This window comes from Plectropomus leopardus, chromosome 14 (genome assembly GCF_026936395.1).
Source record: "Plectropomus leopardus strain MGB_pleo_1.0 chromosome 14, ASM2693639v1, whole genome shotgun sequence".
NCBI lineage: Eukaryota > Metazoa > Chordata > Actinopteri > Perciformes > Serranidae > Plectropomus > Plectropomus leopardus.
The window spans coordinates 10797076-10858023 of NC_142189.1; the positions used below are offsets into that span (position 1 = coordinate 10797076).

At 39.1% G+C, this 60948-nt stretch overlaps 5 protein-coding genes across 8 annotated transcripts in view; 3 read left to right on the forward strand and 2 right to left on the reverse strand.

The window, feature by feature from the left end:
• Positions 1-2091, reverse strand: part of ppp2r3a (protein phosphatase 2, regulatory subunit B'', alpha) — a 91678-nt gene extending 89587 nt beyond the window's left edge. For all 3 annotated transcript variants that reach the window (XR_015778594.1, XR_015778593.1, XM_042500366.2), the window contains exon 1: positions 1855-2091. The gene's annotated coding sequence lies outside the window, so the exon portion shown is untranslated. The remainder of the gene's footprint in view (positions 1-1854) is intronic.
• A 16087-nt stretch (positions 2092-18178) lies between these two features.
• On the forward strand, positions 18179-27202 carry nceh1a (neutral cholesterol ester hydrolase 1a). Its single transcript, XM_042500841.2, has 5 exons — positions 18179-18420; positions 22343-22598; positions 23308-23377; positions 24070-24241; positions 24324-27202. The coding sequence occupies exons 1-5, from the start codon at positions 18280-18282 to the stop codon at positions 24942-24944; spliced, it is 1260 nt and encodes a 419-aa protein (XP_042356775.2). The 5' UTR covers positions 18179-18279; the 3' UTR covers positions 24945-27202.
• A 6944-nt stretch (positions 27203-34146) lies between these two features.
• LOC121953865 (tumor necrosis factor ligand superfamily member 10-like) lies at positions 34147-42261 on the forward strand. Of its 2 annotated transcripts, none has more exons than XM_088087480.1 (6): positions 34147-34512; positions 37720-37860; positions 38338-38407; positions 38492-38608; positions 40017-40246; positions 40965-42261. In XM_088087480.1, exons 1-6 carry the CDS (start codon positions 34399-34401, stop codon positions 41172-41174), a joined length of 882 nt encoding a protein of 293 aa, XP_087943606.1. In that variant the 5' UTR covers positions 34147-34398; the 3' UTR covers positions 41175-42261. The 2 variants fall into 2 exon arrangements, with proteins under 2 accessions (XP_087943606.1, XP_042357048.1); XM_042501114.2 differs by having other exon boundaries at positions 34152-34512; positions 38338-38383.
• Positions 42262-43327: 1066 nt separating this feature from the next.
• msl2a (MSL complex subunit 2a) lies at positions 43328-50659 on the reverse strand. The gene is made up of 3 exons (XM_042501109.2): positions 49592-50659; positions 47015-48426; positions 43328-46104 (listed from the first exon to the last, which is right to left on the reverse strand). Exons 1-3 carry the CDS (start codon positions 49731-49733, stop codon positions 45802-45804), a joined length of 1857 nt encoding a protein of 618 aa, XP_042357043.1. The 5' UTR covers positions 49734-50659; the 3' UTR covers positions 43328-45801.
• Positions 50660-52391: 1732 nt separating this feature from the next.
• On the forward strand, positions 52392-60417 carry pccb (propionyl-CoA carboxylase subunit beta). The gene is made up of 15 exons (XM_042500677.2): positions 52392-52671; positions 53911-54030; positions 54152-54220; positions 54329-54385; positions 54596-54709; positions 54900-55010; positions 55791-55899; positions 56162-56282; positions 56393-56474; positions 56570-56693; positions 56809-56916; positions 57903-58003; positions 59068-59166; positions 59269-59368; positions 59486-60417. The coding sequence occupies exons 1-15, from the start codon at positions 52426-52428 to the stop codon at positions 59605-59607; spliced, it is 1683 nt and encodes a 560-aa protein (XP_042356611.1). The 5' UTR covers positions 52392-52425; the 3' UTR covers positions 59608-60417.
• Positions 60418-60948: the final 531 nt, after the last annotated feature.

A 60948-nucleotide genomic window follows, 5' to 3' on the forward strand; every position in this document is an offset into this window, starting at 1 on the left:
TGATTATAAACTTAAGAACACACACTTATATAATATTCCCCCCAAATCCTTCACATTTGACCTTTAAAATGAATATATTAATTTAAACTTAAACATAATGACTGGTAATGCACTGAAAAGAGGTTCTGTTGGGTAGGCAGGCAGCTCTGGCTGTCTATGTGCATTAACTTTAGAGTGTCACAAAGAAACCCATGCCGTATTTTGCAAAAAGTATCAAACTTGAAAGGTTTGAAAGGCTCAATATATTTACATGAATCAACACAAAGTAAACAATATTTTGAAAAGAATCAGCGTGCCCTTCAATACAACCAGTAGCCGTGGTGACTGTTTGACACAGACTGTGTTCATTAGATAAAAATTCGAGAACAAGGAAAGACATATTCACACACACACACTCACTCATCTCTCTTAACCGCAACTTCTAAAATCCAATGATGAAGCAAGTAAAGGAGACTTAAAATCACTGTCAGCATCAAGGAGAACATGGTCTAACTTGAGAGCACAACGTCACAGTTGCTATAGTCCTCTGTCTATTCGTGGAGCCTTGAAATAAAGTGGATTCCCGGCTTACAGGCTACAGCAGCCTTACACAGCATGAAATCAGAGTACGAAGGTCATTAGGGGTCATCATTAAAAGAAAATATACATTGAGCTGACCGAAGATGTGCTGAAAATGTGTGTGCATCCGTGTGTGTGTATGCGTCCATCTATGTGTGTGGGTGTGCATGTGTCGCATCTATTCTAGGAGAATTCCAGAGGGGAGACCCTGTGACTGACCCCCACCTCACAGGATCTGACAGGATATCACCACCCGCGCGGGCCGGCGCACACACACACACACACACACACACACACACACACACACACACACACACAGATGTATATTTATATATATATTTGTCCACATACACAGTGAAACAAACAAATGATGGGTGTGTCGAAAGGCGAACACACACTTTCTTTTGAGGCGAGACAACAGTGATGAACTGCGAGCACAACATTCAGACTTTGCTCACCTAGGTTGTTGTTCCTCCTAAATTATTGTGTTTTTAAATGTCATGAAATGCATTTCTTTATGTGTAAAGCATTTTGAATTGCCTCTTTGATACAAAAGGCACTACAGAATTAAACCAGTCTTCAGCACATTGCCAGTACAGCGAATAAACCGTGCTTAAAAACGGTGCTTTTAAAGTCAAATAACAAACTCTTAAACACATGAACAGGATACTGGTTTTCAAATACAGCAAAAAATAGTCCCATGCTTACCTAAATTTAAAAATCCATTTAAAATCAGCGGGGAAAAATCATTTGTTGATGGGAAAAGTCTCCTTTTTTGTGCTTTGTATCCAAACAAAACTCACTTCTTGGACTTCAGCAACATACACCAGTATCATGAATCTAGACAACAACACATGACTAAAATTTCTGTTAAATGGCACTTAAATTAGGGAGTTAAGTAATCTTGCACCAACAAAATTAAGTTACCTGTGCTTACTTCAAGAACAGCCTTATCTCTCAGGAAAAATAAGACTTCACTACCATTAAATATGGCCAGTTTTTTTGCAGTAGGCAGGCTGCCACCCCTCAAAGATCTTCAAACTTCCTGTGACACAACAAGAGGATCCCCCTCTAATGTTAAAGAGCACGCGCGCACACACACGCGCGCGCGTGCACGCATACGCGCGCGCAAACAGAAATACTTTAATAAACACGCCCTAGTTATCAAAAAAGCCTGCAGCTGACGATACGGGCGATATCCCTGCAACGCACGAGACAGAGGAGAAGACGGTAAACACACGGTAAAGTTTCTCAGCAGAGCGAGGACAAAACACTCATTTTGGCACCATCTCTTACCTTTTCCTCTCTCCCCCTCCTTCACTGCTCCTTCAGCCGTCTCCAAACTCTGTCACGACGAGGCTCGCCGCAGACTGCGAAATCAAACAGCCGCTTTTCGGTAACCGGGGCGCAACGGAGGCAGTACCGACAGACGTTTGCTCCAACGCGCAGCGACTCCGTGTGTGAGGACGTGTATGTGTGGGAATATGTGTGTGTGACAGCTCATGGAGAGAATGAGCAGAGAGAGGAGAACCGGGGAACTTAGGGGGAGTTCCCGTTAACAGGCAGGCGGGGCGGGGGCTCGAGGAGAGTGACAGGCTGGCCAGGTCTTAGCTCCACAGCTCATTTCTTTTGTAGTATATGGTCAGTATGTAGGGTGAAGTCAGGTAATTTTGGACTTTAGGGAAAATGGGACAAATAAGGTTATACATCTTGAGCAGCCAAACAAATGTATTATTGGGGTTGTTGCTACAAGTGTGTTTTGCATGAAAAAAATCATTTTTATTGGTGGCAGAACTTGCAAGAAAAGCCAGGTGGCATGTTGATTTTCTGATGTTGGTTGTAAGATTACTAGGGGATTAGTAGTTAATGAGACCGATAACTAATATTTGTAATCAATAGGCCTATGAATTTACAATAAAAAAAAGTCAATATTTAGAATATAGCAAACTCTATGACAAAACTTTGTTTAAATGCCTTTAGCAAATGTTCAACATCATATACAGAAAGTTCCCAGCAACTTTTTTTCTGACACTTTCTTTGCACTTTTAATAATTAATTTTATCGGCGATCATTTAAATAAAATGCTGGTCCAGATAATCGGCAAAATGCCTGATATTGGCCCAAATAGATAATCTGTCAACCCCTAAAGAGTACTGAAGCCAAATCAATAAGGGTATAATGATAAAAATGATTTTAGGATGTTGCATTATTTGAATTGTTTGGCTTTTAATAAAAAATATTTTCACAGTGCACTTAACTTTTTATTAGAAAGGTTTTTGAGTGAGTAGTTAATGCATTTAAGAAAAAAGAACAGAAAAGTCTGATAAAATAGGACATTTTTCTGCAGTGAGACCAGCACATTTTTAGCCATAAAATCATAACTTATGCTACCATGTGCCGCCATCCAATATTACAGGCATTTTTAGTATTTTTATCATTTAAAAGTTACTAAAGATGATGTAGTGAGTCCATGTCGGCCGCAATAGTCCAAATTTATCCAGAACTGTTGCAGACACATGCAAGTACACAAACATGTCCAACGTGGACAATATGGCACCAAGGAAACAGAGCCAAAAAAAAAGAAAGTTGGACAGTCTTTTTAAATAAACAACCAGATGTTGCATTAATGAATGAATTAATGACGGACTTTTTGTACTTCCCTGACTAATTATGAATTGTGATGATAAAAATACTCGCACATCCTCTCCCCACACATCCGCAACCTCTGAGTTATTTTCAACAGCAACCTTTCCTTTGAACAATGTCAATCAAATCACCAAAACTGCCTTCTTCCACCTTAAAAAAACATAGCTCGTCTCCGCCCATCACTCTCCCTCCTCTGGGAGAGTGATGGGCGGAGATCCACGCCTGGGCGGAGATCCACGCCTTGATCACATCCAGAAATGACCACTGCAACAGCATTCTTTATGGTAAATCACCCAAAGTCTTCAATAAACTCCAGTACATCCAGAACTCTGCTGCCCGTCTGCTCACCCACTCCCACTCATCACTCCTGTCCTCGAGAACAGCCACTGGCTCCCTGTACCAACGAATACATTTCAAAGTCCTTCTCCTCACTCACAAAGCCCTCCATAACCAGGCCTCCTCTTAACTCACCGACCTGCTCCGCACAGCCTCCGCTCCTCCATTCAGGACCAAACTCCGAACCTGGGGCGACAGAGCCGTCTCTATAGCCGCCCTCTCTCTGGAACTCTCTGCTCAAACACTTTCGGGACTGCACCGACCTCTTCCAGGTCAAATCACTAATAAAAGATCACCTTTTTAAAGCTGCTGTTAATGTTTGAGTATTCTCGGGTGTATTTTAGATGGTTAATTGCAGTCTGACTGTATATATATGTGGCCGTGTTGCCTGTGTCTCTCCAAACTTATGCAGTGTTTTTGAGTACCATGAAAAGTGCTCTATAAATAAAATATTATCATAAATAGTAGTAGTAGTAGTAGTAGTAGTAGTAGTAGTAGTTGTTGTTGTTGTAAGTAATTCGCAGAGGTAATAGGAGGTAGTATTATATTTGCACTTTTTTTATTACTGTTTTGTTTGTTTGTTTTCTGTACATGCTGTACATATATTTATTATTATTGTTGTTATTTTATTCTATGTTAAGTGCCTTCATTTGTATATACACTTGCATTATTTTGCCTTTTTAACAAATATTTTATTCAGTTGCTGCTCTCTTATTTGCTGCTCTAACAAAACAATTTCCCTCACAGGATTAAGAAAGTATTTCTATTCTACTCTATTCTAAGTATTCACATCCTTTACTTGAGGAGAAATACTAAAACCACACTGTAATAATAAAATACTCAATTACAAATAGAAGTTCTTCACTCAAAACCTTACTTAAGCTACAATCAGCTAAATGTATATGAAGTATGAAAAGTAAAAGTGCTTAATAAAACTGGGTATTTAAAATAAGATGTCTTGACATTAAGCAGTAGTTTTCTGTCAACAAAACCAGATATTTATACAAGACAATAGGACATAGCATTTTCTGATTCTCTGGTGACAAAACAAGGTATTTTTTTTAATGCGATGTTGGGACATTTAACACATTTTTTTCACAACAAAACCGGGCATTTGAACCCAAAACAAACATCTTAATTTGAAAAGTAACCAGTTTCTAAAGCTGTCAAATATAAATGTAGTGGAGTACAAAGTACAATATTTGAGTCCGAAATGTAGTGGACTAAAAGTCGCATAAAATGGAACGACTCAAGTACACTGCAAAAACCTTAAATTTGCACTTAAGTACAGTACTTGAGTAAATATACTTATTACATCCCATTAATACCATGAAATGTGCTTTATAAATAAAATATTACTATAAGTAGTAGTATTAGTAGCAGTTGTTAATAATTAGCAGAGGTGGAAGAACCTTTTTTTAATTCAGATTATTTACTTGAGTAAAAGTACCAATACTTCACTATAAAAATACTCTGTTACAAGAAAAGTCCTTCATTCAAAACTTTACTTAAGTGACCTATATGTTTTTTTAAAGTTACACATGTTCCATACCACAAGGCCTTGATTGTCTTTTTTTTAAAAAAAACTTCTTTATTATTTCCTTCCCTCTTCTGTTGCTCTTGTTTGTTTGTCTGTTTAAAACTTGTCATGTCACCAGTTGTATTGAGCTCTGTCCTGTCTTGTCTGTTCTCACCTGTCTCGTCTTGCTTTAACTGAAAATGTGTATAAAATAACATAAAATAAAATAAAAAGTAAAAAATGAAGAAATAAAATGAAAATATAACACAAATGAATTAAAAGAATCAGAATCACTTTGTCATATTATTTAAATATGTAATCATGATAGCTATAAGTAGTGTGTCCCACAGCTTTTTTGTTGTTATTTTTTATCCCCAAGACATATTCCCCGTAGTTTTTTAAGAAACAATTTTATAAATCAACTAATTTCTTGCAATTTGCGAAACATTTATTACCAATTAGCTTGTTGCCTTCCCCCCCCATGTTTTTGAAAGAAGTAGCACCAATTTTCTCAGGCTTCAAAGTTTCAAATACTTGCGAAAGGCACCTGGAAGCAGCATGAGTTAAGTAATGTCACTCCAGGTTCAATGGGTTAATTTCACCATCAGTAGAGATGATTTCAGTGAGATAATGCACGACAATGTCTCCTTTAATCACAGACGGTTACAATAACAATGTTACTTCTTCATGTCCAGCTGGCAGTTATTAATATTAGAACAAAACATTTTATCGCTTTCAGCACCTGAGCTCTAAAATGTGAGATTGTGGTGGTCCATGCTATTCACACGGTCTGAGTGTGTGAGATTTAAGCCTTGGGCGTCTTTCAGTGATCAGTGATTATAAATTATAAAACTGAAACGCAGTGCTCACATCAGTCAGAAGGTATAGTTTAACCACACAACTTACTTAGTAGAAGTGCAAGACTTGTGCTCAAAATCTGTGTTTCTATGGAGACCAGGCAGTCGACTCCAGCACGAACTGCAGATCATGATACAGTTTTATAAATGTAGACAATGAGTATTTATTTTTTACAGGTGGCTGACAGCTATAATGACTTCAGGTGGAGAACACTGCTGTTTTTTATAGCAATCTGCTGTGTAGATTCCCATTACACATGCATGACCTCTGCTATTAGAGCCACACAGTCAAAGGGGCTGATGGGACTCCTGCGTCCTCCATCACTGTCATAAGAGGCAGCGAGGACACAGTTGTGGTGGATGACCCAAGAGGGGGGAGAAAAACTAGCTAAAACGGGATCTGGTCTGTGGTCGCGACGTCGACGGTGTGAAGTTACCGTGCTGATGAGTGAGAGTAAGACCTGCTGATGGATGATGTGCGATGGATTTGATTTAAAGCAACCCAGCTCTTAACACACACACACACACACACACACACACACACACACACACACACACACGAGATCCCCCCTCCAAATCCTGATGGAATGTGTCTCCTATAACAACATTACTATCACAAGGCCTGCATCACATGACAAGAAGGACCAGTGTGTGTGTGTGTGTGTGTGTGTGTGTGTGTGTGTGTGTGTGTGTGTGTGTGTCTATATGTTTCTTGTGTACATGCTGGACAGTACCTTGTTCTGCCCACAGGGTAAAAATAAACACTAACATTCAATCAGGGGAGGAGTTACAGGACAGAGGACTGTAAAGACGGACGTAAGGAAGTTGCCTTACTTCCACTTACATAACGAGTCCCTGATGGCAGCAGAGAGCAGATTACAATTTTACCCTGCAACTAATTTTGTTTGCCGTGCCTGGGAACACCTCCCACACACATATATTGAACCCCGTGAAGAATAAAGCTTCAGTTTACCCAAATTACTAAAAACAAAACATTTTCTCATTCACCACCAGTGGTATTTAGCCCCGGAGATAGATTTAGATTTAATCGCACGGCTTTCAGATACAGTGTTTGCGCTTTATGCCTCTAATCCAGTGCAGTCGAAGACTGTTTGTGATGCTCACAGCATTGAGAAAAAACAAACAGTGTTTCTCTCTAGAAATAATGTTTCATGCTGTAGATACTGGATGCTCAACTTGCTTTGCTGTAGGGGCCACTTTTGCGAAAATGCAAGAGGCCAGGGGCCAATCGCAGTAGACCAATAAATATTTCTAGGATTTTAGGACATTTCTAGGATTCTGACACATTTCTAGAATTTCAGAACATGTCTAGAAATTTTTAAGATTAAGAATTTCTCAACATTTCTGGGATTTTAGGGCATTTCTAGGTTTTTAGATCATTTCAAGGATTTTAGGACATTTCAAGGTTTTTTGGACATTTCTAGAAATTTGGGACATTTCTAGGATTTTAGAAAGTTTTTTAGAATTGAGTAACATTTCTTGGATTTTAGAACATTTTTTGGAATGTTAAGACATTTCTAGGATTTCAGGACTTTTCTAGGATTTCCAGACATTTCTAGAATTTTGTAACATTTCTTAGAATTTCGGATGTTTCTAGGATTTTAAGACATTTCTAGGATATCAGGACTTTTCTAGGATTATAGAACATTTCTAGAATGTTGTAATATTTGTAAGATTTAGGACATTTCTAAGATTTTTGGACATTTAAAAGATTTTAGGGCATTTCTAGATTTTTAGGCCATTTTTAAGTGTTTAGGACATTTCAGGAATTTAGGACGTTAGGGGCTTTCCTTGTACCTCTGTCGGGGAAGCGGGGGATCCTCCACTGAAACTTTTTCTTAAAGCTCTATTTTGATGCTGTTTTATGAGCTCCAGCACCTTCTGTATACTTAATTTGTGAAGTAACTGAAGCTGTCAGATAAATGTAGTGAAGTAAAAAGAACAATATTTCCCTCTGAAATGTAGCAGCGTAAAAGTATAAGTACCTCAAATTTTTACTTTAGTAAGGTACTTGAGTGAATGCACATAGTTACATTCCACTAGTGAACATGACACACGGCAAAAAATGGGGTTTACCAGTGTTTAAAAACCTATGTGCACATGTTATTTCTGGTGGAAAAGGGGCATACGTCTTTGTTTTTTATCAAATGAATTGTTAGCTCTGCTGAGTGAAACCAATAAGCAGCCTGAGGCTAGCTTTGCTTCATAATGAGTATTAACAAGCCTTTTGCAGGGGAAATCTGAGGAGCAGAGTATCAGCTTTATTCCACAGAAAAGAGAAACACCTTGAATAAAATTCAGAAAAGAACATGCCAAATTGAAAAGGCGAGAGCTTCAACGCGGAGCTGAAAAAGAGACGGAGGAGAGACGGCTGGAGGGGTAAGAAAGAAAAGACGATGAGGGTGCTGACACATCCTGACAAAAAGGAACAGGGAGTGTCACTCAGCACCTCGAACACCAATACATATGCACTAAAAACACACACACACACGTTATACATGAGAGCTCGCCTGCAGGACAAGACACCTGGATCTAAGCCTCTGCTGAAAGCAACAGATGCCAGAAATACAGCATCGCATATAGAGCCAAGGACAAAAAGGTCACACAATCACACACACATTCAGTCTGACTATCCAGGCCTGAATGTGAAGCTCAGCTTATTACGAGGCCACAGTTAATAAACCCCTCGACTCGTTTTTACAAGGTGAGCCCTCTCGCCTGCATGTGTGTGCGCGCTCACTATCAGCACAGCTTGTCGAACATTTGTATCCTTGTGTGTAAGTTTGGGTTTTGTCTCCACAGGGAGATGTTAGTGAAAGGGGAAGATTTTTATTAGAGCGTTACATGATACCAGCTGTCTAAACTGGCTCCCCTCTCCAGACCAAGAAGTTTTCCTCCTGTCTCCAAGCTGCCAGACTTCAGCTTCTCAACATGTCAAGGTCCTCCGCTGCAGCGCCTGTGTCCAAATATTCTCATCCTCGAATGTTTGAGGCAGCTACACCTTATAGCAATCCAGTGGTGGAATGTAATTGTAATTTGAATTTATGTACAAATTTGAGGTACTTGTACTTTACTTGAGTATTTTCTTTTCACACCACTTCACATTTTTATTCCACTACATATCACTGGGAAATAGTGTACTTTTTACTACATCTATCTGTCAGTTTTAGTTACTTTACAAATTAAGATTTTCACATTAAAACCTAACAAGAGTTCATAAAATATGATGTTTTGTTGCAAATTAAATTACCAAACAGCTTATACATTTACAGCTGAAATGAGTAGTTGATAAATCAATTTGCTGACTGTCAGTAAATTAATTGTCCACTAGTTTGATCAACATTTTAGTCACTTTCTTTTTTTTAAATAATAATTTTGAGGTTTTGGGGGTGTTATGCTTTTTTTTAATATAATTTTGAGTTTTTTCAGTATTTTTTGTCTATTTCTTATAATTTGGGTTCTGGGGGTATTTTTGCGTTCTAGCTTTCAGTTTTTGTGTTGTTTTTTTATATATAATTCTGAGGTGATTCGATTTTTTTTAATAACGGTTTTCTTCTGTTCATGTTTTTTTTTTTAATTTTGAGTTTAAGGATGTTTTTCAATTTTTAAAATAATTTTCAGTTTTGGGGTGTGTTTTTAATAAATTTGAGGCATTTGGACCTTTATTTCTATTTTTTTCTAAATAATATTAAGTTTTGGGGGAGTGTTATTTTAATTTTCTTTGGTGTTTTCATCTAATTAATTTTTTTTTTTCTCTGCATTTGGTACGTTTACGTCAGTATTTTTTTCCTGTTCATACATTTTCAAAGCAGGACTTTTACTTGTAACAGAGCATTTTCACAGTATAGTGTTAATACCTCTACTTACTCTAATACTCTAAAGAAACTGAATACTTCTTCCATCATTGAAGCAACCCCACAAGCCACAACCACAAGCGTATGTGCTGATAAACTTGCAATTGCTCACTTATTTATGTGCATGTTCTGAAAGTGACCCCCACCACATGTCTGCGTATCTGCCTATTTATCTATGTATCTCCTCTGGTCTCTGCCTACTGCATCAGTCACACCCTCTCACCGCCGCAACAGCTGCCTCTTGTCAACGTCGCTCTGCAGCAGCTGAGGGCGAGGGGAGGAGTGCGAAACCGCGTTTAACAGCCTCAGTTCTGGCTGAGGGGAGAGCAGGGGGGTGGGGGGTTAACAGAACATCAGGATCCCATTTAGACCAGAGAGAGACTCATGGGAGTGGGACGGGGCGTCGGCTGAGTATGCCATGGAGGAAGTGAGAGGTCATGAGTGTGTGTGCATGTGTTTTTAATGCATCTTTAATCATAGCTGCTATGTTAATCCCTGCAGCCTTATGAGTGCTGCTGTATTGTCTTTTTATGCGGTTGTTTGTATTTGCCACTGTTTCCACTGAAAAGTGTTAACGAGGTTGTGTGTGTGTGTGTGTGTGTGTGTGTGTGTGTGTGTGTGTGTGTGTGTGTGTTTGCGTGGTGGAAAGGCAGCAGAACAGTACAGCTCTGTCCTCATGCACGTCCAGGTTAAAGGTCAAGGCTGAGGCATGTGGCCGTCCACATCAGTCCCTATTTGACACCTGACCTTTCACCTCTTTCTCTGCCAAGGCCGGCTGCCAGCCCGATGGTTTTTCCAAACAGTGGGACGCACAAACTGAGGAAACTGCTGCAGTGAATGGACTATACTATCCATCATCTAAAGCCCAGGATTCCCAGGAGACCAGCGGAAAACTTGAGTCTGACAGTAGCGAGATATGAGCTGGAGCTGATGGTGGAAAGACTCAGCTGGGAGCAAAGGGGAGGGGACTGATGGAAAATAGGGAGAGAAATAGTGAAACCGGTGATTGAGCATGTGAATCATTTTCCCACCTCTACAGCTGAATCTGTGAATGTCTCTCGGGCAGACATCAGCGGTGCATAGAATATAGTATGTCTGAAGGTATTGTTTCACTTTCAATGTCACATTTACAGTAAAGTGAATACTTTAATTTACTCCTGAACACACTGCTAGTCAGAGCCTGTCTTTGCCTCTGGCTGGTCTGTGTGGGCATCTAATACAGTAAATGAGATTCGGAAAATCTCCACTTGTTGTTGCTGGCCTCTGCACTATGACTCAGAAAGGACTATCTCTTACCTGTTTTCAATATATTATGTGCCAAGTATGTAATAGATATAAAAAACAGAAGCACAAAGTGAAACAACAGTATACAGACTAACATTGGTGGAGGAAGTATTCAGTTTCATTTCTTAAGCACATTATGAATACTAGAAGTACCAAATGCAAAAAAAAGAGAAAAAAACATCCCACAAAAATATATATAAAAAATACAAACACCTCAAAATAAAATTAGAAAAAAATTAGAATAATTTAAAAAAAAAAAAAAAAAACCCTCAAATGTTAGCATGTCAAACACAAGTACAACTGGGCCGATGGTAATGTGATGCATTTTGCATGAATAACCAAATTGGACAGTTTGAGATTTTGAATGATGATTGCGCTACATGACAAGTTAGGCGATCATCACAGTTATTACAGTTCATCCTGAAAAGGACATGGATATCTGCACCAAATTTTACTGAAAAGCATCATTTCACAAAAATAAAACAATAATGTCAGTCTGCTGATGGCAGTAGAGTAAAAATCAGGGATCACTAAAGTCAGTATAAGAACCCTGGATGTCTGAACAAAGTTTTATGGCAATACGTCAATTGTTTTGAGACATTTTGAACAAAGTGGTGGACTGACCAACAACACTGACCATCCAAAGACGGTTAACCCATGAGCCACATCGCTAAAAATCAATTTATACAATCAATAAAGGAAATGTTTCAAGTTCTTGTTTCTTGTGTGGCAACAGTGTTTTCAGCAATTTAGGGGCAGTTTAATTAAATGGTTAATTTACTTAATAAACATGATGCAGAACAGTCAGGGCGTCAAAGCTCCTCCTTCTGTAGCATGTCACAAAGTGCACACATACTCAACGATCCATTAGGAAAAATGAGATAATGTAAATAACCATTCATGAGAGTTTATGCCATTTTACAACAGATTTGCAGCATCATAGCGTAATGCAAGCCAGCTGGAAACTTAGAATACGGGATATAATGCTGTGTCAGAGCAGAGAAGCAAAAAACTGCAAAATAGATGAAGAATTAAAAGTGAAATATTTCCACCCTGCTAAGATGATGACTGTGTTTCTTCAGCAGCCAGAAACAAACAGAGCCTTCAACCAATTAAGAACACTGTCTGCTCGAACGCCTCACACCAACAACAGCATGCCGCCCGGCACATAACTAAGCCTGCTTCTGTTCCCGTTCTCTCAGACGTGACACCTTGCTGTGCAGAGGGCAGAGTAACAACAGGTTGTTGTTTGTCATTTCAGAAATAGAGTCTGTGCTGCAGATGAAGAACACCAACTGGTCTGCTGTCCATGACATTCCTGAATACCGCAATACATTATTGTCACAGCGTGTGAATCTAGTGTGCATCGACACACTCAAGCACACAATGCATTGTATCCATATCCTATATGGGAGGTATATTAAACATGATTCATTAAATAGAAAATGAAATCACACTTGAAAAGAGGATTATTGTCTCAACATTTCTAATTTAATTTATCACACCTGCAAAGCAGAAAAGAGCGGTCATATTTCCGATGGCACACAGATTTTCTGTCATCGACTCTTTTGACGTTCAGAACAGAAGATAATTCAACCACCTCTCATCACACCAAAAAACTGTCACTTAACACAGATAAACAAACAACATGACAGACCTTGGTCTTGGCGATAGTTGGAGGCTGCAAAACCCAGAAACCAAAACCAACCAAATATGGTGATTTAATGCTGAATTTGACTCATACTTCAAGTAAGAATGGACATTAAACAAACAACTCAGCAAATACATCACCAACACTCATCTGGGAAACAGCTAAAGCAAGAGGAAAAATCATCTCAGCATATAAAAAAACAAAGAACAAGAAGCAGAAAACAAATTAGAGGAAATAGCATAGTGAAGATCGACTTCACAGAAAAAGTTCCTCTGAATCACTATCAACATCTCCGATTTCTTCAGCATTTCCAATAGCAATAAGCGACCATGAAATGGTAACTCAGTCAAGATGCAGAGGATGTTCTGCCTTGGTGGCGGTTGTCTGTTCTCACCAGTGTTGCTTCATAAGAATGGAGAAAAGGAAACTTACCAAACTGCAGCCTCCGTTTTTAACATCAAAGACTCACTTCCTGTCAGCGTGAGAGGTGACTGGTAGTTTCCTCCCATACAGAGAACATTGGCTGCAATCAACTTTAAAATTTGCTTGTTAGATTTTAGATAAATCACTCTCATCTTCTTATTGGCTCACACGGACGATAACATATTGTACCTATATTCAGAGCTACGCCTGCAGATTCATGAATCATCTGCTGTCACAGCTGCTGCTAATAACATTAACTATGACATCGATATATTCAAGAGTCCAAGTAAGCCAGGGCAGTGTGACAATGATTCAGATGGTAAATAGAATTAAGCCAGCAGTCATTTTGTTATTTACCCCTGTGCTTTTCCTACTGTGGCATGAAAAAGGCTATAATCAAAGAAAAGGTCCTGAATTCCTCCCTTGTAGTCCCACAGATGTACAGGAATCATCTCTTCCTGTCAGACATTTGCAGGGAGAATCATTCCTGATTTTACATGCACATTATCCAAACAAGATATTATAAAAGATCTGTGCAAAAGTGAGTTAGTCTGTGACAAAAATGCCAATAAGTTTGTATCAGTTTGTATCATCATATTTCCAATTTCTGCTTGTAGAAAATTGTTGTCAAACCCCTGAGCAAATGGGCAAATTTCTTTAAAGAACGTGAGAATAAGGCAATGAGCAACTTTGCAAGAAATGACCCCCAAAAATAGCAAGAAATTTGTAAAAGTTACAACAAAATTCCTAAATATGAAGAAAAAAGGAAAGTTAAAAACAAAAACCAACAAGGAAATCACCTAAAAAGGATATTAAAATAATATATAATATTAATACTTCGAATATGCACTTTTGTTCTCTGTATGAATTGCTGTTTCGTTTTATATTCTCTCTTTCTTTATTTCCTCCTTTCTTTCTTTCTTTCTTTCTATTGTGTGTTACCTGGCAAGGGCCTGTGGGTGTAAATTCTACATTATATACATTATACATTTGTATTTTTTACTGATATTCATTAATATTCTCTGTCAATTTTAAATAAACATTAAATAAATAAAATACGCAATTGTAATTAAAAAAAAATATATGCACTTCTTTTTACATTTTCCCTAGTGTTTTTATGTTTTTTTTGGTTGTTTTTTTTTTTACAATTTTCAAATATTTCTCACACTCATTTGCAGGACATTTTTCTTTTTTTAAAAAAAATGTTTAGGTAATCTTTCGCCAAGATGCACATTGCCTTTTTTCCCATGTTTTCGTGACAAATCAAACCAATTTGTTCAGATTTCAAAAGTTTAAATGCCTCTGAAAGGCATCTAAACGCTGCACAGGAAAACTGATGTAGATCCTGGCTTCAAAGGGTTAACATCCTTGGCATCTTTTCAGCCAAGTCCTTGAAAATCCCGATACCAGATGCACAGCATTTAGTTAAATGTGCTGTTTATTGGTAAAATCTTGAACCATACTCTGCCCAATAATTTATGCACAAACGTGCAAAAACAGTGTCGAGAAACAGGCCGAACAACGACACAGGACTGCCGAAAGTAGAAAAGCACCATTCCTGCTTCATGGTTTCAGTCATGTTAAATGACCATAAGTGTAATTCCAGTCGGCGACACAAGAGAGGCCCTCTCTCTGCCCTCCATACCACAGACTGCAGGGAGACGCCAGACCAACGCACAGGAGGGAGGGGGCGGCAGCAAGAGGGAATTTTAATGCACACTCTTTACACCACACACACACACACACACACACACACACACACTAAAGCACATATATCACTTTAAGGTTTACAATTTAAGCATTCTGCTGACGCTCTCCTTCAGGCGGCATTTTGGAAAGAGAGCCAGTATGGCATCTCTGTCTGACTAATGTGATCTTTCAAGTGTGTAGCACTGACCCCCAGCAGGATGTAGGATTTCAAGATGACTTTAAAAGGGTTTTGTAGTTTTGTGCAACATGAGGTACAGCAGCTCTGGTTAGATTTACGGATACTGGTTGCAATGGTGACCTGTTTTAATGGCGGGAGAAAAGTATTAAAACATCACATGAAACTTTTCGAAGCCACTTCTGCAGCATAATCCACCCTGTGCTCAGCGCGAGGGCGTATGTTTTGTTAGAACGTTGTAGGGGAACACGTGTGAAACGGGAGGTTTGGGGTCCTCCAGCAGAAAATTTTGAATGTCAAACACTAAATTTCCTGCATTCTGGTGAATTTTTATGCACCACTTTGTGCCTTTGTTGCATCAATTTGTGGAATTTTGTAAAAATAAAAGTCCTCTGATAGATAGATTTTGGGGGGGGATGTAACATGCCCCTTATGATAGCTAGATCTGCACCCGTCATTAAAAAGATGAAGGTAGCAGAGGACATTTATTTGGGAAAAAAAAAAATTAAGACTCTCATACCAAAAAGTGAGGAGAAAGGGGCACAAACTGGTGCATAAAACTTCACCAGAATGCAGAAGATTAAGTGTCTGATGCTCAAATTTTTTGTGCCAAAGACCCCCCCAAGTCTTAATGCTAGGCTCGGCTAAGCAGCTTATCTTTAAGGGAAAGATATGAGAGTGGTGTTAATCTAACTCCTGGGGTAAAAAAACGAATGAGTGTTTTTTTTCCAAAAAAGTCTTCCATTTGGAGTTTGTGGTTTGTGTGTGACATCACTGTGAAGTCATCAACCCATAATTTTCGCTTGGGCCCACAACTACACAAACAACATATTTAAATGTTTTACCTTCCAATATGACCAGTTTACATTTCTCATCGGTTTTTGACATTAGAAATTTTGAGTAAAGAGTGACCCCCTGCAGCCACCTTTCTGTGTCTTCTCCAAAGATCCCTACTCTGAGATTCCAAGAGGCTAATCTGAAATGGTCTGGTGATCCGGCTGCAGTGTTTTGGAAAACCAGTCCGGTACAGAGGTCAGATCCTCATCAGCTCCGATGTTTGTTTACATTCTGAGGCAGAGCCACCAGGGACAGACAGTGCCCATTTCAAAGTTAAACCGTGGGAAGAAACAGGGCGATAAATAGCACGGAGAGACAGATTGAGACAGTGACACTGAGACTCTTAGCCCGGTGGTCTAAGATATTGTGAATACCAAGCATCTGTGACGTTTGAATTTGGTTGGGGGGCTTTGTTGCTTTACTCCCTCTCTTTCTCCGAACTCACTTTTCTTGATTCTTTTTTGTACTTAAATGAAAGAAAAACTCTCCAAAAACCCTTCTAAAAACATGAAAGTGATTGATTTCATGTCAAATCATCACTGTAATCAATTTAAAAGTGATGCACACAGCAACTTTTCCAGTGTCCACCTCTGAAAACACTGTCTCAGTGTAAATATTGAACAAGTGACCAAACAAAAAAAGACTGACCTTTTATCAGACAGAAAGTAAGGAGGTAGAGGGATCAATAGCCAGTGAAAGATCATGATGAGTCTGATCTTTGTCCAACAACTCACACCATTAATCTATTCCAGTAAGACTTCAGTCCAGTATTGATTTGAACACATAAAAGGCATCAATAGTCAGTGAAAAAAGCACTCCTGACTTCACCAGTCAACAGTGCCATGACTTCACTCCAGATCAATTCTCCCTGTTACTGACCTTTACAGCATTGACTTTAATTATACATTTTTACTATTCTAAAAAGAAAAAACTGAACTGATAATGAAGTTGCAGCCAAGAGTTAAATGTCTCACATACATCAACCACTCGCATGTATTTATAAACTAATGTGCTTCGTTTGTACAGAATGAACACATTTTTTTTGTAAATAAGAGCTGCATGTTCATTAGGTAGTGATACCAATAGAAGTATATCATTATGGACTTAATGATTAATTATTATTTTTGCATCAACAGGAAATTGCCAAATTAAGGGTTACAACATGTAAAGTAGCTGTTGCAGAAGAGTTGATGTTTTAAGTTGCTTTTACTTGTCTCTGCTGCATTGTTACAACAGCTGGTACTCTCTAACATGGGAAGATGTACAGCAAGCGACAGATGGAGCTGAAATCTTCATTTAATTGTAACTCTGTGGTTTAATTAGAGCTAAATTAAACATCCAAACTCTGAACACTCTAATTTTGCATCGTCTGAGATGATAAATGTAAGATAAATATATTAATATGGGCTAATCTCTGTTGGTTTTGTTGTTTTCATAAAGAAAAAAATAAAGGCATTTTAATTTGATTAAATTTGCATTTTCAAAACAACAAAGAAAATATTTTCAATTATCAAAGCAGTTCTATATTCCTAGCCAACTTTCTTGTTTCAGTGATAACTTTTTTTTTTTTTAACTTTGCAATGATAAAACATAGTTGATGGGTATGTCTGGAGGTCTGGCTTCACTCTGCAGCTCTATTGTGCCCCTCAGTGGTCAAACGTTTGTAATACAGCTGTATCATCTGCAGGTGGCACGAAAAAAACTTCATTTCCCAAATACTCATACGCAGCCTTCAAAATTAAAGTCTATCTTGTCAATTTGTGTTTTTTTTTTTTAAAGAACCGTCTTTAGACCGTACCCAGATAGTGTAGATTTGTTTTGTTGTGTTTTGATTCGATTGAAATCTTGTAGTTAAAAAAGGAAAAGTTTAAACTTACATAATGTACCTTGCTCGATGCTGACTGCATGAAGGGATAAAGTTGGACACTGGTGATTACCAGCTGCAGCAGAAATATATATATGTTTTTAAATTATAAATTGTATATATATAAATTGTAGTTTTTAAATAATTTTTATTTATCATGATTTTAATTTAATGCATTTGTTTTTTGTCTAACTATTTCCTATATCTGTACCAATTTCAAAATTAAAAAAAAAAATTATTTGACAAAGGGCTTCATTTTCAATTTGAGCCAAATGTTTGAGAACATATCAATGACCTAATAAATGAATCAATTTCGTTTCCAGGCAGGCTCAGACTAAAACGCACGTCAACTCGTCAAAGTTTTATTTTGAAGTTTTTTTTTTAACGGAAGTCTAATCGGTCCCACAAAGTCATGTCTATCTAGCAGTAACTGTGCAACCAGTCTTACCGTGCAGTGACAGATCGGCTGCAGCCTGCAGAGTCGGTGTGGACCCTCCGGCCTCCGTCCGTGACTCACTGAAGACACTGAAGCTGTTAGACGAAGATGAGGCTGCTGCCGGTGGTTGTTACTGTGTTACTGACGGTGTCGGTCGCTTATTATGTTTACATCCCGCTGCCTGATGGCATCCAGGAGCAGTGGAAGCTGATGATGCTGGACGCTGGATTCAGGACAACGATGCACCTGGTGAGAGAGCAGAGGTTTTCATCATTTGGGATATACATGTGCTGTGGGCAGAAAGCTGTGAGCAACCTGAGCTTTTCTTATTATCTAATCTGCAATAATTAAAACTGATATTATTGATAGCAATTGTTTTCCATATAAAAAAAAGGTGAGTTGCATGTGCTGCATTTTTGAAAAACCTACTTTTGTATTTGACAGTATTTCAAAAAGACACACGTTTAACCTGCAATACAGTTACACACCTAGCCTGTGCAGACACGGACTTTGACAGTATCTGCTTAACCCTCTGAAACCTGATCAAACTGGCTTGATTTCTTTCAAAAACATGGGAAGATTGCAATGAGCAACAAAAGAAGAAATGACCGAAATATTAGCAAGAAATTGTTGGGGTTTTTTTTAAAGTGCGATAAAATGACCTGAAAATTTGTCTGAAACAGATGAGCAAATAAACTGATAAATAAAATAAAATAAAATAAAGAAATGATTGAAATGAAATGACCTGGACGAAGTGATAAAAAATAAAATATTTTTGTAACATAATTATAAATGTGTAATTATGATCATTATAAATATAATCCTCCGTAGCTCTTTTTTCTTTTTTCTCTAGACATTTTTCCTTGCTTTTAATTTTTTTATGAATCTATTAATTTCTTGCAATTTGTGAAACATTTAATACCACGTTGCTCTTTGCCTTTTTACCATGTTTTCTAAAGAAATCAAATCAATTTGCTCAGGGCTTTAAGAAATAATACTTGTGAAAGGCATCTGAAAGCAGCACAAGAAAAGCGATGTCACTGCAGGTTACATGCAAAGGAATAGACGAGAAACAAAAAACAAGTATTGCATTTTCAAACATGCAGAACTCTACATCAAGGCACGCCTTGCCCGGAAACCCCTTCGCCATCATGTGCTGTTATGGATTTTAGTTATGTGTAGTCTACAGTACTTCTCTGCACCAGGAGGTCTTTTCATGCTTGTATCCATTGAGGTTGATTCGCAACAGCAAAGTCAAATGTACAAATGTGTGAAAGAACTTTTTCAGTTTGATTATGAAACTGTATCACTGTTTGTCATGGTGTTAATCTGTGGCAAAGCAGCCATCACTGAGGCTGTCTGTGCCTGTAGGACAATGAACCCTTCACCCTCACCTCTGCTCCACATACTGAAAATGGCACTGTAGGTGAAGAGTAGTGATAGCAGTTATTGCCACACTGGCAGGGAGTCTGCAGATTAATGTTTTACTTCCTTATAATGACTCGTTTGCTCTAAAGCAGATAATACTCTTTGTATAAGTCGTTCATTATTTCTTTTAATTTTTACATGTGGCTTAAATGTGTCCCTTTTATCACATTTATGACAGTCCACAGCATCTAATTTGAGTGTGATACTATAAAAGAGGCTAAAATGGTTTAAAACTGCACTTTCTCCTCTCTGCAGCTGACCTGGTGTTCACATATTATAAATATACTGAAGTACTTCTAAAAACTATCTAGTATAAAGTAAGTTTTTTGATAATACAATACAATTTCATTGTATTTGTATTTCATTGTCACTGCAAAATTGCAGTTCATCCAAAAAGTACATGTAACATTTGGAACAATATGGTAACAAAAAACACTTCAACAAGTACTATAAACATATCATTCTTGACTGACATTGCTGCAAGTTATTTGTTTTTTTTCTTCTTCATTCTATTGCAAAACAACGCATTAAAATTGAGAAGAAAAGACTGAGGAGGAAGATTTGTGGCTTGTTTTTCTCTATTTTTTTTTTGTTAAAAAAATATGATTCCACATTTCAAGTGAAGTTCAAAAAGAGGTTTACTAATGGTGTTTTCATGTTAGGCATGATTGATTTGTACCGTGCCTAAATTCCGATTACCCTGTGTCTTCACTCCCTCGTATGTTGTTTTGTACTCAACCACACTTGCGTCATAATCTACATGACTTTTTTTTTTGTGCTACAGTGTAGAAAAGGCTATTGCTGCTCCGGGGACCGGTGGAGCAGCGAGCGCTGATTAGTATTAAACTGAGTGTTTTAATAACCAGTTAAAAACTCCTTATAATAGTATTAAATGGCAGTCCACCTCTGTTTCAGTACAGTTGCTGTTCACACATGATTCGTTCTGTACCAGAGTGCGCATGAACCGTACTCGAGAGCACCTTTTCAGTGGACTCTGGCACGGATCAGCGTATGGTGCCAGAGTACAGTACGCAGCGTTCACACTAATCAAATGAACTGGACTTTGGGGTCAATATTCTGATCTAGTCCTGGTTCCCTGATGTGAAAGCTGGAGTTGTGCAGTCATAGGAAAACAAGGACTGATTACCCAGAGCCCCATTGGGAGGGGGGGGCATCAAAAAGCCTGGAATGACAAGCTTGGTTTTGTTTGTAATTTTTAAAGTAATTTTCGCACTAACTAAATTAAAATTGGTTGAATAAATCTGTTTCAGGACAAGTTTTTTTCCCTGTTAAAGGGTTTTTCGGGGGGGATTTTTCCAAGGACAGAGGGTTGTCGTATGCTGTAAAGCCCTCTGGGGCAAACTGTGATTTGTGTTAATGGACTTAAATAAAACTGAATTGAACTGAACTGAATTTAAATTTGTATAAAACAACAGTGGAAGCTCTCTGAGGCACCTCTCACCCCTTTATGGCACAATTTGGATTAGTCCACCATTGCACTAGCGCCTCATTCTCAGCGCACAAAAAAACCATAACACCTGCTAACATCTGGCTTTTTAATGCAGTGGGAAAGTGCACAATCAACATTTACATCCGGGTCAAATGGCTCTACAGAAGACACGGGTATTTATCGCCTCCAGCTCTGACTGGCATTGATAGGAACATAACACCCAGGTGAACGCGCTAATTCCAGCTCCTTAATTAAGTGCAATGACGCACCGCCACTAATTACCATCCGTCTCCATTCCAACTATTAGTCTGCACCGAGTTTGAAAAAAAGACTGAATAAGTGCGAGATATATAAAGAGAAGTGACCACCGTAAAGCTTCCACAGACCTCTGTTCCCGCTGGTGTCTGCTGTAAACCTGCTCTCCTGTCTGTACGTGACGTCGCACGGACACACCAACAAAACAACAAACACAAACACACATACAAACGCTGATAGAAAGGCAGACTTGTGTGCTGCAGCGCTGTGTTCACTGGCAATGGGAATACTGACTTAAGAGAGTACTCTGCTGACACAGCATCACACTAACATTGCCGGTATGACACCAAAATCTTTGACCCATTAATTTCTGTTACCCTGCACAAGGCTCCCTGAAAACATCGTAGAGTTTTGTGAGCTGTTCAGTGGTTATTGTTACGGTGTAGGGGAGGGTTGAGGAATTTGAATACAGAATAACATTACAGAATAAAGTGTAACCGTGACTCTGATGAAAAAGAAACTGATCATATTGGATATAGATGAGATAAAGACAAAGATGAGGATCTGTCAGCTGAGAGGGTCAGACAGTCCAGGCGGACAGGAACAGTTCAGTGATCTACTGAAGACGAGAGGACACATGAGCTTACAGGCAGATAGAGATAAGAGTTCAGGGTCAGATGACAAAAATTTCACCACATTGGTTGAATTTTCAGCTTAAGGAGTTGATAAAAGTAATATTATATTAAAACTTTGTTATGGCCAAAATGTGCCCGTGTAGCTGCTGGTTCTGAGACGCCACTGTGCCAAGCAGCTGTCTGCTGTCCTTGGTTGAACCCCACTGTTGAGACAGTCTGAGATGTCTGTGGGGAGGAGGGCAGACAGACTCAGTGCAGGAGGACAGAGGTGACTGGGTGAGACAGTTGTGTCTCAATTTCCTGCCAAGAGATTACTTTATTTTGTCTTACCCATTTTTTTCCCTCTTACCTGCTGTTTTCAATCTTTGCCTAAATGTGTCTTGAATCTCTTCTCTGTCTTCAGGCGTCTTTGAAGGCCTGGCTGGGCTTTGACCATTACATCAGGTCCATCCGGCAGTCCACTGAAGGTTTCGATGGCATGATGACGGGGCTGAGCAGTTCTGAGTCTGGTGGAGGGGTTGTGCTTGGAGTGAAAGTCAGTGATGTGACTTTCGCTGACGTCCCTGTCCGTGTGTACGAGCCTCCGGCTGGTGGAGAGGGTCATCTGAGGAGAGGGCTGATGTTTTTCCATGGAGGAGGCTGGGCCCTCGGCAGTGGCAGTGAGTACGGCCATCCCTGCAGTCTTAAAATTTAAAAAAAAAAAACAACAGTAAATAATCAAAATTCAAGTTCATAAAAGATTTTTTATCACATGATCACTTTTTTTTGCTCTCTATAGGTATAAATCGTGTACCCAGTGTTGTAGCACAATGTGTATATTATTTCTTTCAGTAGTTTGTACTCTTAGCTCTGTAATTCAGTTGAAAAAAAGGCTTGTTTTGGGGTTAGAAATACAACATAAAATAAATCTGGCCCTATAATACCTGCAAATTGATATTATTGTCAGTTGTTTAATTGAATTTGATATGTGGTAATATGATTCCACTGTGTCCAGACTGAACAAGAGGAGGTTGTAGTATTACTACTAGTATATAGTAGTAAGGATGTAGTAAAATTTCAAATAAATTGATACTTTTTTTGTTTACTTAAGGAGTACTTCACCCCCCCAAATGTTCATTATTTCAATTATTCACCCATGTAACATTGACTATAGGGAAAAAAACTTTTTTTTGTCTTGCTTGCCTCCATGGTGAACGAAGAATCCAAACTGGATAAAATTTTTGATATACTGAAGTTTAGCAATTGCTGTATCAAAACATTCATTTATTATTCAATGTAACACGGGATGATATACAAATGACCATTTGGAGGTTGAAGTATCCCTTTAACTTTTTCATTCTCCTGCATCTGTCTCTCTGATGTCCTCAGAGAAGGGGTCGTACGATGCTATCAACCGAATGTTGTCCGATGAGCTCAACACTGTTGTGGTCTCTGTCGAGTAAGTGCGCCACTAGAATCTACTGTGTCAACATTTTTCTACTCATACACCATAAACTGTAAATAAAGATGGCTGACACGACAGCTCCCTCTAAAGTGAAGCCAAAACATCCCAATAGTCTCCTGGTGTCTGGCTGCAGTATTGGCCATAAAGCCTTACTCCCTCCATGTTGGTAAATGGGACATGAGCCAAACTAAAAAACTTCACATCAAATGCATTTTTCTCAAAGATGGTTTCTGTCATTTTGTTGTTTCACATTATGTTAAGTTTCAAATAGTTATTTGATGCTAAAAGAAAAGGTTTTGACGTCCTGATGGGCCAATCTGTGTGCTCGTGATTAATAGTGTTGCTTGCAGTTAGTCAGACAGGTGTATGTGCGAGAAGTCAATATCGCAGGAATTGCTACTGTGCAGATTGGCTGTTTTGGCTTCATTTATATACAGTGAGAGTGAGCAGAGACCTGTCGTCCATCTTTATAAACAGTCTATGATCTACATTTGAAAAAATAAAAAAATCGATTTGTATGTTAAGTCAGACTGAGCTCCCTTCAGAGCCACATATGATGTTATAAAAGTGCTTTCACTGGTTGAGTCATTGGTGGAGTTAGCCTTTAACTGCGCCCTTAACGGTCTCATTCTCAAAAACTTTATGAGTCTCCAGTGGAGTATAATTTGCAAACGATGTCTGTGTAGGTATCGTCTGTATCCAGAGGTGAACTTTCCAGTGCCGTATTTAGACTGCCTCGCTGCTGCCAAGCACTTCCTCTCCCCAGAGGTTCAGGCCAAGTATGCGATCGACCCTGAGCGTGTAGCTGTGGCAGGTGACAGTGCTGGAGGAAACCTGGCTGCTGCGGTCGCTCAGGAGGTACGTACCGAAGCAATCTCCTGGAAGGATGTGTGTAAAAATGTCCTGCAAATCAAGAGACTGATGCATTATGGTTTCCCAGATTTCCACAGATGACACCATGAGTGGGAAATTCAGCGTCCAGGTGTTGATCTACCCAGTGCTCCAGGCTCTGGACTTCAACACGCCCTCCTACTTGCAGAACCAAAACATTCCCATCCTCTACCGGTCCATCATGGTCAGATTCTGGCTGCAGTACCTTGGTGCTGACCTCTCCCTGCAGTCCCAGTTGCTGTCAAACAACCACAGCTTCTTGCACCAATCAAACATCACCCCAGAGCTGAGGGCGCGGGTAGACTGGACCACACTCCTGCCTCCGAAACACAAGAAGGACTACAAGCCTCTGACTGTGGAGAAAGGTTCTCAGGGGGCGGTGAAGGAGGTGCCGGGGCTGCTGGATGTGAGGGCGTCACCGCTGTTAGCAGGACCAGAGGTTCTGGCAAAATGCCCTCGAGCATACATCCTGACATGCGAATATGATGTGTTGAGGGATGATGGTCTGATGTATGCACGGCGTTTACAGGACGCAGGCGTAACGATTACCAGCGACCACTATGAGGACGGCTTCCACGGAATTTTCAGCTTCATAAAATGGCCACTGGACTTTGATGTAGGAAAGAGAGCGCTTAGGGGCTACCTCAACTGGCTGCAGAACAACTTGTAAGCGTATGAGTGTGCAAGGGAGTGAATGTGTCTGTATGGGTGCATACATGTGTATGAGTGTGTGTGTGTGTGTGTGTGTGTGTGTGTGTGTTTCAATGATACAAATGCACTGGTCCTTGCTTTATTAATCATAGACTTGCCAAGGGCTTATGCATTTGCTATTTGTTTAAAGATCAAAGCTCAGGGCCTTCATGCACCTGCAGATTATTTAAGGTCTATTCACTGTAATGTCCGCCGGCAGTGGAGAGAGCAAATGTATTAATATTAAAATTACCAACATTGTGACCCACTCACAAAAATACTTAATAGATGCACAGCCACAAGCTTTCCACTAATGGATAAATGAAACAGCTGCTTCCACTGAGAGGGAACCACATCAGTGCACTGAGTGTTATCCACACCACTAACACATGAGCAACATATTTTACAAGTGTTGTTACTGGTTTTATACTCAACTTTTGGAATAGAAGTATTATAAATTACAACTTTGATCAAAAGTGCATGTCAGCAGTGGTTTAAACTGTCAGTAGCACCTTTTCCTTCCAAAAAAAAGAGTATTTATGTGACCAAGTAAGCTACCTTTTATCCAACATTATAGTCCAGACTTAAATAACTCAACAACGATTGGATTGATTGCAATTAAATATTGGTCATGTTGCCAAAAGAATAAATTCCTAGTGCATTTGGTGAACCACTGATCCTTCATCTGGCAGCACCACGAGGTTGTGGTTTTGAGAAATGTGTTGACAACTAATAAATTGTCATGAAATTTGGGACACACACAAACATCCTCAGAATAACTTTGATAATCCCTTAAAGGGACAGTTCACTCTAATATCAAAACATGTTGCTGTTTATCAGTCTAGATTGTTTTGGCTGTAGAGATGTCTGCCTTCTCTTCAATATAATGCCACTCCACTTGTTGAGCTCAAAACTCATCAGCAATGCTTTTTTCCAAAAATCAAGACCTGGTTACTCAAGATAGTCTACAGGCCTTGTTGTGAGCACTTTCATGCAGGAAATATATTCTTTCCAACAAACTAGACCCATCAACCATTACACTATCACTGTTTACATCTCGCATCATCACTAGCACAACCCTCTCGATCAAAAGTAAACGCACGCTTCTTTATGCATGGTGATATAGTTTGGTAGAAAGAAAATAGTTCCTACATGAAACATCTCACAAGAAGGTCTGTGGATTATTTTAGGTAACCAGGTCCTCATTTCTAAAAAAGAAATTAAAAAGAGACATTGCTGTTGAGTTTTTCAAATGTATCAATTTTTATTTTATTATTTTTTTTAAGATTGTATTTTATTATTTTCTGGAGCTTTGACCACCACAAGCACAGTGCCAATAAAGCTCCATTATATTGGAGAGAAGACAAACATCTCCACGGCCGATATCTCCAACACCTGGCAACCCACACCAAAACAATCTAGATTGCTAAAGAGCAGAACAGGTCAGAAAAATGCTAACATGCTAAAGTATGATTGTGAACGTTGTAAACATTATATACTTAGCATCAGCACTTCAAATTGTCATGTTAGCTTACTGAGATTAGCACTTAACTCAGTCCAGCCTCACAGAGCATGGCTTCAGACTCATGTTGTCGTAAAAAAAGAGCAAAGTTCACATCAAACGTGGGACTGATAACATTTAACATTTAAATTAAAGATTTTTTTAAAATGGGGAATTCATCGCCTTTCTCCTTAGCTTTTTGTGTGATCGACCAGCTGTTTTTAACACTCATTTTGTGCTCACTGGACTACAAGAAGTTAATGTCTTCCCTGACAGATGATGCTTGACAATCATTAACAAAATGCACTATTTAATTAAATTCCATTTCATTGATTATTCACATTGTGGAGATTCAATGTATCTGAACATGCACTTATTATGGACTCTACTATGGAAGAAATATTCTGTGAATCAATCAAAGTGTATCATTCTCCCTAATATGTGCTCTGCTGAGTCAGCACTGGCTATAGAGTTGTCAGATGTGTACATGCAGAGAACCACTTCCCAAAATGTTTTCAGAGTAACATGCAGGACATCTGAGGTGCAACATTTGCTTTTAAGATGCATGTATTTATATTAAAGGGCTTCAATCTGTGATTTTGGTTTTACATTTAATTTTCACGCCTTTTATACATTCCATGTGGGACACAAGTTTCCTTTGTGTCTCTGCTCTGCCTGCTGTTGTGATTTATAAAAGAACTAATGAAGGACGTCAATAAAAAAACTGTCAAGACGTACTCACGAAGCATAGGTTGTTCTCTTTATTTGCTACTTTAAAAAGAATAATAATTTCCAGTTACACTGTTATACATCATCAGCCTGTGATGTTCAATGTGTGAAATGTTATTTTGTAATAAGTTGTGTTTTTTATGTTTCCCAGCATGCCTTTTGACAAGCATCATAGTTAAAGTGTGATCTGTGACGTTCAGTTTGACCGTTACAGGTACATGACTTGTTGTTGGCTTGTTACAAATATTATTATTGATTTTTGACATAAGGCAACATCCTACAAGTTTAATGGAGTAAAATCTGAAATTGGCATGAGATTAAAATACTCAAATAAAAGAAATCCCTCAAATTTGTACTTAAATAGAGTACTTGAGTAAATGTTACATTCTGTCACTCTTTTTATACAACTGATTGGTTACGGGGCCTCCAAGCATTGAAAGTAATTACCATATTCCATCTTTAGCTTATATAAAAATACTCAAATATGCTGTGGAAATGGTTTCCGACTATTAAAAAGCTGATTAAAAGTTAAAAAAAAAGTCCTTCTGGCAAACACATAAATCAATAGGAGGCCAACACAAAGGAGAAAAGATCCATTCAGGTAAAACTGAGGAACACTCACTCATAAAACCCACCGGGAAGACATGAAAGCTGTGTGGTTTTGATGACGCAGCTACTAAATGGATAATTCACACTGCATGTGCTCTCTAAATCGCTATTACTAGAGAATGTGTGGACCCCACTGGGCTCTCACACCTGCACCAGCCCTCAGGCAGTATCAAGACCAGACATGTTTTTGATTCCCAGCTCAAATGCAAGTGCATCTCTGGGTCGCTGAATCCAACAGTGCAAATAATTAATGCAACAGCCCCATCTAGTGGACGGACATGAGCATGACCCTCCTCTGGTCCTCATCTGACACCTATTGAGTAACTACTGGTGAAAGTAAGTACAATTACTCAAGTATTTTACTTAGATGCAGCTTTGAGGTATTTGTTCTTTACTTCAGTATCTGAATTTATGTCAATACATACTTCTAGAGGCAAATATTTTACTTTTTACTGTACTACTATTACTAATACTACAACTATTAAGATATGACACATTGGCAGATTAAACTATCAAACACATAATATGTAGATAAAATGAACTACTCCTCATCCGGGTACAACAGCAAAAATGATACTCAGGCATTAATGTGTTAAAAATAATCCAATAAAGAAACAAACATATTGTCAAACATATTCTCATACCTTGAGTAGAATTTGCTGATATGCCTTTCTGTAATTTAATGTAGCATTTTCAACGCCAAATTTTTACCTGTTATTAAGTAGTTTTACATTGTTTTATTGCTACCAACACTGTGTGATATTACATGGTAGCACACTGAACACATGTTTATACCTAAATTTAAGGGTCGAGTGTTTAGGATTTTGTGACATCGAGCTACGAGGTTGCAGAACTGAAACTTCTGATTAGGAGAATTACAGTAACCGAGGCAAAACACGAATGGTCCTATCTGGAGACGCTGCCAGGTTTGTCCGTTTTAGGCTACTGTAGAACAACATGGCGGATTACGTGGGAGAGGACCCGCTCCACATGAAGATAAAAAACGGCTCATTCTAAGAGGTAACAAAAACATAATTCGCTTTTTCAGTTAATTCTAACCTGATGAAAACATGGTTAAAGGTAACATTTCTGACAATATATGGCCCTTAAACCTACACGTTGGATCTTTAATATCAAACATGGTGATAATCCTCATAAGTGCATACCAAAATGCTATCCTAATCCTTAATTCATCATGTAAAACCTAACACTACATTAAGATTTTTTTGGGGGCCAATTTACTGGGAAGAATATAAAAATGACAGATGATTCGAATGAAGGATATCATGTTACATATTAAACTGAATTGGCTGTGTTTCTGTGCTCCCACATTCACATACAGCGTTTCCTATGAAGGACACACCCTTCCACTGACATACTAAGTCAGGGCGACCGTCTGCGTGCATTGTGCTGCTGTAGCATTTTTAGGCAGTAGTCTTTGTTTTATAAATGAGACAATGAGCAGCTGTAGCGCTCAGCCGGGAGTTTAGGGAGATTCCATGACTTTACAGAGAGGAACGTTGGGAGGAGAAGCCTCAGGGGAGGGAGAAGGGGAGTGGAGGACAGAGGAGGGTGGATGGAGCGTGAGCCGTCTTTTAAATCCATTATTCTGTCTTCTGGGTGTTCTTCAAGCTCTTTGCCTCAGAAGGGAAACTGCTTTTATTTCCAGAGACGCAGCAGCTCTCCCTGGGTTTTCCTGTTTCCAATTGTACTTGTAACTGATTTCAGATTTGGGGTTTGGAAAATAGTTACAGAGTCACTGAGGTATTTCACATGTCTGCATGTTTGTCACAGAGAGACAGAAGTTTTTGATGATTTTGGTGTTGACCTGAATATGTTCATTTTATTTTCCCAGGACTTTAAAGTTACAACCCTTCAAATTGCCATAATAACAACAATTCTATATATCAGTTTTTATGGTTAGCGGCGGAGTCCGCCAGTCCAGCGCTTTATTCAAATTACCTTCACACAAGTGATGTCATTGCACAAGTGAACAAGTAAACCTGCATTCTTTCTAATAGCCAGCAGGAGGCGACTCCACTGGTTGCAAAAAGAAAAAGTCACAAGAAAGAGTCAATGGAAAAATGTTTTGACCTGGTATCAACATGCGTTTTATGATCCGAACACAGGGGGATAGCCAGGACTGCTGTTCACATGCGTTCCTATCACGCGTCTCCAGCTTAGCATGATTTCAGATTTCGTAACTGCCCCATGCAGTTGTGTTCACACTTTTGCTAGCTGCTCTGTAGCCTGCCTGCTTGTCAAGGACGCATCTTTTACTTTTATCTTTTACACAAGATATGTGGTCAAATGCATCCCAGTCCACCTCTGCAAGCGGTTTAAGTGATTAGATCACAATGCATCATGAAATTAGTAGTTGTTTTTTTGAAGCTAGTGAAAAATCTCTAAAACTATGTATAATTAAAACTATTATACATTTAAAATTATTTCGCAGAGTCATTATAATCTTTTAAATGATTTATTGAAGGTATTTTCATTGGTATTTTTGTTGTCATTGTGCTTTTCACTTTTATCAAATTTTTGTTTGTTCGTTTGTTTTTGCTTATTTTAAATTCATTTTTTGTATTTTTTACTAATTCCTTGATAATTTCATTTCTTCTGCTGCTGGTAGGCAGATTTTGTTACCTTCACATAGAGCCATACTAGCTGTTTCCCTGTTTCCAGTTTTTATGCTAAACTAAGCTAACTGGCTGCTGGCTCCAGCTACATATAACAGACACAAGAGTGGTATCAGTCTCACTGAACTATCAGCAAGAAAGCAAATAAGTGTGTTTGCATAAATGTTGTTGTTTTTTACCTTTAAGCCTTGAAACACCACAGGATTACAGCCAGACAGAACCTGCTGCACAAGGACATGTCAGAGAGGTCAAAGGTCACCAGCAGTTGGACCTAAGAGGAAGAAACAACACTCATGTGATATACAAAAAGTTTAAACATAGTTTTTAAATGACTCACATCTGCAATAATTCCTCACACACCACCTCTGTGTCTGTTTGCCATGGGACTGTAGACAGGTATGTCTCTCAGGGTGTCATCTTTCCTGCTCGAGGCCAGACAGTCTTCAGATGTCTCTCACCTTCTTCCCAACTTCTCTGACAAGCCTGGGAATTTACACACCGAAGGAAACAAAGGAATTTCTTTCACATTCTGAGATTTTTATCAGTAAAGGAAACAAACTAAATAGTCCTTTTCCTCTCTTGCTGTTGTCCTCACTCACACCGCAAGCATTTTTAAACCCCTTAACAGACATTGTAACCGCATGGTAGACATTTTTTGCAATCAAATTGCTTCACAAAAAACCTTGGCAAAACCAGATATAATTTTATACAGATGTTTTTATATAATGCATTTTAGTAGTTTGATTATACTGTCAATCTATTCAGTTCTATTTTTATTATATTAAAATGTATATTTGTTTTTTATACCATACATTTTAAAAAGATTTTGTTACTAGATTAATTATTATATGTATTTATTTTTATACTTTGTTTATTTTATTAAGTTAATTTATTCTCATGTTTTTATTCTATAAAACTGACAATTTGTTGTTTTGGGGTTTTTTTTTTTTACCATAAGTTCTATACAGATTTTTTTTTCAGTAGATTAATTTTTAATTCCATCTATTTATTTTTTCTGATTTATTTTTATATGTTTATTGTATGCCGTTACTTTTATTTTCAGATTTTTATTATATTACACTGACTTTGCAGTTTTACAATGCATTATACTAGAAACTTTTTTTTCTAAATAAATTGATGCATTTTTTAAAAACATATTCTACGGTCTGTAATTGCAAAGCTATTTCTTAGTGGGACTGTTAAAGTGTTAAGTCTGGTAATATTACATGTATGCCAGAGTGAGTGTTAAACATAATTCAAAAGGGGTCCGGATTTTTGGGAGGGTTGTGCACATCCAGGAGCTGTGAACTCCTTCAGCTCCACTCTCACTTCCTCTCACAGACAATGGAGCCAGGGTTAGAGGTGAAGGAATGAAAGTGAAGGAACCACCAGGAATCACTCAAGGTTAACTCGGCAGATTGAATGACCCCTCTGGGACAAATACGACTTAGAGCTACACACAAGTACAAACAATGGCAGGTCATTTGGCACTAATCGACTAGTGTGCTCTCAGATCACTTCACAATAGCAGGAAAGAGAAGAAAAGGGCCTTTTTTTTCATCTTAGGTTCAGATGCTGATTATCTGCTACCTGCACTGAACTTTTGGTCACATGACAACATGACATTGTTTTGTCTTTTTTAGAAACAGTTATGGGTGGGCGACATATCCTCGATGTATCGCAGCTTGTTTGACGTGGGATGTGTAAAATGTCTATATCCCGAACATTGAGCAGAAACTGTCACATCATTTTTTTAAGGCGTAAACAGGTTATTTATTTACAGGTTGTTTATTTATTTACTTATTTTGTATGTATTTATTTATTTTATTTTTAAGATTATTTAGGGGGATTTTTTTTTAATGACTGGACAGCTACAGATTGACAAGAAATGTGGGAATGACACACAGCAAAGGGCCACTGGCTGAGGATTAAATTACACACAATAGGCCAAATATTTAAATAAAACCCATCACTATTAACCACTGATTGTTTCCAGAGCCTTCATGCTCACCCTAAATGCCCTAAATGCCTCATTCAAACAGCATGGTTGTCAACTTTGAAAACTGGAAGTCGTAAAAACAATTTGTAAGGCAGTGAACCCTTCTGGCAGGAAGTAATAGTAAATGAAACCATGTTACAAATTTTGGCAGATGCTCGACACTAGGATTTGAAGTGAAGAAAGGACACTTTGAACCACAGAATGTAATAAATAACGTTAAATATTTAAAAGCTGCTGCCTTCTGCTAACATCTGCTGCACATAATTACAGGATATTAAGCATTAAAACTCCAGCAAAAACAGAAAAAAATGCTCTACAGTACAGAAAAACAATCTACTTTTGTTAGTGGACTTTCTGTTTGGAAATTAGGCATTTTTTTTACAGGCCTATTAAGTAAAATCATAGGTTGTGTTTTTAATATGATGTATTGATCTAATAAAATGGACTTTGGACCTCAACTTTTAAACAAACAGACCTGATGTTCTTCAAGTGATCAGGAAAAAATAAGGCGCTGAGGGCAATGTTAAAAGATTTTGGTACAAAAATTAACAGAAAGGTTGCATACAGGGTGATTTCAGGAGAAGGCAAGTGGCATCTCCAAAGCTGGGAAATTCAGCTAATGTGGAGGTGCCAAAAGTGGCAGTTCCTTGAATGGCCACTTGAGTCTGGCTCCAAAACATGTTAAAATGCCCGACTGTTCAGCAGAAATATACATGTTTACAGCCCAGTGCAAAAAACAGTTTTGATCTCAACAGCTAATTGCAACGGTCGAAATGCAGAACTCGAGCTTCAAGGCTATCACATGTAGTTGCTTAATTACGAGCAAAAAATCCCGGCTGGGGATGCTTGTTACATTCTCTTTGGGATTGATTGCCATATATATTGTTCTTTGCAATTTTCTCATAATGTATTGATAAAATATGCAATTATAAATATGAGTTTTCCTATTATGTTCTCTTCATACAGGAGATGTGTTAGATTGTTGTATTTCAATGGAAAAATTCCAATGATAGTAAACGTTTTAGTTTTTAGATTGCCTCCATTTTTTTCTCCCCATTAAAACCTCATGGTGTATTGACTACCAACCCCACAATGGTGATGGTTGTCACACATGTAGAAGATATATTTGACAGTCGATATCTTTTAAAACTGTATAAGCCTGAGAATAAAGTCGCTCCATAGCCTCCCACTATACATTAAAAGGGAATCTATTTACCTCTTGAAACCTGGATCCACATCAGTTTTCTTGTGCTGCATTCAGACACCTTTCATCAGCATTTAAACCTCTGAAATGTGAGAAAAGTGGTTTGATTTCTTTCAAAAACAATCAGCAACTCAGCATGAAATGTCCTGAAAATTGAAAAAATAAATAAATACAAAAAATCAGTAAAAGGTGACAATAAATGACCTGCAAAGTAGCTATAAAATATAATGGGTTTTTTCCCATTTCCTGTTTTTGTTCTTTTTTGAAAAAAAAAAAATCCAGACATTTTTCTTATAACTTTTTAATATCTTATGGTTAGCTTATAGCTTATGGCTCATTTCTTGTTAAGTTGCTCATTGGCTTCTTTGCATGTTTATTTTTTTAAGAAATCCAAATCGCTCAGGCTTTAAAGGTTTAATAAGAATACAGAGGTATTTCAATTAAAGTGTTAAAGTATAAAGTGTGACAGTTGACCCCATTCTCCCCTACATTTGCTCTCAACTCAAACTTTCCACATTTCCGACAGCCCCTGAAGGCATCATGAAGTTGCATGTGCAGCCTTAAACTCGCAGCTCATTTCTATCTAATAACACTGACATCTTGAGGCTGTTGTAATCCTCCATACCTCCTCCCTCCCTCTCTCTCTCTGCAGAGCAGAAAAGCAGCTGAGCTTGATCTGACTTGTCCTCCCCGCTGCTGGAAGTGTTTTCTAGCTCCTCGAAACTTATTTGGGTGCTGTACTCACGCTGTGATATGGCCGTTTCTGTTTCTCTCCAGTGTCTGGGGCTCATCATGCTGGCAGCGATCCTCCTGCAGACCATCGCGGTTGCCGTCAGTTTCCTGTACTTCAACAAAGTCCTGAACACGGTGAGATACGCGTTAGTCTATGTCTTCATCTAACAAATAATCACAGTATCAGACTTAATGCCATCCATCTGGTTTAAGGGAAATTTGATGAAAAGATATTTTTTCTTACAACACAGAGCTTCACAGTGATCTATCTTCAGATTAACAGGGATACAAGCAACACAGTTTTCAGAGTCTCCACAGGAATTTAGGAGTGTGACATTTAGTATTTACTCACTAATTACCAAAGTAACCCAGATATTGATAAGCAACTAATAAAGCAGTGCATGAAGGTCTTGTAAAATCTTATCAGTGGTCATGCCATAAAATGGTCGTTATCAACTGTAATGACCTACCACCTTCTATTCCTTGAGTTAAAACATTACAGGATTCATATTTTAGTTATTTTGGTGATATGAGGTAAAAAGTCCCAGTTTTGCAAGAATTTCTGCAATTTCAATGCTGAACAATGAGAGGGGTGAAAGTTGAGAGAGTAGATAACACAAAACAATGGCAGGAAATGAGGCTAGTTAGGACTCAAGAGGTTGTGACACCCAAAAAGCTACATATTTCGGGTTTTGAGCAGACTTAATGACAAGCAGAATTTTTTTGCTGTTAAGCTCTGATTGGCTGAATCGCAGTAAATTGTGCTCATCATGTGCACACATCTGACCAGTTAATTTAGCATGGCTAATTCTGCCTGTAGATCTACTGTTTATTTTGCTTGATAACCAAGAGGCTATACAACTCTGACAAAGAATATTTTTGAAAATTCTAATCAAAAGCAAACGAAAGGTTAAGGTCTCAGCTATAAATAAATGTTTAAACTAAATTTAACTAAAGTTAAGTTGGTCATTTGTGCCAACCAGCCCCATCAGCAGGGTTGGTTGGCACAAAGTTAACATGCTGTAGTAACAAACAAATAAATAAAGCAACCAGCTGAAACAATTTGAACATTTAATTCAAATAAGAACTTTTAATATATCTGCCCATTTTTAGAACTACACATTCTTAAGCGATTTATCAGTAGGAATGAATTGTTATGTTTGCCCATTCAAAACTATTAATGACCATTCAAAATATTTATTTTTTTATTTTTTATTCTAGTCAACAAAGTTTCGCTCTTTAAGAGGATGTAGTTAAGTTGCAGTTAAGTTTTACTTTCACTGCACCTGCCGTTCTGCTGCTCTGTCTGTGCCCCACAGTACGCTCTGTGCTCCGACAGTGTTGTGCAATCAATAACCAAAAGGTACATATATTCACTTAGCGCTCTTAATGACCAGTCTAGAGTGGGAAACCCTGGATTATGTTATCCAGTTACGATCATTCATCACAGACTTTCAAATCTTAGATCAAAATGTAGCTGATTCCTATTTTTGTTAACCTGTATTTTTGCATACCACATATCTAAAGCAGTTTTGTAATACGTTTAGTCTATAGGCCACTTTTTTACTTAGCAATCCACGAAAATGAATGTCACACTCATCAAAAAAGTGAGTGACTTTCAGGTGTTTTGCCAGTAGATGAGCTTTTTGTTTCTGTGACCTTCAAAGGACCAGAAAATAGCTGGGTGCCAACCCAACCCCAGTCCCACCAAGTCGTAATAATGATTACGTGTCGCAGACAAACGTCGTATGACATTATGTTTTCCATGGCTATAAAAAGCTAAAAAAGATTTTTTTCACTGTGGCTCACTGCTTCACAAAAATCATTACAGAGCACAGCTTGCTGTTTGTGGATACTTAACTTTGTGTGTGTGTGGTATGCTGAAAGAGCTGTAACTTCAGGTATTTTTGTTAGAAAAGATTTCTGCACTTATATCTTTAGGTATTAGACCCTTTTCAGAGCATAAATGAATTAACAGTGCACAAATAGGTCAAAGTAACCAATCCCTTTCTAATCACTGGCAATATTCAACACACCTGTTCACAACCCATAGTAGTAATTGTAGTTTTGAAGTACTAAATGGAGTACTCTGGAGTACTATGGAGTACTATATGGAGTACTCTGAGGCATACAAATGGAATCCATATAGGTTATAAAGTACAAAAAGGGGTGGAAAAAAGTGAGTACAAAAAATATACATGCATCTTGTAATAGTTCAAATTCCATTACATAGTAAATTGGCTTGCTAGTCAGCACTTGTAAATTTGAGCGACATTTTGCAGGTGAAGTCCAAGGGGGCCCTGGGCCTTTGTAATTGTGATGTTTTTTTGAGGGACTTGTGTCTTTTTTTGTAGATTTGTGTCTCTTCTCTTTGTGGCTGTTTTGTCTCTTTTGGTGTCTATTTGTTGTCATTGTGTTTCTTTTTGTGTGTCTTTGTAGTTGTTTTGTGTCTTTTTGCTGTCTTTCTGTGTTCCTTGTCATCACTTTTAAGGCTTTCTAGTCAGTATGTATAAATTTGAGTGACAGTGTGCAGGTGAAGGCCAGGGGAGGCCCTGACACTGTGGGACTTGGGCCTTAGCCCGGGATGCCCGATTGTTAATCCATCGATATTAATAGGAAGGTTTGTGCCTGATACTGGATATAAACAGGAGTTTTCCATGTGTCGTGGCACTGAGCAAAACTGCCACGTGGATAATTCCCATCTTTTAGAGAAGTTAAAGAGTCAGTTTGGGACCTGCCTTAATGTTGGCCTGCACCAGCTTATTGTGGAAATAAGGACCTTTTCAATAGACAAAGAGGAGAGGGGAGGGGATTTTTGAAATGCTGGGATGATACTTCACCAGAGGCTAAAATAGGCTAGTTTTGTAAAAGGCTTTAGGTCTGAGGGGCATAAGTGGTCATGGAGAAGACCGAGTAGCTTTTTTTCTTGTTAACACACTTTTTTGGGGGGATAGTTCATAGCAGCAGCAGACATTTTTGACTTGTAATAGGAAAAGCACAGGTGTATTAATAACATTAACAATGGCTGCATTCCACTCAGAGGGGGGCCTATTGTGGGTGCTGACTCACTGGATCTTACAGTGACATTTAATGGAGCTTAGACATCGTTAATGTTATTAATTTCACCTGGACTTTTCGTACTATCATTAGTCAAAATGTCTGATGGGGAAAATGTCTATTAGTCAGGAAACTGATTAATTTTCAAGCAAAAATGCCAAATATTCACTATTTTTGTATCTTGTCATAGATAAACTAATTGTCGATTAATCAAGAAAATAATCAAAAGTTTAATCGATAACGAAAATAATTGTTGGTTGCACTGTTTTTCTTTTTTGCTGACAGATGCAGGAGAGTTTCTCCCGCAGTAGCGTGTCCTGTCTGATTAATGCAAATCTGCATTATGAGGTTGAAAATTCAGCAGAGGACAAGAAGAACGACCCCTGCTGGCAAGTCACGCAACAGCTCCACTACCACATAGAGAAGGTTTTTTTTTTTTTAATTTATCTTTTATTTAACCTCAATTTTAGGTCCTTGATTGCAAAACTACTATGGGGTGAGAAAGTTCTTTTCATTATGTTTAGGATACTTTTTACTGGTACATCCACACAGTTCTGTCCACAATGTTGTGGCATTTTCAGGAATTAGACTTGGAAATTCTTTGTAGATTACATGCAGTTACTGCATGTTACTACTGCACCATTGACTGATGGAAAAAAACTCTGCATCTTCAAAATAACAGCAACTCACCCAAAGGGGAATACTGCTATGACAGGTCAACAGATGACATATTTGTTGACCCAGCGGGAGAAATGAATGATTTGGGGGGGGGGCAAGGTCCTTAGTGATTTACTGAATTCTGCTTATTTAGATCTAAATATACATAAAAGGCTATAAATATCTGAGAAGGTCAAGACACTTGATCTCTTTTTCTTTCTGTCTCTCTGGGTGTTTTTCTTTCAGACGATGGCGGACAAATTCCAGAAGGAGATATCATCTGCTATGAGACGTGAGAACAAGGCCGCCATTGACTGTCAGTTACCACTAATAGGGTTAACAGATGTATTTTCCCACTAAAACTGTCCTGTGTGTTTCTTATGCGTCTGTGGTTTCACAGATAAGCTGACAGGAGTGCTGCCTTTCCTGAACCCTGGGGTCCGAGGGGTCCCTCTTCCTAAAGTTGCTGCCCATGTGACCGGTGTCATCTCGTCTACGGAGCCTCCAACCACAGATGGTGAGGGTCCGTTCATGTAGTATGTGGGTAAAATATCCAGTATGTACACAAACACAGGACTTGTGATTTTCACAACACGTACTTAAAGCGCTTGCACACCTGCAAGGCCAGAGGTGAGGAATGTGCTTCAAGGCTTCCCAGGCTGCGCTCAGATTCAGTAGCATCTTCATACCTTTATGTTTGTTAGGACTTGCAGATGTGCAGCCGCTTTATCCTCGTCCTATAGCTACCTTTGTGACCAGTCAATGTCCCAATTACTCTTTGTACAGATATTAAATAAGCACATACAGTATTTTCAGACAATAGTAGTTTATATTTTCATGATTACTTTTATGGTATTTTTACCTTTATTTGGCAATAGACAGACATGTGTGATGGACCACTCGACCACAAAAACACGCCTAGTTTTAATCTTTTGTACTTAAAATAAATAAAAAAAAGTTTTTGAAGCTTCTAAGTTTAAGCTTTTGAAAAGTGTTAAAAAATACTCATTAAAACTGGGTCATATGATAGTGATATGATATGTTATGAATAACCCCATTTATACGAGTATGTGACAAATAGAGCTTTGAATTTAAAAAAAAAATAGTGCAATCTGTGTTTTCCCCTCAAACCAGTGTCCTCAGGGAAGTCTGTGGGAAGAAGGCGTTGTGGGGACTATGTAATAGTGTCTTTTTTGATAATACCACTGGGGGACGCCAAAGTCAATTTCTTGCTAAATCTTTTGCCTTAAAGGAAAAGTCTGGAAATGTTCTATATTTTCTTCTGATAAATAAACTCCTTGAAATGACCAAAACCAGCAATAAACTGATCCTGGTAACAAGTATTGTTCATGTAGCCTGATATAAGCTATTCCTGCGTAACAAAGGCTTCCGTCATTGTCCAAAAACTATTAAAAACACATCAGTGGGCCACACTGCGTCACTAGGGACATGTTTTTTCATTTTACAATAAGTCATTTTTGGGTGGATCCTGCACACATGTCAATACTCATTAGAGCACCAAATGTTTATCAATCCGCAGCCGGAAAATAGTGCCCAGCTGTTTGACCAAAGCATTGTGTTTTTTTAATGAAAGTTTAGAGTTATAATGTGGTTTTTGTAGTTTTGTGTCTGTAATTGGAACAAATGTGCTAACAGAACAGAGAAGTTGAGAGTTGTTAAGAAGGCTGGGTTTCATCTGTTCCTGCCTTCTTTCAAAATGTGGGTGTTGTCACTGAACTTAAAAAAGTCGCTTCTCTATAAACACATCTGTAAGCATTATTTACACAATGAGAATTTCACTAATGTTTGTGTCGTACTTGAATAGCGGTGACTGGTTTCACTCAATAACACACCACTCTATAAATCTCAAACATATTTGCATCAAAGTGAATGGCTTTTATCGCTGTGTGTTTATGTGTTTTTAGGCCCGCGGAGGAGCAGGGGTTATCTGGGAGAGAGAATCAGAGCGTGGGAGGGCCAGAGAGGTCTGTCCTTCCTGCAGAACATGGAGCTGAAGGGCGGAGAGCTGCTAGTGCCCAGAGCGGGCCTCTACTACATCTATGGGCAGACCTACTTCAGACTGCCCTCCACGGGGGAGACGGACGGGGAGGCAAAGGAGGAGGGAGCAGAGCTAGTTCAGTATATCTACAAGAAGGTTAGGCTCTGTGCACACTACTAATCAGCTGACATAAAACTGTATTGGCTCCTAGCAACTGCTACCACAGCAATAGGCTGTAATTGAGCGTAATATCAGGCTGGACAGAGTGAATTAAAATCAGTATATTGTCGTCAAACTCCCAGTAACAGATCTGGGCTTTGAAGCCAAGTCTGCATAGTAGCCAAATGTGGAATTACAACTTCCAGGTCCAGCATGTGGTGAAGTGGGGCCCAATTATTTTTTTTTTTAATTTGATTGATTTTTTTGAGCATCACAACCCCTGCAAGTGTGAAATAAAAACAAAAATTGTATTTACCTGTATTTACAAAATTTCTACCAGAAGTTGATCTATATACATGTCGCTGTGGATTGGGTAACACCTCCTACATCCACCAAATGAGAGAAAACGTACCTCAAAGCCCGTTCTGACACCGTTTCGAGGTAATATGAAGTTAGACCTGAAAGAAAGCAAAACATAGCATGTCACTTTTACAGTACATATCACTTAAAGTACTTTTTATGCATTCATAAAGATAATTATTTTTAATTATCAAACCTCAAATTTCAAAGGGTCCATGAATGCACCAAATGCAAGTTATACAGCCATTCATTTCAGACAGTATCAGAACGCTTGTTAATCAATTCTAAATGTCAATATTATGTATATAATGATGCTCTGTTTATGAAAGTTTTCATCTTGTGATATGGCCACCAGATGAGTTCCTACACGGTGCCCATCCTGCTGATGAAATCGTCCCGCAGTGCATGCTGGCCTCGGGGTCCGGAGCCTGGTCTCTTCTCCCTGCATCAGGCCGGCACTGCCTTCCTGCAGCCTGCTGACCGCCTCTTTATCACCGTCAGCAATGCCAGCGCCATGGAGATGGATGGAAGGGCAAGTTACTTTGGGGCTTTCCTCGTAGGCTAAAGACAGGAAACCTTCCACACAGAAGTGTCCGAGACTGGGATGACTTGATATAGACATCAAAAGAAGTGAGCCCTTATGTCAGGAGTTTGCTTGATAATATGAGCAGCGGCCTGAAGGTACAGTGAGAGGAAGGATGAACTCTGAGGAGTGCAAAGGACTTCTTCTGGATCACAGAGCTGGACAGATATGATGAAATGGAGCTGCAACAGCAGACTCTTAGTGAAGGAGAAAGACTGTGCATTTACTCCAGCAGTGACACAGGTTATTCATTCGGTTGTAAAGGCCAGTAAACAGAATGTACCCTATGACAGAGTAAGCATGGATCGTGTGGTGCATTCAGAGCATTTGGAACAGTACAATAGCTGCAGATTTATTGTGCTCTCGTGTGAATGACTTCTATTGAGAACAGGTTTTGCCTGCAGGTCGAACAGTCAATAGTTGAGCTGTCATCTGCAGGAAATGACTGTGCTGTTGAACACATGACACTTAACGGGTCTTTTATGAAACTTAAGTATGAAAAATGCCACACAAGATTTTATGTTTAGTATTATGAGTGAAACTTCCTTTTTGTTTACAGTACTTGCGGTTGATTTTCCTCTTTATGCAATGTGTTAAATGAATGTGTGGCGTGACACAGATCATGATGCCCTGCAGCCACTAAGAGAAACACGCACGCAGGTTGTCCAAAGGTGTCAGTCTCATAATGAAGAAATAAATACTTTCAAAGACCTTTTCAACATAATTTTATATCAAATTTAAGACTTATTTTTTGAAAAAAAAAAATGTTTTTCTTATTGAAGCATTGCAGGTAAGTATTGAAGTTAAGTAGAATATATGTGGTCTGATGCAGATGTAGGTTTTATATAGGGAAGATTGTTATTTTTTAGCTTCTCAAGGGGGACATGACAGAAAAAGTTTCAGAACCGCTGGGTCTACATTTTGCCAACTGTAAGAGCATGTATAAACTTAACAGACAGTTTAAGGTTCAGTAGTACACTTCAGGATTTGTAACATCAGAAATATGGACTTTAACGCAGGACAGCCTAACTTCTTTTGGAAAAATAAATTTCAAGAGTGATACATGAAATTATATTAAATGTCTGCGGCAATTGAGACCTCAAAAATTTAAATGTAATACTTTTTGAAGGTTCAGTGTGAAGGCTTAAGGGGCATCTATTGACGGAGTTGTATATAGTATTATAACTATGTTTTCATTAGGTTATAATCACCTAAAATCGTGAATCATTGTGTTTGTGTTACCTTAGAAGTAGAGCTTGTTTAAGGCATGCCCTCCTCCACGGGGTAATAGTAGCCCATAACGGGCAAATCAAACACAGGCTCGAGATAGGGCCATTTGCATTTTCGCCTCGGCCACCGCAGTCCTCAATGCTAGATGCCAATAAATCCTACATACTGGGCCTTTGCTAAATTCTAATGCGTAATTTTAATATATATGTGTATAATGTATGGTAATAGAGGTGAGGTAAAAATTCAACCTGAACTGGTTTTATATTTTTTCTCATCCTTACTCTTCAATTACTGGGAAGTGAGAGTGATCCATCAGAGCTAACAATGGATCTCGATTTTCTTGACATACACAATTTTCCAGGTTCTTACTAGCTAGTGCAAAAAGGGGAAAACATACTAAGGATGTCTGTATGTAATAGACACTTTTTTAGACTTATTCAAGATCATTTTAACCAGATTTAAGATAGATTCTTTTGACGTCTTTTTCAAGCATCACAGTTAAGTACAAAGATTAACTTATTACATTTTGACAAAAAAAATACGGAAAAGTGTAAAAAGCAAAAATGGCAGTATTAGATTCAATCGTAGGTTTAAAAATTTTGAACATAAGAAATTGGACTATAACACAGAAGAGCTCAACTCGTTTAAGAAATTAAAAGATGGTTTAAATGATGATTTTTTTGTGGGAAGTAAGACTTCACAATTTTAATTTAAGACTATTTAGTGACTTCAAACTTGTAAAATTGAATTTAAGACAATTTAATATTTTTCAATTTTGAGACCTTCAGACACCCTGCTATTAGCCTTAATGGCCATAATCTCAGTGACAGTTATGGTAAATGATGTGTTGAGCAACTGTCTGCAAAACGAAACTTGAGTCCCCTCCACACAAAAAGACACCAAACTGAAAAAGTAAAAAACTATCATTTAATTCATGTTGTATTACATGTTTCCATATTATGGCAGTGAATGTTTCAGCAATAATAAGTCACTCCTCAAACAAGAGTTTTAACATAAAAAAAACATTACCAAAAACTAATCAGGGTTCAAGTAATGCCCAAAAGAAATACATTTTGAACATAAACGCAAGCAGGAAGATAGATCATATTACTGTAATCCACCTGCTACTTCCTGGTATGAGTTGAGAACATAGGTGTTTGTTTGGTCAGCCTGAGTCCTCCCACTCTCCTTCAGTCTTTTTTTTTTTTTTTTGGTCACCGCGACTGGACTGACAAACATGTTGCAGTTACAGCTGAGACAGTAGACACAAACACAGACGACACACAGCCTCTCGAGTTATAGGAGGGCTTCAAGGTGCTTTAACCAAAAAACACACACAGAAAAGACAGTGGTACCAAATCTGAAACACTTGGTATCAAAAATAGTCTCTGAGTTGGTCACTAATCAGTCAGGACACTACAACTGGGGGGAGAAAATGCACACGCAAAGGATATTTTGTCTTGTTAATGACAACCTATGGCTTCAGTTTATCTAAACACACGCACAGTCATGTACAATCCCATAATCAAACTGTAACGGCATTTTATTTTAGAAGACAGTCAGTTATAGTCTATAGAAATGGCAAAACTGTAAACAACTGCGTATGTGCACGAGAGCTGGGAGGCTCCTTGTTGGTGCTCCTATTGCTATGATTTTTGTTGTAATTTGGCCAATCAATCAGACTAAGTGCTTACAGCCCACCATCCGCCTCCCCACTGACATTACAGTAAATCTCAGCAGGCGCGCACACGCACACACACACACACGCACACACACAAACAAAAACACACACACACACACTTTCATGTACAGAAACCGTGGAGCCAGCCAAGTGCTCTGACATTATCTCGCTGCCTGTACAATGCCTGCATCAGTCAAGTTCATTAAGACAAATTCAGAATCAGCCGACAGTACTTGGATCGAGTGAGTTAATGAGATTGAAAAAAGGCATAAAGTCTTGTGTGGGACTTAACTTAGATTAGTCACAAGATTCATTCACAATTAAGGTGTAAGCACATACAAGGTTAGTAAGGGTCGTCCTGATGCCAAATATGCATTTGTTAAACATACACGGAACAACACTCAAACATGGAAAATGCTGACAGTAGGGCTGGGTATCGTTGAAAAAAATTATAATGAAAGTACCTTTAAGTTGATACTGATACCAATAAGGTTCTTCATTCAATACTTATGTGAATAGCGTGGCAAGTTTATGGTAAAACGTGTTAGTCTGGGCTTTTATTTGGCACCCGACATAACATCTCTCTTTACCGCCTTCAAAACAGCTCTACTGTCCACCAAAATTGTTAGACATTTATATATTGTTGAATGTAGCAGTGATGTCTGGTGACCAAAGAAACTGAAGCTCCTGCTGCTTCCAAATGTGACCTTTCCACCATGGGACTGTTGTGAGTCCTCCCCGCTGCACACACTCAGGGCTAACTGTTAGCATCACACTGCTTTTGATCAAGGCTGGGCTTCCAACACATTTATTTTTTTGATGGTGGACTGTTAGGAGCACTATTGGAATATATATACCGTTTGGTTGATTATAGCACACCTGGGGCAGAGACGGTGTCGCACAATGTCAGTTGCACTGAAAGTGAAACTCTGCTGGGTTTAAAAGTCTGCTTTAACTTAAAAAATGAAGCTTCTCTCATCCATCAATGTGATCAGATCTGCTCTGAATGGATCAGCAGATCTATTATCCATTCCACAGCTGACAAACTGCAGCGGAGAAAAAAGACAAGTCATGGAGAGCTCTACCTGTGCTGCGTCCACTGACCTGCAAAAACCTCAGATTTCAGAGAGGGGACACAGAACAATACAAAGGGACACACAGGCATTCAAAAGATGCCCCTCCAAAAAACAAGTTATTTTGGTCACCGTCTTAAATGTATAGATTACCGACACCCAGCCCTATGTGACAAGTGACTGGGATATGACGCTGCTGCTTTTGTTATCATTATGCACCAAAAATCACACACTGAAATCTATAATTGTGCGCACACACTAACAAACAGAAAACCTGGTATGGGTTCCTATTGCCTCTTACAGTATGTCTGTGGTCTATGAACAAAAAGCACCTCTGGAGTAAAGAACAGCCTTGGAACCGAGTATAAGAGTTTAACTACAGACAGGCAACAACACACACCGGCACACAGGCACAAAACAGGAGGCTTTGGCACACCCATGCTAGTCTTACTACTCAGCATTTTCCAACACAGAAGAAGAGCAGGTTACAGAACAGGACAGACCCATAGCTGCCTTAGATTTGCCTCCCCTCTGGAAGGGGGGAGGTACAGGTTGTCTGACAGACACAATAATCAGCTGTCACATTCAGTCAGCATCGAGCTGTTTGTTTTGGAGTCCCAGCCTCTCATCCAATCAGCAGCTCCAGGCTGTCCTCATAGTTGGGGTCTTGTGGGGGACTGGGGGACAGGAAGGCCGTGGTTACAGGGGTCCCCGTGGCTGTGGCGACGTTGAGAAGGGTGTTAGCACGGATGCTGGTGGTTGCTGGGTTGCGGAGTGCCGCGGCTGCCGTGATGCTGGTGAGGTTGATACCGAGCGTGAGCCGCGTCTGTTCCAGGGCTTTTTCCGGCACGGCAAAGGCCTCAAGCTTCTTCTCCCCGTTGGCCATGTAGGAGTTCTGACAACCTCGACAGATACAATCCAAGCATGCCTGAGAAAGGTAAAAAAAAAAAAAAAAAAAAGTTAAAATAATTGTCTCTTTACATCACTCCAGTGTCAAATGTCTGATGTAGCTCCAACTTTAACAGTGAAGTCAGCACTGAATAATCTCACAGCATAGTTGTGCTTTAATTAATTGGTAATCAATTTAGATATGTATCTTTTAAAAAGAAAAATTTCGGTCAAGATTTAAACCCAAATTTGGAAATACAGCGACATTATTATTATTCAGCCGGTTTTCTGATTATTGCTGGCTTCAAACAACTGGCGGGTGTCCAACCAATCATGGCAAGGCAGAAATAAAAAAAAAGACATGCAAATACATCTGTACCTTAATATTAAAGCTTTTAGACAGGACAGTCAATTAAAACCGTAATCCTACAAATTAAATTTTGCATATTTGATATCATTTATTTTGGTCTAATATATATTTTTATATATGTGATTTGTTGTTTTTTTGTATTTATTTAAATGCATATTGATTTATACATTGTATATATATATATCTTTTTCTGTTTTGTTTTTTTTTTATTTGTTTCTTATTTGAATATCTTACAAGAAATAAACAGTTTAAGAAAGTTTAAAAAAAAATTTAAGTTCAATAAATGCATGTTTCCAAAATCAGTAAGTAATCATTTTAAATAATTTTAATCTCAATATTGCCCACAATAACCATTATTATGATTTCTGCCATAATCAGACCACTCTAATAATAATAAATATATAAAGTAATATATATTCTTATCAAAGATTAAAAAAACCCAACAAATTTACACCTAATCCCATAATGATCCCACTACACTTCTGAAGTGTGACTGAAAGGACACATTTACCTTGCAGTTTGTAAAATCAATGAAAATTTGCCATAAAAAATTCCACAAATGCAATAGTCTTATTCTTACCTTGCGGTTTGAGTAGCAGGGACAGCGCTGCCCCCTGCAGGTCAGCACAGATGGATTCTGGGTAGCCCTGCCACACTTGCAGCCCTTCTTCTCCACTGGTTTCTTATACGGAGGGCGAACAGGTGCCGGGGGCACAAGGCAGCCAGACATCAACCGCTGGTCTTTGCTTGTGTCCTTGGTCTTGGACCCTCCACTGCTGCGGGCCTTCGCATGGGGCTTCTTAGGGCCCGGATCAACATGCTTTCTGGCACCTTTGTTGTGATTTGGTGCGGGGCGACTGGGCTTGGGGGCTGCCCCGTTAGGAAGGGATGAGTATGTGTGTGCTGGTACAGTTAAGGAGGGCGTAGGTGGTTGTATGTGAAGTGTCTGGGGGGGGTTTGGAGTGTGTATATGTGAGGAGGGGCCCTGTAGGATGGAGGCGATAGGGAGGGGTTTCACCTTTTCCCTGTCACTCTCTGAACGAGAACGTTTCCGTTTAAGGCGGACCGGCGGGGGCTTGGAGGTTGGAGGAGGATCGAAGGAGGATGTGTGTATGTGAGCACCATGACTTGCCACTGTGTTAGTCCTGTCTGTTTGAATCTGTGTGTAGTTGTGAGCTGCATCCAGCTGTAGGTACATCTGAGCGTGTGCTCTGTCCGTGGTGATGTGTGCGTGAGTGTGTATTCGTTCTGGCTGTGAATGTGGAGAATCTCGACCGGGCTGAAGGGGATCCAAAGTCTGTAACACCTCCTCCACACTTAGGAGCAACACCTCCCCCTCCTCCAGCTCCCTGCTGCTAGATTCCCCATCCCTGAGTGAGCACACAGTGCCTGGAGTTGGGGCTAAAGGTCCAGTGGTCAGACTCAGTTCCAGACCACCACAACCAGTATTGGACACAGACAGGCCTGCCTGTGGCTGCTCCTCTACCAGCTCGCATACTTCCAGCTCTGGAGAAGAGGGATCCAGGTCCTCCAGCACTTCTCCATTGCATTCCTGTGGTCCATTGGAACAGGGTGGGTCAGAGGACGAGCTCTGGGGCACAGCTGAGAGCTCGGTAGGAACAGGTGGTGCCTCTGTGGGGGTGAGGGATTCAGGGGCAGATGGATTCACATCTTCCTGTGCTAGACTTGGGTCTTCTGTCTCCATCTCCTCTTCATGTGACATCAGCACTTCATCAAGCAAGGCCATAATCTCTGGGGACCCTCCTACATGGCTGCTGATTGACTGCAGCAACGGTGAATGAGTTACGTAGAGACAAAGCTTCCTGTAGCACTGCACCAGCAAAGAGAGCTGTTTGTTTTCCTGGAAGCAGGAGTAGTCCCTACAGCGGCTGCACGACGGCCTTATCTGCATCTTCTGGCCTTTACAGCCCAAGCAGACATAATGCTGACACTCTGCATGTGTTGGGGAAATGGGATCCTGGAGCAGTTTACCTGAAACAATAACAAGAGAGCTGCTAATCCATCTGTTTATCCATTTTTTCCAATTATGTGCAGCAACTATGGTACAATCAACAAGCCAGACAAAGTCATTTGAAGTCATTTCTATTCACTGTCATGCCTCAATAGAAACAGTTGTAATAACCATTTGAAATGATTAATCTGCCAATTATTTTCTTCATTAACTGATCACAATTTCCCAGAGCCTAGGTTGACATTTTTAATAATAGCTTGTTTGTATCACCAGCAGTGCAAAATAATTTTCCCTTAACTGACTAATCAATTTGTCACACAAATCTGTAAATACCAACTGATGCATAGCATAGACACCAATCAATTTAATACCAATATCATGATTTGTGATTAATCTAGAATTTGAATTGTTTCTATATCTTAAATATTGTTATTTCATACTCTTGTTTTCTGAACTAATCCATCCAAGTTTATTAACCCCTTGTAACCTGGATCAACATCAGGTTTCTTGTGCAGTGTTGAGATGCTATTCATAAGCTATTAAACCCCTGAAAACTGATTAAATTGGTTTGATTTCTTTTACAAAAAAACATTAAGGAAAAAGGCATTAAAATAAACAAAGGTAACTCCAGTCATTATGTTCACATTACTGATTTTTACAACTTACATGACCCAACCTGTAGTTCTGATTAAACACTGCATGCAAGCACAAATAATCGCGCCAAAAACACCATTACATAATCATCACAGGGCAGAAATATTGTCATATATCATTCTGTCAATAGTGCCCACATTTAAATACAAGCTGTGCCGCTGTTGATACTTCACTAGCTAAGCGGAGTGAGTAAATGCAGCATGAATAGGAAACACATGGCTCTGCAGCAGACACAACAACAGAGGAGTCATCTGTCTTGACAAGAGGACAGATGACTCGGGCTCAGCCTCGGTTGCTAAGGAGACCACGGTTGTGAGCACGACAAATCGTGTCAACTGCTGCGAGCACACGCACGCCCCCGGACACTTCACTCAATATGAATAGTAAGGTTATGAAATACCGATTCGTTTTAGTGAGCTGAAACTAACTGGTGTCACAAAAACGATTATCATTTTGCAGTGAGGTGACACAAAACAACGTTAGAACGAGTGATTTGCAATTATATTATATAGAAAATTTCAGGATACTTACCACAGACGAGGCATGCAAGGGACTCTCTGAAGAAGGGCAGTAGCGTGTACATGTCTGCGAAGCTGTGAGGCTGCCGCGGGTCACACTGCAGCACGGCCCGGCTGGCGGACACGTACAGAGCGGTTGCATTCACGGGGTTCATAGCGGTGTGCTCCGCAGCTTCGGGGAAAAACGGCCCGGGAAAAAATCCAGCCACTCGCTGCGACGGAGCTAATGATAGCCAAGTCTCAGGGCGGTTGTAGGAAATATAAACTGGCCTGGCTGAGCAACAATCAGTCACTCCAGTGTGTCAATGCAGGCACATGAATTAATAATAGACACAATAACAGACAACGAACATGCTGAAGCGGGTATAACAGAACGCGCACAACGTTAGCTCGGCGGGCGGCTAGCTAGAGTTAGCATCACCGGTTCGTAGTAGTCACCAAAATGATCAGATCACAATTTAAACTTTTGTTAATCAGGACCAATTAGACCCTGTGTTATGAGTACTCACATTATCCCTAACGCCGCCTATCAGCTAGCGATGAATCAAATAATCAAACCATCCATCATCAAAAGGTTAGCATTGTGTAGCTAGCGTTAGCTTACGCCATCAGCATAACGTTTTAAACGAGAGATGGTCGATGCTAGCCATAGAGCCCATTTAATATCCAATACCGTCACCTTGTCGATGCCTAATTGAACGACGAGTTGCTCCTCAGACTGCACATTTGTTTGGTTAGCAGCTAGCTAACATATTCCAGGCGCGCACTTGATGTAAACAAAGCTAACCAGCTCGCGTTAGCGTGGCTAGCCAAATTAGCTAGCGAAAATTCAACCGTATCACTAACCCCCCTCAGGCCGCCTTATGCCTCGCGCGTAGGAGGGAAATGCACGCTATAAGCTGAAATCCTGCGATTCTGATACGTTTTGCTGTAATACTTGGCGAGCAGCGACCGGAACATAGCTAACTATCCGTTTTACAAATGCATCAATCATTCGATTTTCCACTTTTCCTCGCATCAAACCCTCTCGACAGGCATGATCATCACGCGAGACTTCTTCTAGTTACCCTGGTTACTGTAGTGTACGACGGGTTCGCGTTCTACTCTGAACACACCACGCGCCTTCTCCTCATTGACTTTCTACCGACACAACAACTAGCAAATTAAAAATAGCAATTAAATCAGTGTTTAAAGAGGAGGGTGAGAAAAGTGTCTGACTTAAATAAAATAATAAAAGCATTATCATCAGCTTAAATCTCTAAATCAGCACTGGAGTTTATACTTCTGGAGACCAAAACTGAGGGTTTAAATTCTCATCAACAAAATCTGTACCGCTGAATATCCAATTGTGTGGCTGCAACTATTATAAAGAAAATAAAAAGTGCATAGGGTTAAATTCATGTTTAATGGTGCAAAATATGCGACATGTGTTTGCACCACCATTTTTGTTCTCTGTTCACTGGATTGTCTCTGTCCATCCTATGCATTTACAGTATTATTATAGAATAGGTTTTAAAGGCAAAGTTTGTACAGTATTGTTTTCTCATAGTTAGGTATAGCCGTTAACTATTACTCCAGGTTTGTTCAGCCCTAACAAAACGTAGCAAAATGGCTTTTAATACAGTGGGGTTGAATTTCATTGAATTCAAATGGGCTTAATTGTTGTGGTAAAACTCATGTCTATATTGCCAAAGCAATTATGAAATAAAAACAAACAAAAATAATAATATCAAAAAAGTAAAGATTTACAAGAATTTGGCTTATATACACATTGTTGTTCAATCCGGAAACCATAGCAGAAATGTGCAAAATGTTTTACTTTTAGATTGACAGTGCCCCAAAATGTATGTTTAGTTATCAGGGGCCACATATAGTGGGGAGAAAACTGGGACTGAATATCCAGGGCCACACTAGGAGGGGAGCCTGGCATGAAGTTTGGTTTTATTTAATTATTTATTTTATTTTGTAAGAAGTGCCATGACTAATCTAAATGCGGCTTGATAGATTGGTCAAACGACTGAATTTTTTATAAAATAAATAGTAACTCTCTAAGGCCCCCCTCTCACTATATTTCCACTGTCTCACTGACATGGACCCCGAGTAAAGTTAATTTTGTTCCCAATGCTGAACTTTCAAGCTCACATTATGACATGGAAACTATTTTTTCTAATAAATAAATAACCCTAGTACTTTGTGACCTGCAAAACAGCAAACATGAATTCATTTAAGTGAGATTCAGTTGAGACACATGTTCTGTGGACCCCAACTTCAACTTAATTTAAATATGGCGAATTTCAACTATTTTTCTAATAGATTACAATTCTATCCTGCTTATATCACCTTGCCTATATACAGATATGTCAGTTAACATGCCCAGCATTTGGTTCTACCTTACTGTACATAGTCTATGGGTTCTGCGGGTATTTTGTAAATTATTTTTATTAGAATTGGCCTGTTGCTAACTAAGAAATTAAATGCTGTACATGATTTAAGGTTTTCGCCCTGTGTGCGATCTGCCAGGAAGCCCTAATAGCCGGGTCCCAAACAAGTTTTACCGATCAAAATAGTTTTATTTCCGTGTATACAGTGAATGGTTACGGCAATGTTTGGGTTTTAGGACTACCAAGCAGCGACAGAAGCCCCAATCTGAAGGTGTACCTGACAAGCTAAAATCAGGGCACAAAAACTAAACACAGACGACAGGAAAAGCTCCAGGTTCCGCCCATTCCGCCTGACAAGCATTCCTTCTTTTCTATTGGCTGTAAAATCTCGCCCCCCGGCCGCTATTGGCTCAAATCTCCGTCCTTCATCATTCCCGTCCCCTGTCACCCTAGAACACACACGGCAATGATGGCGGCGTTCAGAGTGGCCCGGAGCAGCAGCGGACTGATAAACGGGTTGAGGACATCTTTCAGAAGTTTAGCGGTCGTGAAACATGGCGCAGTCGCTGCCGCAATGCCGCAGACGAGCCTGCACCGGGACTGCCGGTGGTACTCTGTCAGCCACCTGTCCGTTAAAGAGCGGATTGACAAGAAACGGAAGGCGGCGCTGGTCGGGGGAGGTCAGAACAGAATAGATGCACAACACAAAAGGGTAAAGACAGCTAACTGACTTTTTTTCCTTTTAACTTTTAATAGTATTTAAGATAGTTTTAGCGTTTTTAAAGCTTCAAATACAATTGCAGCTGGAGTGGTTGAGGTATGAAATGCCTGGCCCAAAGGCTCAAAGTCAATGGTGGCTGCAGGAGTGTTTACTTTTATGCCCCACACACTTTTAAATGACCTTTAACAACCAAATTACTCTCCTTGCAGGGGGTAATTGGCACTTCAAATAGCTAGCAATGTCATATTTTGTTGTTTTTTTTTTAAAAAAAAGTAAGAAAGTATCCTCTACCAACTTCAGGCAGAGATTTTACAGTAGTTTGCAGATTTAAAGCTGGAAACAAATCCTAACTAACTTCCCCACAGTTGTGTTTGAAGATGCCACCTAGTGTAGTTCCAGTGTCCAATGTGATGGACAAAATATATACAACTTCACATCACGGGTGGGATTCACCAGAGGCCCCATGATACAATGTTATCAATATACTCAAGTCATGATACAATATTATAGCAAGTATAAATGTATTGTGAAAAGTTGAGTATTGCAATAACATCTATAGCAATATACTGTGATTTATTACCTTTATCAGCTGTAAATTTTCATATATTTTGACAAATTTCAATGTTAATTTATTATAATCCTTTGCACAACCGTTATCTCCACTATAGCCAACATAAAATATTACACTAGACTTAAAACACTCATATTACACTGCTATTACACATCATTTTGAAGCCTACATAAATACATGTATTATATTTATTTTAACTTTTTATTTATTACTTTAGTGCTACTTTTATAAAGTTAGTCTACTTCATTGCCTATATTTCTATTCTAATTAAAATACTTTATAATATCTAATTACTTACACACATTTTCTGTGTGGGATACAACTATGTTTCGGTGTGCAATCCTGTGCTGTATGACACTTTATCATTAAATAATACCGCTCTTTGGTTTTAAGTAGGCCTGATTTCTTGGCACAAGTTAATAATGTTTTCAGGATTTTGCTATGTTTTGCTTGGTAATCCAGCAAATAAATTATCCAATAAACGCAGCTACTAAAGTCATAAATGTGTGATACTGAAATAAAAAAAATAAAAAAATTATACTTTTAAATACAATTACAATGGCCACACATTTGTTTGGTGTATATGTCACCATAACATGTAACAGCAGTGAAGTGTTCTGTCAGGTTAAAGTAATGTAACCTGGTGTTATGTGTTGCAGGGTAAACTGACAGCCAGGGAGAGAGTGGAGTTGCTGCTGGACCCTGAGTCTTTTGTGGAGTCGGACATGTTTGTGGAGCATCGCTGCTCTGACTTCGGCATGGAGCAGGATAGGAACAAGGTAAGAGCTCACACACAGGCCACACCTTAGCAGCATCATGCTATATCCACTGAAAACGAGCGACTATTTTCCTCTGGGGTTTGAAATATTTCTTATCATAATATCTTTGTCTCTGTCACAGTTCCCGGGTGACAGCGTTGTGACAGGCCGGGGCAGGATCAATGGCAGGCTGGTTTATGTATTCAGTCAGGTACAATGTGTTATTTTACGGTGAGAATCCTACATTGTGGCAATAACCAGCAACTTGTTTTCACCTGTGCAATATTCTTTTCCATCTTGCCCTTTCGGTTTCCCTCAGGACTTCACGGTGTTTGGTGGCAGTCTGTCTGGAGCTCATGCACAGAAGATCTGTAAGGTAAACAAAACTGAAATTACTTTGATGTGCTTGTATGTGTGTGAAACAAGCACTAAATTGAGAGAAAAAAGCCATTTAAACGCAACTTCTCCCTCAGTGAACATTCCCTGTAAACGGTGAACATACTGGATTTTGTTCATGGTTGTTCTGGTTTGCTCTCAGACTTTTCAAATACTGATTTGGATGTCTGTTTAAATGTTCTGTGCTCAGATTATGGACCAGGCCATGACAGTTGGAGCCCCAGTCATCGGGTTGAACGACTCTGGAGGCGCTCGGATCCAGGAAGGAGTGGAGTCTCTGGCTGGATATGCAGATATTTTCCTGGTATGGTTACTTTTGAGCCTTTTGTGCACACCAATTAAAATAATATCAGAATAATACTTATGGATGATCATTAGAATAATTTTTTGATTTATAATTTGGGCTGAACGGCAGGCATTATAGGCACCTCACATTTTTGAGCATTTAACATATTCCCAATGTGAATATTTAACAAAACATTCTCCTTTTCCAGAGGAACGTGTTGGCTTCAGGAGTCGTCCCCCAGATCTCCCTCATCATGGGTCCTTGTGCAGGAGGAGCTGTTTACTCCCCCGCCCTGACAGATTTCACCTTCATGGTTAAGGTAGCAACCTGCACAAATAACGCTACAATAAATCAATAAAAATCTTACGTAATAATCTAATAATAAATACTCATTGATAATGTTTTAGTGTGTCTAAATTGTCAGCATTCTGCTAATTTAAGTAATTGTGGACACAAGAGTTGCAGTATAAGGCGGGGCACAATTATTTCTGTAGTCCTGTTTCTATGCTACATTTCCACTGCATGGTGATGCACAACTTGACTCGACTGACTCACTTTGAACTGTTATTTTTTGGTTTTCCAAAAAGGTGTGGATAGTACCTGATGAACATGTTTGTTTTTGCCCACAATAAATAAGATAACTGTGAGTACCGGTGGTCTGTTCAACTGTGCAACCTGCACAGTGTTCAAAACTTAGAGCTACGCGCATTGCCATTTTTCACAATAGGCCCTGGTACTTTTATTTTAGTACGAACTTGGCCTAAGTTCCAAGCGAGCTGAGCTAATACTACAAAGTTGGAGTTAAAACACAGGAGACCACTAAATGGTCTGCGGGAACCTTCACTCATGTGACTTGGGACATCCTGCACAAACTCACCATTTTTAAATAGCCAAGGTATAGTCACTAGTGGTCACAATTGGGTTTTTTTTATTCACTCAACCCAGATCATTTTAAAAATGGCAGCCCACAGAACCACGCTGTGGTGAATTGTGTCAAATGTGGAGTCGAGTAGAGTTGAGACAAACCATGCAGTTAAAATGACGCATTAGATTCTATTCGCAGTTACATTAGCCTGAGAGCTGTGTCCCATGTGTACAGGACACATCATACCTGTTCATCACAGGACCTGATGTAGTGAAGTCTGTCACCAATGAGGATGTGACTCAAGAGGAGCTCGGCGGAGCCAAAACGCACACCTCTGTGTCTGGTAAGTTTACATGTTAAAGCATTTGTCACTCCTGATTTTCTTGTTTTGTTGAGTAGTTGCTGTTGGCATGTAAATGCTCAGTTATAGTAGCTATCTTGCCTTTTGGTTTTGTCACAGTTGTGTCCCAGTAGCTATATTTTTATATGAAATCTGATTCACGATTACTGGTCATATCAACATATCTGAGATTGATTTTACAGTTTTAAGAAATTTAAGTTAAAATATTGTCTTTGGGGCCTAAAAAAATGTCTTTTTTTCGCAGGAGTGGCTCACCATGCTTTTGATAATGACATCGAAGCCTTGCTCAATTTGCGAGAGTTCTTCAACTTCCTGCCGCTAAGCAATCAGGACCCCGCCCCCATCAGGGAGTGCCATGACAGCAGGTAACCAATCACCCTGAACTCCCCTTTACAGAGCAACCAATCACCTGTCGTTAATGAGAGAACATCTGTTTTTACATCAACTCAAATCTTACGTATCATCTCTTTTTCAGCGACCGTCTGATACCTTCATTGGACACCATTGTCCCGTTTGAGACAACTAAAGCCTATGACATGCTGGACATCATTCAGGCAGTATGTGAACATGGTCTAATTAGTGCAACCACTTCTGTTGATTCATTTTAACCTTTGCAGTAGTAAAAATCGAATTTCTTTGGGCATCTGTTCAGATAGTGGATGAAAGCGACTTCTTTGAGATCATGCCCAACTACGCCAAAAACATAGTGGTGGGATTTGCCCGCATGAATGGACGAACTGTAGGCATCGTGGGTAACCAGCCCAAAGTTGCTTCTGGTGAGTAAAATCTTTAAAGAGGCCCAAAAAGCATGGTGGGAGAAATAAAGTAGGGAACAAAGGTGTTGTGTGTTGATCTCACTAATCAGTCTTTAATTTCTGTCTCTTTTATCAGGTTGTCTGGACATCAACTCCTCAGTAAAGGGAGCCCGCTTTGTACGCTTCTGTGATGCTTTCAATATTCCCATCATCACCTTTGTGGATGTGCCGGGCTTCCTGCCAGGTATTCTTTGAAAATCTCACAGTGTATATACTGTACACTGGCTGCATAGAGTAATCCAGCTGTTGGCCATACTCTAGTTAACATCTTAATCGTGTCAGGATATTGAGCTATTAGTCTCCTGTGAGTCTCTCTGCTGCCATGAATAATAGCAATGTTTTTGTCTACATTGTTGAGCTCACAGATGGAACAATCAGCCCGCACAAAAAGCAGAAAGAAATGCAGCTGCTAGCTCTGGGACGATAAATAAGATACATAGAGCAGAATTCCCACACATTTTCATGGACAAAATTTCAAAACTTTTTTGACTTTTCAAGGACCAAATTTTCATGTCCATTTAAAACATATAACCCAAACAACTTTGATTTATTTAGATCTAACAATACTTTAACTTTACTATAACAGTACTTTATTTAACTTTATACTTTAATATAACAGTGGTTTTTGTTAGTTTAGAGTTTAGAGATTTTAAAATAGAGATATATATCATGTATCATGATACAGCCTAAAAATGTAGTGATAATATTTTAATGCTATATTGCCCAGCCCTACTTTGCTCTTTATATTGATTATATGAAATGACACACTTCGATGCAGAGCAGTAAAACGTTCAGTGACAGCATATGGCATACATTGGGGGGGGGGGTTAAGAAATGTACATGATGGTTAACAAAATGTCGAAGACTACTGTAACAATCATTTTCATTACACAAAGCAAAATTCCATGACTTTTTCAAAACTCTACAGGATTTCACTAGTTTCAAGTTTGGAAAATGAGACTGTGGAATTCCATGACTTTTCCAGGTTTTCCATAACTGTGGGAACCCTGATAGACTAAGTAACAGTAAATGCTACTATAACAACAAGTTTTGGTACAGGGGAAAAGGTATCTACCTCATAAATATTGGCTAACGCTGTTATAATATGAACTCGACACATGAGCCAGAAACTGGGTTAACCATTCTAACTGCTGTGACTGCCTTCAACAGGTACCGCTCAGGAGTATGGAGGCATCATCAGACACGGAGCCAAACTGCTCTTTGCCTTTGCAGAGGCCACTGTCCCGAAAATAACCATCATCACCAGAAAGGTGTGTATGAACAAAATGTGAAGAGATAGATGTGGAATTGCTGGAGGTCAAAGTAAAACATTTGCCCAGACAGCAAAAAAACTGACAAAAATGTGACAAAAGTGTGTGTGTGGATTTAGACAAACTTCTAAACTTGGTAAAAGCCTGATGTTACGCCTGGAACACACTGCATGTGTGAGCAGTGCGGATCCGACTGTGTTTTTTTTTTTTTTTGGCGTCCATGTTAACAAGTTAGAGCAGCCACACTACTTGCTTGAGCGGTGCTGGTCAGGTGCATCTCAGCTGCTTGTCAGCCGCCGCACATCTAGAGAAACGGTAGCTTGAATTTTTTCTATGTGCCGCGTGGGATTGTCAGTAGATATATGCCGTCAAAATGGTGTTTTGATAATTCTTTAGACTCTATGCCATCTTTTACTACAGATTCAATGTCTTCGTCTGTCAGACAAGAAATACAAAAATGTGTCTTATTCATCCTTTCCAGTTTCCATTTCAAAATAAAAGTCCTTTGCGACATCTCTGTCAATCCCATCAGTTGTTGACACAAGGCATTTTATGGAAACATTTTATGAAATATTTGCAGGACTGTTGTTGACAATGCAGGAGCTGCATGGCTTCAAAAATAAGTGGAGTGTGTACTTATAAATGTATAAATACAGTACTCATAGCAGCAGGCGGCCCTGCAGAAGCATCACAGCAACAACACGGCCAGTGTGAACACTGCATGCAACACGTTGCAGTTCAGTGAGGTTTGTCACGCGCTGCTCACGCATGCAGTGTGTTTCAGGTCTTAGAATTAATCAAGTAAAGTGACTAGCCCTAGTAACTATAACTGAACACCTTCTGCAGTAAACGCCATTATAAACTTCTTTACTGGAAAACTTTAAGCACTGAGAGCAGCTGTTCCAGTTTGTATTAAAAAAACATTGTGATACAAGTGTTTAAGCTTTTATTTCCTTATGACATGTGTTCTCTTTTATTTTTATACAGCGAAAGTCAGAATAAATGTTGTATTTTGTGTGCTTAAATCTATAAATAAGACACATGACCCAGTGTGTGTATTCCAGGCTTATGGAGGAGCCTATGATGTGATGAGCTCCAAACACTTGAGAGGAGATGTGAACTACGCCTGGCCTACAGCTGAGGTTGCTGTCATGGGCGCCAAGGTACAAACACAATAGTTTTACCTTTCTGCCTCTCTTTTAATCTCTCTCTCCTTCCTTTGATTTGACAGTGTGTATGGTTTGGGTTTCTTTTTTTATTATCAGGGGGCTGTTCAGATTATCTTCAGAGGAAAGGAGAACCAGGCAGAGGCAGAGGCTGAATATGTAGAGAAGTTCGCCAACCCTTTCCCAGCTGCTGTCAGAGGTGAACTTTCTTACTTTTTAAAAGATCTCCAAAATCTTCCACCCTCATCTTAAGTTGTGTGCTTAAACTGCATACACCAATATAATGCATTATCCACTTACTCGCCAAATTTTTCAGGTTTTGTGGATGACATAATCGAGCCGTCGACCACTCGGAAGAAGATCTGCAGAGATCTGGAGGTGCTGGCCAGCAAGAAGCAGATCAACCCCTGGAAGAAACACGCCAACATTCCCCTGTGAAACACACCCAAACTGTTTCCACATTAACACTATCTAAAGGCACTCGCTGTGCGATTTTCCTGATATGGACTTATCATTAAAAAGAACTGCAGTGGGAAGTCGTTTTGAAACACTGGGGAGCCTGCAAAGCAGATTTTTGTCATTTACCACGCCACTGAACGCAGCACATAAAAATAAACCTCCTGATTTTGTTAGTGCCTAATAACAGCCCCAAGTGTCTGTTCCAGCTCATCAATTGTGTTTTGAACTATAGACTGTGTTGAAACCTCAACCTAAAATTTTGGGGAATTTGGGGGAAATATTGGTGCTCTAAATAAAATCAGCAGGTGTATCTTAACTTTTCCACTGATATGCAAGATGTTCACGGGAAAATCTTTACACATTTTACAGTACCTGAACAGGATGATATGGTTGTTCACACTCATTTACAGTAATTATCATGCCAGTAACGGCCATATTGGTCACTGTTGTTGATATGATTTGACATTTTGAACAAGTTGATATCTAAAAGAGCAGATTACTTATCACTTATAAAATGAGACTGACAAATCACAGGCAACTAACTTCAACATTGGTAGAAATGCAAACATGCTCTGGTCTGTTTTAGTGTACATTGTTTCCAAAGTTGTTCATGTACTGTATTTAGTTTTAGTGGTTTCTGGTGTGTACAATAGTTTGTGCTTTCAAACGCACTCCCTGTGTTTGATGTCTTCCATTTAGGTCAAGAAGAAATCATCCTTACAACCTGGAACTGTGCCTTTCCTGTGGCAGGCTCTGCTCTGCCATTTGTAAAATAAATCATGGACTTAGTACCATGTGTGCTTTTTTTTTTACATTTACCAGTGTCTAGAAAATATATTTATTAGCATCTTAATTATATATTTAAAATTAGATAACAGAAAAAAAAATCTTTTTAGCATTTTCTTGGTCATTTTCTCTCTGTTTTTCAACTTTACTTTTTTGAACTAATTTCGTACATTTTTTTGTGTTATTTCTTCTCAAGTTGCTAATTCCCCTCTTCCCATGTTCAGAAAGAAATCGAGCCAATTTGGTCATGTTACAAAGGGTTAACTTACAAGGAATGTGAGCCAAGGGCGCAAAGTGTGGTTGCCAATAGAATTGCCACTTCCCTACGACCTACCCCTCCTTGGACCACACACACACACACACACACACACACACACACACACACACACACACATATCTTTGTTGTGATCTCAGAGAAGTTCTTCACCCGCAAAATGTCCATGTGTTTATCAGATAGTCCTCAATGTTACCATGAATTTCTGAAGAAAACTTCTGCATGCTTCCTTTGAAAATGGCATGATTTAATGATTGATT

Excerpts from the sequence above, each read along its gene's own strand:
- nceh1a (XM_042500841.2), top strand. The coding sequence starts at position 18,280 with ATGAGGCTGCTGCCGGTGGTTGTTACTGTGTTACTGACGGTGTCGGTC. Across the intron at positions 22,599-23,307 it reads CTGGGCCCTCGGCAGTGGCA|AGAAGGGGTCGTACGATGCT; the intron begins GTGAGTACGGCC and ends TGATGTCCTCAG. Across the intron at positions 24,242-24,323 it reads CTGCTGCGGTCGCTCAGGAG|ATTTCCACAGATGACACCAT; the intron begins GTACGTACCGAA and ends ATGGTTTCCCAG.
- LOC121953865 (XM_088087480.1), top strand. The coding sequence starts at position 34,399 with ATGGCCGTTTCTGTTTCTCTCCAGTGTCTGGGGCTCATCATGCTGGCA. Across the intron at positions 34,513-37,719 it reads TCAACAAAGTCCTGAACACG|ATGCAGGAGAGTTTCTCCCG; the intron begins GTGAGATACGCG and ends TTTTGCTGACAG. Across the intron at positions 38,408-38,491 it reads GAACAAGGCCGCCATTGACT|ATAAGCTGACAGGAGTGCTG; the intron begins GTCAGTTACCAC and ends GTGGTTTCACAG.
- msl2a (XM_042501109.2), bottom strand. The coding sequence starts at position 49,733 with ATGAACCCCGTGAATGCAACCGCTCTGTACGTGTCCGCCAGCCGGGCC. Across the intron at positions 48,427-49,591 it reads CCTTGCATGCCTCGTCTGTG|GTAAACTGCTCCAGGATCCC; the intron begins GTAAGTATCCTG and ends TTATTGTTTCAG. Across the intron at positions 46,105-47,014 it reads CCTGCTACTCAAACCGCAAG|GCATGCTTGGATTGTATCTG; the intron begins GTAAGAATAAGA and ends TACCTTTCTCAG.
- pccb (XM_042500677.2), top strand. The coding sequence starts at position 52,426 with ATGATGGCGGCGTTCAGAGTGGCCCGGAGCAGCAGCGGACTGATAAAC. Across the intron at positions 54,221-54,328 it reads TGGTTTATGTATTCAGTCAG|GACTTCACGGTGTTTGGTGG; the intron begins GTACAATGTGTT and ends GGTTTCCCTCAG. Across the intron at positions 58,004-59,067 it reads TAACCATCATCACCAGAAAG|GCTTATGGAGGAGCCTATGA; the intron begins GTGTGTATGAAC and ends TGTGTATTCCAG.